The 60,726-nt window shown below is 51.3% G+C and overlaps 1 protein-coding gene across 1 annotated transcript; it reads left to right on the forward strand.

The window, feature by feature from the left end:
• Nucleotides 1–7,773: 7,773 nt before the first annotated feature.
• Nucleotides 7,774–28,467, forward strand: SH3TC2 (SH3 domain and tetratricopeptide repeats 2). The gene is made up of 19 exons (XM_068160119.1): nt 7,774–7,822; nt 10,005–10,232; nt 12,512–12,631; nt 13,712–13,816; nt 14,100–14,227; nt 15,106–15,211; nt 15,563–15,706; nt 15,833–16,034; nt 16,850–16,923; nt 17,731–17,926; nt 18,974–19,110; nt 20,554–20,595; nt 20,699–22,402; nt 22,517–22,697; nt 24,056–24,206; nt 24,629–24,751; nt 25,455–25,605; nt 27,023–27,219; nt 27,530–28,467. Exons 3-19 carry the CDS (start codon nt 12,622–12,624, stop codon nt 27,701–27,703), a joined length of 3,825 nt encoding a protein of 1,274 aa, XP_068016220.1. The 5' UTR covers nt 7,774–7,822; nt 10,005–10,232; nt 12,512–12,621; the 3' UTR covers nt 27,704–28,467.
• Nucleotides 28,468–60,726: the final 32,259 nt, after the last annotated feature.

Raw genomic sequence — 60,726 nt, forward strand, 5'->3', positions numbered from 1 at the left:
GAAAACAATCAAAATGTTCCACCCTGGAAATATCAAAACGAGATGCTTAGCCTCCCTGAGCTGCTTTGTTGCTTTCCAAAGGAAAATGGCATCAAGACCAACACCTTTACACGCAGCTTGGATCATTAACAGCTGCAAAGAAACCCCCTAGATAAGCATAGAATACATATAGAATACATAGAATAAACCAGGTTGGAAGAGACCTTCAAGATCATCACATCCAACCCATCAACCAATCCAACCCACCTAAACAGCTAACCCATGGCACCAAGCACCCCATCAAGTCTCCTCCTGAACATCTCCACTGATGGTGACTCCACCACCTCCCCAGGCAGCCCATTCCAATGGGCAATCACTCTCTCTGTATAGAACTTCTTCCTAACATCCAACCTAAACCTCCCCTGGCACAGCCTGAGACTGTGTCCTCTAAACAATTAATATCTCAATAGGGTCTTCTGTTTTTCCTTCAGAGAAAGGCTAAAAAAACATGGATTTCCCTCCCCCCCTCAAAAAAAAAAAAGATCCAAAGATTGCTTTAAGTAGATTTCCTTTACTGTATGGTTAAGTTTGAGCTGTGTGAATTAGAATAGGATAGGATAGGATAGGATAGGATAGGATAGGATAGGATAGGATAGGATAGGATAGGATAGGATAGGATAGGGTAGAATAGAATAGAATAGAATAGAATAGAATACACCAGGTTGGAAGAGACCTTCAAGATCATCGCGTCCAACCCATCAACCAATCCAACCCACCTAAACAACTAAACCATGGCACCAAGCACCCCATCAAGTCTCCTCCTGAACACCTCCAGTGATGGTGACTCCACCACCTCCCAGGCAGCCCATTCCAATGGCCAATCACTCTCTCTGTGTAGAATCTCTTTCTAACATCCAGCCTAAACCTCCCCTGGCACAGCCTGAGACTGTGTCCTCTTGTTCTGGTGCTGGCTGCCTGGGAGAAGAGACCAACCTCTGCCTGTCTACAACCTCCCTTCAGGTAGTTGTAGAGAGCAATAAGGTCTCCCCTGAGCCTCCTCTTCTCCAGGCTAAGCAACCCCAGCTCCCTCAGTCTCTCCTCATAGGGCTTGTGTTCCAAGCCCCTCATCAACTTTGTTGCCCTTCTCTGGACACGTTCCAGCAAGTCAACATCCTTGGTTCACAGACCTTGCTCAGGCTCCATGGTGGGCACTGTTTATATCAGCACCTGCTGGGTGGGCAGTGGGCAAGGAGCACTGGAGGGGCTTTTTGATGCTCTAGGTGTGGGAGATGGCTACTCAGCCCCTTGGCAGCTCACCTCAGGAAGCAAAAGTAATTCATAGGTTGGGTTTTTATACATTGGCAGTCTAAAAGATGAACAAAATGTGGGTTTGTGACCATTTTGGCTACTCTGAGTGAAATTGAAAAATGAAAAATTGGAGGTCTGAGAGGTTGTGCTCACTTTGTCATTTCTCGTTCTCCTTCCTCGTCCTGTTTATTTCTGCTTCAATGGCAAAATAGGAGCAGGGTGAAAGCAGAGCCAGGGGAAAGCAATAAAGGAATAGAGAGTCTAGAAGGGAGGAATACAGGCAAAATGAGAAGTTAAGATGAAATATGTTGAAAGTTTGATTTTCTCGAGATACTTCCAAATAAAACTCAGGAATAGTGTGGCCAGCAGGAGCAGGGAGCTCATTCTGCCCCTGGGCTCAGCACTGGTTAGGCCACACCTTGAGTCCTGTGTCCAGTTCTGGGCCCCTCAGTTTAGGAAAGATGTTGACTTGCTGGAACGTGTTCAGAGAAGGGCAACAAAGCTGGAGGGGGGGGGTGTGGGTTTGGAGCACAAACCCTATGAGGAGAGGCTGAGGGAGCTGGGGTTGCTTAGCCTGGAGAAGAGGAGGCTCAGGGGAGACCTTATTGCTCTCTGCAACTACCTGAAGGGAGGTGGTAGCCAGGAGGGGGTTGGTCTCTTCTCCCAGGCAACCAGCACCAGAACAAGAGGACACAGTCTCAGGCTGCACCAGGGGAGGTTTAGGCTGGATGTTAGGAAGAAGTTCTTCATAGAAAGAGTGATTGCCCATTGGAATGGGCTGCCCAGGGAGGTGGTGGAGTCACCATCACTGGAGGTGACTGGGTGGGGTGCTTGGTGCCATAGTGTAGTTGATTAGGTAGTGTTGGATGATAGATTGGACTTGATGATCTCAAAGGTCTTTTCCAACCTGGTTAATTCGATTCTATTCTTTTATTAACACATTTCCTTTGGAAACCTCTCCAAGGAGAGACATTTTGAGTGACTTTGACATTTTGGAGCAGCTTTTCCTTCTGATTTTCAGTCAGCTCTACCCAATGCAGCACCTGACTGAACCTTGGCTGCACATCCCAGGCAGGGTTTCCCACAAGTTACCAGACCCATGGTATCTTTAATGCAGAGACAATCAACACACCACAGGAAATGAGTGTGGCTTCACTGACTGCTCGTTAGCACAGTGCACAGAAGCTGGCTTTTGCAAGTCAGCAGCAACCAGTGAGTAGTTCCCAGCTGTGTGCTCGCAGCAGGCCTTTGAAGATGGATTTGAATGAGTCATCTTCCCTGAAAATGCCCACTCGTGTCCCCTCTGAGCCTGTCATTGATGCTCGGGGTGCCAGGCCCCTATTTTGGAGCCTTCTCTCATTTTTCTTTGCAGTCTCACAATACTTACCTCATGCAGGTTTATTTCCCCATCTCAGGATCTACCCTGGGGCCCAGGTGTAGGCTGCTGGTGCCTGGGTGCTGCAGGCAGCAGGGCTGGGGCTTGGCTTCAAGACTGGTTTTGCAATGTTTATAGAATCACAGAAGGTTTTGGATTGGACAGGGATCTTCAAAGACCATCTCTTCAGTGACCAGGGACATCTTTAACTATAGCAAGTTGCTCAGAGCCCCGTCCAGCCTGACCTTGAATGTTTCCAAGGATGGGACATCTATCACTTCTCTGGGCATCCCGAGTCAGTGTTTCACCACCCTCAGTGTAAAAGATTTTGTCCTTATATATACTCTAAATCTCTCCTATTTCAGTTTAATCCCATTACTCCTTGTCCTGTCACAACAGACCCTGCTAAAAAGGTTGTCTGGTTGTCCCCATCACCATGCTGGAGTGCCTGGGCAGCAGGACGCTGGTGGCGTGGTGGTTGCTGCCATCTAATGGCTCTGGCAATTAATATGCAGGAGGAGAGAGTCTGGCTGCTCGGCACACTGATGGCTTGGGAGCTCTCAGCTGAGCTCTCCCGTGAGGCTGTAGGGCTGCTGGGCATACTCAGCCTGAAAAGCAGCACAACGTCCTTTAAGGTGACACTGGTCACAGAGTAGGAATCGGAGGTCAAGCATTCCTGTTTTAAGGACAAGATCATTAGAAGTGATGCCTGCTGGTCCCAGCAGCTCTGCCCTTCCTGGGGGAGGCTGAATGCACCATCACATCCTGCTGCCTGCAAACTCATAGAAGCAGCAGGATTTCCATGCTGAAGGTCTGCATCTCACACACAGCTTGGGAGATGTGGTGGGAGTTTCTCAGCAGCCAAGAGCACCCCTCAGCAGATTGCCCCCTTTGCAGTAGGGAGCTGGTCAATGCAGCAAGTCCAAAGCAGAGCTGTGGCTTCCAACACTGGCTGGGTGGCAGACCTCAGCCCCCCAAGCGAGAATCCCCAGTTCCCAGATGGAAGAACCTTCATGAATCATACATCTCCACTCCACCCACATAGGTGGCCCAGTGCCAACTGTGGTGCCCTGATATGGGCCCTGCACACCCCTGGGTGGATGAGCAGTGGCTGCCAGACCAATCTGCAGCTTGCAGGGAACCAGGACACCTTCACTTCTCTTGGGCACGCAGCTCTGGTGCAATGGCTCTCTGAGCACCTTTGTAAAGAAAGGCACAGAGCCACCTTTTCTGTTTATTGGACAGGAAGAACACAGTCTCTGGGCTTAGCAACAGCTCCTCAAAACATAGGAGACGCTTCAGAGAGACCTTCCTCTGCTGTCTCCGGCACAGCCTGATAGCTGTGAGCTGCCTGGGGTCACAGGAAAACCTCTCCAGCACATACAAGGCCACAGGGTGCAGGCTGAGACACACACATGTACCTGTGTACCTTCTCCAGCCACTGCTCTCCCTGTGTGCCTCTGGCTGGTGAGGAGCCACCTCGTGAAGGCCAGCAGAGAGGATCTCCTTCAAATTGCTCCAGGTCCAGAGAGATGAGCAAGGCAGGAGGGCTCACAGTCAGATCCTGCCCAAGCTCACTACTCCAACATGGGCTGCAAGTGTTTATCCATACCCCATGTCCTGCATGGCCGTACTCAGGGAGGTCTCAGTGCCCCTCAGAGGCTGGCAGCTATCTGCCATCAATCCTCCTGCATTATTGATAGGGTTAAGACCATTTAATGTTCTAGCCAGTGCTGGACAGATATACTTCCAGACTGGGAAAAGAGCAGGGATGAGAGGCTGAGGAGAGAAGCAGTGACTGGAAGGGGTAGCAGGAAGGGTGGAACTGGAGGACCTCTTTGCAGCAGTTCTTCCATTTACCAAGAGACATCAAGTGGCCAAGAGTCATTTCTCTCACCTGAGGAGCCTCTTCTGCTGTGAAGACTGGGCGGATCTGACTGCCAGCTGTGAGTCCATCCTTGTGGGGCTGATTGTTGGGGTGGATGGCCATCTTGGCTGGACACAATGTGGGGCTAGGCTTCATGGCAGTGGGAGAGATGAAGAGAGGGGGCACAAAAGCTCTAGGGCGGGCAATAGTTAAAAGGGTGGTGAGAAGGTCACTTGTGTATGTGATGTGGGGAGCAGCCCCTGTTCCATCCCAGGAGAGTCAGAGATCTGCATCTGGGCTGCCTGGGGACATAGGACAAGCTGGGAGCATCAGAAGCTCATGACACATCTCCTTGTGTGCCCTTGTGCACTGCTGGGGCGCAGGCGTCCTTGTGCAGGATGAAGTTGCTGTGGGGCAGACAGCCTGGCACTCCACCCCTTATCCCTGAAACCTTGTCCTAGTGCAGGCAGGAGAGACCTGACAGGAGTCGGAAGGACCTGGGAGGAGTATCCTGAGGGTGTGCAGCAGTTTCATGAGCTGTTACTTCATATCTCGCAGAGGACACAATGTCCGGGCTCCCTCTGCAGCCTTGGAAGAAGCTGCTCTAGAGGCTGAAAGGGGCTTTCCCTGACAGTCCCTGTGCCTAAAAACTGCTGTGATGTGTGATGCTGTGTCTGCCCCCCCTGCAAATGTTGCCAAAGCAGTGGTGGTGCTGGAAGGTGCTGCAGCTCTCTGCTAGTGTCTGAGAAAGTCAGTGTGCTGGAGCAAGGGCCACTGCAGGCAGGCTGGCCAAGGAAGGGATGCAATGAGCAACAGAGCTCAAAAAGGCTTTGAGAGGCATCATCGTGGGGCTGTACACTTGCAACTGCTATTGCTTGCTGCTCTCCTACAGCTTACCATTAAGCTCTCCATAATGAAGCCCCTGCCTCTGAGACACCTGCAGGTAGAGTATTACAGTGGGGCTTTCCCTGACACCTCCAAACCTTCCTGCAAGCTGAACTGGAAAAAACCCAAGATGTTTGCACAGGACTAAACTAGAAGGTTCCTTTCAGCAACACAATGTTAGGCAAGGGCTACAGCAATCTTCAGACTCTGAAGCTCAGCTGGCTGGCTCTGGTCCTTCCTTCTTCCTTCCCACGCCTTATCTGTGGCCTCCACTTCCCTGGCTCTGTCTCCACACAGTCTGGAGGCTCCCTTGGGTAGTGACACCTTTGAAGCACTGGTCATGTTCAGTGGTCATGTTCGGAGAGCTGCAGGCGGGAGCAGGGAGGGTGCTCAGGGTTCACACCCCAGTGCCAAGGGGGAGACCTCAAAGCAGCAGCCTGTGCTGCTCCCTGCGCAGCGGCAGCTGTGGTATGTGCCAAAGGGTGGTCCCAGCCTCCCGACCCACCCAGGCATGGCCGACACACACTCTCTGTTTTCCAAGAGCGCTGACTTCCTCCAGCCCTGTCTGAAAACAATGCGAGAGGAGCAGGCCTCAGCATTTCTGAAAATGAAGCGCTGAGTTCAGCTTAGTTCAGCCGCGGAGCCTGCTTAACCCTTTAGCTGCCGGGTGGAACACATTTCCTGGTGCAGGCAGCAGCCTTGGATCGCTGTGTGCTGCACAGGACAGGGAGAAGTAAGATGGGTCTTGGAGGTGGAAGCAAAGTCTTGTGTGAAGGTCATCAGTGAAAAGGAATATCTTAAAGCCAGGCCTGTCTGGCTGCATTTCAGCGACCTGCCATGCTTGTTTTATTGCAAAACCATTTCACTTCCCCTGTGTCCTGCAGCTGTGCAGGAACCTCCCTTCCCCATCTGCCCACAGCTGCCCACAGCTGCCTGCACACCAGGAAAGATGCTGTCCCAGTGCCACTCAGTCTTGGGCCTGCAAAGGTAGGAGTGGAAGTACATGAGGTGCAGGCTTCTCTCCCTCGTGCTCCTGTTCCCCACTCCAGCAGGCAGGCACTGGTGTGCAGCCCGAAGGGTCCAGGATTGCAAGGGCAGCATAGCAGAGGCAGGTGCTTATCAGCACTCTGTGCCCATTTGCAGGAGGGTGAAAGCAAAAGCAGAATGTGCAAGAATGAGGAAATGGCCCCACTAACCCTGCTTGCTCCTGCCAGTGCCCCATGACTCCTGCAGCAGCAGTCAGTGCTTGGACTGGTTGGGCTTTCAGGGGAAGAGGGAAGGAAAGCAGTGCCCCACCTAATGCCAAAACAAGTCCCCCATCCATATCAAACGATCAAGCCCATGAAACAGGAGCTTGTTTGACCAGAAACAAAATGTTTCATCTTGTTTGTTTGCTTTCCCCCTCCAAGTGAAGTCAGGTTTAGGCTGACTTCCTTTTTCTTTCAGGTTCATTTTTAAGCAACAAAGTGAAAAAATAAGGAGGCTTGGTTTTGAACCTGCCAAGGAACGGTCAGCTTCTGAGAGAAGGAAACAGGAATATTAGAAAAGCTTGCTACTAACTCGTGCATTGTTTGCAAAAGAGGGGAAAAAAAAAGTCTCTCTGTGATTTTCTCTGCTAGCTGTGTTTGTGGAGTTTAGCCGGGGTGCACAAATACTGCTGGGTCCACAGATCTCTTGTTCTGTGTGTCTGTATTTGCATTTTGCCAGAGAAGAAAGGGGTTCGGAGCTGAGTGCCTCTGCCACCTCCCTGGGCACAGGTAGAGCCTCTCCCCGGGGCTTCGCTGTCGCAAGAGGCAATCAGCGCACAGCGAGGACAGAAGGTCCTGAACCTCAAGGACACAGCACTGGGGGCAGGAGCAGGGGACAGGTGAGTCCGGGCGAGGCTGCTTATACAAAGCAGCCGCTCGCAACGGGAGGGAGCCACATGCAGCGCGGCCAGGCTGGGGCTGAGCAGAGCCCGCAGCACGGCGTGCCCGCGGGCAGCCTGGCCGGCAGTCTCGCCCGTCCTTGTTTCCTGCAGAGCCGGGGCGAAGGTAGCGCCTGGCAGCTCACACTTCCCCTCGGGAGCCAGCGGCCCGCTGGGCTGTTTATAGCAAAACTCTGGGGAACTCATTGACCTCCAGGCCGGCGGCTCTGCTGGGAAGCGGAGGTTCCCAAGATGATAAGCCACTCTCGGAAGAAATTCCTTTCCCCGTGCGAGGGAGTGGCGGTGCCGGGCACGCTCGCCCGCCCTGCAAACACGTACGCAGCCCTCCGCGCACACACGGGCGCGCACCGTGTGCCGGCAGCCTTCCCTTGGGGGACCTGGCTTGGAGAGGTCGGAGCTTCACGGCCAAGAGTTCCTCCGGAGGGAAGCGGTGCTGGAGAGCAGAGCAAGGGGCCCTGTGCAGGTGCTTGCGGTGGAGCAGGTCAGTACAGCCGCTCGCACCGCTCTGCCCTTGCCGTGCCGGGGCTCCCACTGGGGGCCAGTCACATGCCGGTGCCCTTCGTCCCCAGCTGAGCAAACACGGCCGGGACGTGGCGGCTGCAGGTGGCTGGAGCAGTCCAGGGCAGGGACGCGGCTGCCTGAAGCCAGGTTGGGGCAGTGAGTTTGCGTTTTTGGTCCTGGCTGAATCTGAGGTTCAGATATGGTGGTGATGAGGGCGCCAGGGAAGGACAGGTTTGGTTTGGGTCCTTTGTACCCAGCAACTGATAGGAGAAGGACAGGAGAGAAGACACACTGGACTGAAGAAAGTGGATTGGGTCCCAGGGAAGAGTGCTGTTGTGTGACAGCACTGGAGAGAGGCAGTGCCTGCAGCAGCTATGTCCCGCAGACAAAGGGTGCCTGGACACTCACCCTGCCTCCTGTTTTGTGCCCTGGGGAGGGAAGCCTGGCTGGCTGGCACTCTGGCACTCTGCAGAGGCTGCCCAGCTGGCATGACTACACCAGCTTCACAAAGGCAACAGAGACCCTGGACAGCTGGCCCAGGCAGAGAACACAGCCAAGCACGGGCTGAGGCTCCTGAGAAATTGCTTCTCTACTTATTAGGAGTGGGCTTTATCAGGAAGGCCAGGCTGAGGGCTTCAGCAGCAGCCATCAGGGCTGATCCAGGGGTGGTAAGCAGCGGGGTAGGGAGTGGAACAGGTGTTTTTTGGGTCATTGGCCAAAAGGAAAATTCCATTTCAAGTCAAACAGGAGGTTGATACCTTTGCTGTAGAGAGGTGGGTTTGGTCATGAAGTTGTGTAGGTGAACTTAAAAGGAAATTTCAAACCAAGGAAGACATTTTTATGTAGAAAATTAAACAGAAATTGTGATGATTAAAAAAAAAAAATATTTTCTTCTGGGTAGAAGAATTTTACACTAATTGGTGAGCAGGTATTGCTAAAGTCAACAGCATTTTGAGTGAAGAAAAAGGCTTTGTCTGAAGACACCTGCCCTACTTGAGCACTGACCACTTTGACAGCATGGGCCCAAAACATAAACATCTTTCATGTCACTCCATAATAGAAACTTGGGTAGCATGCTCTGAGAACAGGCAGGTCCAAACCCATGCCTGGACTGGGGTTCATCTTCTGGTTCCTGAACCTTCAGAGAATTCCTAGGTCAGCTTGAGGAGTTTTCTAAACATGCAGCTTTAGGGCCAGTGTGCAACAGGAACAGTGTCCTTGCTGCAGGGAGAGCAGCACCAGCCTGTCCCAGCAGCTCACCTTCGTGCAGGTCCCCACAGCTGCACAGCTTTGCATGAGAAGCATCTGCTTGACTTGAGCACACCAGGAGGGAGCTGCAGCGTTTTGCACCCCAGTGTCTGGGGCTCAGGAGGGTGTTGTGCTGCAGTAAAGAGGATGAGGAGGATGGTCCCTTCTCCAGGCAACTCCAGCATTTTGGCATCTGGTTTCTCCTGATGAGGACTATAAATCGCCACTCTTTCAGCCTTGTCCTGGGCCTGCAGGCTGGTTCCCAGCCAGGACTGCACAGGAGTGTCACTTGGTACAACCCTCTCTTCAAAGCCTTTTGATTTGACTTCACTTTTATTAGGAGTTTTCCAGACAGCTCCATGACCAGGGACTCAATCCTGCCACAGCCTGTCCCACAGCTAGCTACTCCTCATGCTCTGCTTTAAGGGTATTGCAATGGTGCCAGGCAGCCTCCTGTCATGGCATGGGAATCTCTTTGGTGAAAAATTACTCACTGGAGCAATTACTACTCAGGAGAAGCTCAAGGCCTTGCCGTGCCTTGAGATGCAGCTTGGCTGTCTGGGAGAGCCAGCAGTGTTCCTGGAGCATGCCATGGTGGCACTGGTATTGGCTGGTTGCTGCAGTAAAGCTCTGTTCCTAAAAGACCTCCTTATCTGTGACTTCTCTCCCTAAAGCTTTTGTTTTTTATCTTGCAAGGGCTGTGTTGATCTTACCCAGAGATACTCTGCAGATATCTGCCATCCAAAGTGCAGTGAGACCACACAGCCGTTCCTGGAGCCCGGGGAAGGTCAGAACATGTGAGCACAGAGGGAATGAGCCTCCAACCTGGGCAGCCCAAGACATCCCACACAGCAGCCAAATCGGTCCCTCCTGGTGTTTGCATCTGGAGTCCAGATAGTTCGATCTCCCCACAGGAGTCCACAGTGTGTGTGAGCAGAGAACTCATCTGTGGCTTGCTTGGACCTAGCCCTGCTCCACTGAGTTTGGTGTGGTGCAAGTGGTGCTGCCAGCTGCCCTCACAGTGAAACAGGGAGAGCAGCACTTTGGCCGGGCTGGAAGGTGCTCCGGGAAGGAACAGTGGCACAGCCAGTCCTGGATGGAGGATGCTGGACAAGCCCCAGCGGGGCATCTCCACAGGTGAGGTGAGTCACTGCTTGCAGCAATGTCAGGAGCAGGGTTGTCTTGGAGGTGTGAGGAGATCAGTGTTGAAGCTCTCTGAATGGGCCAGCTAGAAGCTCAGAAGGGTTCTGCAGACCGTGGGGCATGCTGTACTGTGGCTGGAGGGAGGAATGAGAGGAATGTGCCATGTGGGCTGAGCAACATGCTTCCAAAGACAAGGGCGAGAGCGGTGCCCAGGGCAACAGCAGGGCCAGCACAAGGCAGCATTGCCAGCAGGGTGAGAGCTCCCTAAGCGCTGCATCTGGCTCTGCAGAGAAAGGCACAGACCTGCATGAGGGGATCCAGAGGAGGGCCATGGAAACGATTGGAGGGCTGGGACCCCTCTCCTGGGAAGAAAAGCTGAGAAGAAAAATCTCTGGGAAGACCTTATTGCAACACCAACCCTGAAGGAGGCTCACAAAGACGAGGAGAGGTTTTTTTTCACTAGGGCTTGTAGTGACAGGACAAAGGGCAATGGTTTTAAACTGAGAGTAGATTCAGATAAGATATAAGGAAGACATGTTTTACTATGAGAGTGGTGAGAACCTGGAGCAGGTTGCCCAGGGAAGTGGATATCCCATCCCTAGAAGTGTTCAAGGTCAGGTTGGACAGTGCATCGAGTAGCCTGGTCTAGTGGAAGGTTTTCCTACCTGCAGCATGAGGGTTTGGAACAAAGTCTTTGAAGAGACTTCAGCTTACCAAATGCCTGCTGAAAATGCAAGACAGCAGAAAGGAAACAGTCTAGGAGGCAGGATGGTGGAGGGGGCCTTCCTCTCTCACTACAACTACTTGAAAGGAGGTTGAAGTGAGGTGGGGGTCAGTCTCTTTTCCCAAGTAACAAGCAAAATGAGAGGAAATAGACTCAAATTGTGCCAGAGGAGGCTTAGGTTGGACATTGGGAAATATTTCTTCACCAAAAGGGTTGTCAAGCATTGGAAAAGACTGCCAGGGAAGAGATGGAGTTACTGTCCCTGGAAGCGTTTAAAAGATGTGCAGATGTGGCGCTGAGGGACACGGTTTAAGTGGTGGACTTGACAGTGCTAGGTTTACAGTAGGACCTGTTGATTTCTAAGGCCTTTGCTAACCTAAATGATGCCCTGATTCTATGATTCTGACCCAAACCATCCTGTGAGCGTGCCCATCGCCCCCGCCTGGCTGGCAGAGGGTGCCCGGTCAAAAGGCTCTTTGTGCATTGTGGCCTGGGCTGAGCCGCGGTGCTGCCGGGCAGCAGGCAGTGTGCTCCCCCCTGCCAGTGCAGCAGCAGCCCCACGGCTCGGGGCGGCGGTGCTGCTGGACACATGGGCTGCTGCTTGGGGACCCCCTGGCACCAGGACCTGTCCCTGGGCTGTACAGGTAAGCTGCCCATGGGGATGCCGTGGGCCTGCTCTGTCTGAGATGGGCTGCGAGACCTGTGGCTGCAGAGCTCACCCTGCTGACAAGGCTGCTGGGGAAACTGCACTGAGCACTGGCTCCCTCGGGCTGCTTGCCTGCCTTTGCCAAGACGGCCCCTGCTGTCCCCTGCTCTTGCTGGGCACTTGCTGTGTCACTAGGCTTGGGTGCATGGGGAGCAGACAAGGCATTTTGGACAGAGATGGGAGAGGGGGGTTGGTTTGCTCCCCTGATGTTGGATTTTCAGGAGCCTCCTTGCCACCCCTGCCCTGCTGTCACTGCTGCCCAGGAGCACCCCAAGCTGCAAAGCTTGTGGAGCCCAGGGGGTGCTGCCAGCATTAGAGGTGTGATTCCCATGCTGACGTTCCCAACTGAGCGAACAGGCTCACATCTAACAGGCTGTGCTAACAGGATGGAGGAGGGAGGTGGCTCAGGGCCAGCAGCTGTGGCCACGTGCCCCCCGGGAGAGCTGGTGCCAGCGGGTACCACAAGTGCCTCAGCGCTGGCTGCCAGGGGTGCAACCCCTGTGCTTGGCTCTAGGCTGGGGCTCTTACAATATACTTCAGCACCAGGGAGGTAAATGAGTCACTGGCATACCTGGGAACGACTCAGCAGCAGCAGTTTCAATTGGTCTCTTGAAAACGCTCCCAGTTCCCTTCCTGAACCTGGCCCAAACTAAAATAAACACCGAATGTGCAAGGGCTGTGGGGAGCAAGCCCATTCCTCCTCTCTCCCTGCCTGGCTCTGTGGAGACCCACCAGCAGAGGGTGGGTCCGACCTGCCACCTCCTTTGGTACATCATATGGAGACCTCTTGCGTGGGAAGCATCCTGCGGGGGGTCCAAACACCTCTCCTCACCACCAATCTTCCCCAGGTGAAGAGTGTGACTCCTGCTGCCGCCGCTCATTTGTGCTCCTGCCCCGCTGGGACTACCTTCAGCAACCCACAGCAAAGCACCGGGGAAAATGGTGGCAGGAGAAGACCATGGCATCAGGTACCTGTTCTTGAGCCCTGCCAAACCCAGCAGAGCTCACTGGGGTCTGCTGGGGTGCAGGGAGGAGAGGAAGGGAGGGAGCAGTGAAGCCACCAACAGCAAACCCAGCCCAGGCAAGAGCCAGCTTGGATTTACCTCTGGCTCAGTTTGCTTCCCCACCTCCATTTCCCCCATGTGTGAAAAGGGGACAGAGCTGCTGCATGAAGTCTTTTGTGAAGTGTGTTCAAATCAGCTGTTGAGAAGTGTAGAGCCTTTTCTGTCAAAGGAAAGCTCATTCATTACATGTCCAGCCTTGGGCCATTCTTTCCTACTGCCAACTCTAAATAAGGATTATAATTCTCCATGCAAATACCAGTTTATTTGACTGATTAGCAAAGCTGGCTTAACAAGAAGAACTGTGGAGTACAGTTATGGTCACAGAAGTGACTTACAAAAGCTGCTGCACGCTCCAGCTTCAGATCTCTGGGTATGTGTTTGTTTTACAAGTCCAATCTGATTACTGGCAGAAATTGGTTTTTAGTCTCATTATCCCTCTGCAGCCAATACAGCTGTGGGAGAGCAAGCTGGATTCTGATGTGCCTCAGTCTTCATTAACATAATTACCAGCTAAAGTTTCAGTTCCCAGATCTTTTACAGCAATAGCTGACGATGTGTGAAGCAGAGAGAATGCAACTTGGATTTTGGATACTGAGCAGAGCAGGCAGGGGAGGAAGTATCATTTTGGCTGTCAATTTGATAAGGAAAGAGTTTTGCAAGCCCTTGGCAAGTGCTCTTGCTCTGAGGTATTGCTCCCAAAAATCCTGGGGTCATGGGGTCATCCTTCTACCAGATCTGCTCAGTGAGGGTCTGTCCCACGAGCAAAGTCCCCTTGCTTCAAAGCCACCAGAAAGAAGTCTATCCTAAGATCTTGCCTCCAACCTTGAGCCTGATTTTAGGGTGATACCAGTTGCACACAATCTCCAGCCAGATCTGCAATGCAAGCTATAGGCTTTGCTTTCAGGCTGTGGCTAGGCAGAATACCCTAGACCTCTGACACAAAAATCTGACAGCAGCTCTTTTATGTCCCCCTCTCTTTGTCAGGTAAGGCTGGGGCATCAGTGCCAAGCAGCCCCACAACTGAGGCAGCAGAAGGCTCACCAGACAGCTCCTCGGTGCTGCTGGCTGTTGGGGAGGGATTTCCAGCAGGTAAGATGCTGCCTCTGTCGTCAGCTGCATTTCCAATGACTGAATGTAGCAAGCCCTGGCACCACAGCTAACCAACCCCCTGTCATCCTTTGAGTTTCTCATCTTCATGGCTGGGGCGGGGCGGGGGGGGATGATGGGCTGGGTTTGTGGGGTTTGAGCATCACAACCAGGCGAGGGCTGGAGGTACTGCTGTAGCAGGCTGCAGAGAAGCAGTGTGGCAAAGGCACCTCTGGGGGGCTTGGAGCTCGTTCTTCCCCTTAACCCCGCACGTTTCCCTTTCAAGAGATTTCACTGTTCTTCTCCGTTGAGAGCCGTTCCTCCCACTGCCTCAATTCCCATCTCCAGGAAGCAGCCAGGAAGAAGATGTGGGCCCTGGAGAGTGATGACAGAGATGTCTGTGCTCTGTTCAAGGTAGGAGCCCCAGCCTGGCAGGGCAGAGCCTGTAATGGTAGGCTCTTGGCGTGATGGAGTATGTGATGGGGTACAAAACCCAGCTGAGAAAGAGAAATTCCTCCAAGGCTGCTGCAGGATGTGTTCCTGCACATGGAGACTCCATAGGAGACTGGAACGGTGTCGGAAATGAATGGGTAACAAGTGAGAGGCAAAGGCAGGAGCTTCATGTTGGAGGCTCTGAGCTGCCTGAGGCATCATGCTGTTAGCCCTGGGTGAGTTTAAATAGCCAACATTTCACAGGGCTGGCATCACCTGTCTGCCAGACTCAGGTCCCTAGTGCAGGTGGCATCTCTGAACGTGCACAGAGGTTCTCAGAGTATTGGGATTCATAGAGAAAAATCACTACAGGTATAGATATGCTTCCTGGGCTGGACTTTCCTTCCCTGCCAGTTTTTAAGGCCTTGGCCCCTCTTGCTTCCCAGAAGACCTGGACATATTACTGCCAGCAACAAAGGAGAGCTTTTCCCTCAAAGCACAGTTAGGGCTTTCAGCCTCCAAGCTGCAGTTTGGAAGCTGTGCCTGTCCTGACTGAACATTAGTTCAAGTTTGGAATGTTTGGGTTTCAAAAGCACAGTGGCTCTGGTGTGCACCACAGGGGAAAAGATTTGGAGAACGAGATGAAGCTTCTTTGCCTTCCCAGTGCTGCACCATTGGAGCTGTTCCTGTGGGTGCTCCATGCCTCCTGGGTGAAGGACTCGGCGCACACAGCTTCTGTCTCAACTATGCTAATAAATGAGTGCCTAGCCTCATTCCACAGACTAATGTTATTCCCACCCTGACACAGGAGTCAGAGTCCCAGGATTGTGCCTTTATCTTGCTTTGTCTTCCACGTGTAGGAGCTGTCAGCCAGGCTGGTCTGTATGCAAGCACAGGAGGATCGGTTCCTCCTCACCTTCAAAACCCTAGAAGAAGTCTGGAAGTTTTCCACATACCTGACTTTAGGTAATGTTTGCAAGGTGTGGGACATCTAAACACAGAGTGTGGGAAGCATTTTCAGAGGAGGTACTCTTCAACACCATAAACCAGTAACATAAAAGGCAGGGCAGATGAAGAATATGAACTAGAAAACCTGTGTGCCCATCTACAGATTCATGAAGCCACTGTCTGAGGCAGTGAAAGAGATGCAGGGGAATGCCTTTTGGGTAGTCCCTCTGTTGTGTTTTGGGGATGGAGACAGAATTAGAAGCTGTTGCCTGTGTCATTGCAGATGGCAGACTGGGAGACATCCAAAGAGCACTTCATCCTTCCCAGTGAAAGAAGGTGCTAACATGGCTTTCCCTCTTGGTTTCTCAGGGTATGTGGGCAGCTGCCTGGAGCAGCTTCTCTTTGACCAGGAGTATTGGCTAAACTGTGCTCTGATGGAGGACACAGAGATCAGAGTTACTGTGGATGAAGATCACTTGGCCACCATCTATATGGGTCTGCTGCTCCAAGAAGGTGGGAAAGGACTGCATGTGTAGGGACTTCCTCAAAAGCACCTCAGCAGGGCTCTGTTGTAGCCCTGTGCTGGGCTATGCCTTGCACTGATGCCATTGACCTGAGTGTGACTCTTTCTATCTGCAGGGAACTTTTTTTCCAGAGCAGTGCCTGGTGTCTGGCAGCTGGAGCAGGAGGGAAAGGAAGGCCGGCAGCTCTGCAGGAATGAGCTGATCCATGTGAAGAAAGCTGGAGAGGAGTCCAAGTGGGAAGGGATGTCCTTACTGACAGGTCAACGAGGCCTGGTGCCTGTGGCAGCTCTAGAGCCAATACCTCACCCATTTTACCAGTAAGCAAGTTGGCCAATTAATAGGACTCAAGCCAAGATTCTTTCCTAGTCCTGATGCATGAGCTGGCACCAAGCCTGGGAGAGAAGCTGTTTTTCCCTCTGGCAGTGGGCAAGAGATATGCAGTTTTGTGAGGATATACATTATGCATAACCACTGAAACCATTTCAGGTCCTGTTAATGGGACAGAGCAAGGACATCACAGTATCACAGTATCACTTAGGTTGGAAAGGACCTCGAGGATCATCGAGTCCAACCTGACACCGCAGACCCCATGACTAGACCATGGCACCAAGTGCCACGTCCAATCTCCCCTTGAACGCCTCCAGGGTCGATGACTCAACCACCTCCCTGGGCAACCCATTCCAATGCCGAATGACTTCAGCTGTCATTCCTGTATGATATTGATTTAGGTCATACATGAGATTATTTGTTATCTAAAGGTGAAAAACCAGAAGAAAAAGCATAGCCTAAGGCTTAGGTAATGCCAAAGTGGAGCCTCATGCTGGGCACCTGGCTGAGCCTCTAAGACACCCACAGCTCCTCTTGTCCTCACAGGTTGACATCCTCCTTACAGCCTGGCAGATTTAACTTGCTTTTGCCATTTGGTCTGAGGCTGCAGTTGTGAGGTGCAAACTGCCCTCCGTGCCCAGCAACAGCATGCCAAGGAATTCCTACACTGGCTGTGCTGGCTCCATGGCAGCTCTGCCACTCCCAGAGGACAGAACATCTGCCCCGTTTGTGTGACCATCCCTGGTGCTGGCCTGAGCACAGGACTGCTCTGAGAGGATCAGTGTGGTTCACCTTTGTCTTGCAGGTGGTTCCTGAAGAGCTATGCTGTGAATTTTGGCATCTCTCATGAGATCAGTGGGATGACATCTCAGCCAATTGGTGAGTGGAACACAGCTGCACTTCCCAGGGGAGGACATGGCTGTTGTAAATCCCAGTTTGGCCACAGGTACAAAGGGCCCACCTCTTGTTCTGCCAATGACACTCCCTTGCAAGGTGCTCCAAGGAAATACCATTGCATCTTTGGACTCTCTTGAGTGGAGAACAGAACCTGCATGTTGTATGCACTTCGAAGTAGGACCTGAGTGACACAGAGTACAGTGGGCTCCTGGTGGCATCTTTCTGCCCCTGGATATTTATCTTCTGCTGCAGTTTGACCTTTCCTTTAATTTCATAGAAGCACAGAATCAATAAGGTTGGAAAAGACCTCAAAGATCATCAAGTCCAACCTGCCACTCAAGACCTCATTTCTTAAGGGCTGAAGTTCTAAACAGTTAGGCTTCCACCAGGTGCTTATGAAACCTGTGCCCACCGTTCACCCCTTAGCCCACAGCCATTCCTGCTTGGTCATGGGCACTCTCCAGGGCACACTGGACATGGGAGGTCACTGCAGGTGTAAATCTGGTGTGTAATTTGATGGGCATTGGCACTGTTAAAAGTTTCACATCGTGGTACAAAATGAAGACAGGGCAGTTTCTGTGAAGCTCCAAATTTCCAGCCACCTTCCACACTGCAGCTGTCAGAGGTTTCAGTCTTTGGCTGTGTGGTGTTCATCCATGCCTCCTGTATGTGTTAATGTAATCCTCTGCTCAAGAAGAGACTGCAGAGGTCTGAGCCCAAGAGCACAGGAAATCTTAGGGGACAGAGTGACCTCACACTGAAATGCCTTTCTTTGCCTTGGTTTCCCAGTCAAAGGCAGGTGCAGAGCCACAGAGGACCACAGAGCAGCAGCATGGGATGAACTGAGTTTCTCCAAAGGAGACAGCGTAGAAGTCATTGGTTTCCTCGTCCCAGGACTCCCGTGGTTTGTGGGCAGATCCCTCAGCAGTGGGAACATCGGCTTTGTCCCGACCCAACACATGAGTCCCGAGGCTTGTGAACCTCTGTAAGTTTACTGCTACTGTCTAGACCAAATTAAACTCAGGAGAAGATGAAAGGAAGACTCCAAATCCTAACTCAGGGCTATGAGAGAGCCCAGGGCACGTAATTTCTTTGCAAGGCCCTAAGAGAGAATCCGTTTGAGGTCTGTCCAGGAGCTTTGGCCAGACTTTGCTGCCAACAGGCTGCAGGAGTCTCTGCCCAGATAAAGCCATCATATTTCTCTTGCCTCAGGTGATTCTTGGAGAGGAACAGATCTGGCCCCAGGCTAAACCTATCATTATGCTAAGGCAGCCCAGGACATCTGTGCACCATACAAGCTGGTGTAACAGTTCCACCTAGAAATGTTCTTGACTTTGTAGCTTTTTCTGAGGGGCTGTGAGTCTGGGGAGGATGAGGAGAGAAACTGCTTCCAAGGAAACCAAATCCTGCTCTGCTTCCTTCTGCCCCTTTGCTTTCCATGGGATGTAAAGGCAGAACAATCCACTGGCATAGCTCCACACTGAGCAGAATTAGACACCCTCCTGAGGACACAGACAGGAGTTGAGTGGGGAGGAAGGGTGACAGAATGCCCGTCTAATGACCCAGGCAATTGTCTTTGCTGCTGCTTTAAAGACATAGCTCTGGTTTAATACCCATACAAACAGTCTTCTCCTCCAGCATTGTATGTAGGAGGACAAGGTCTTCACCTGTTGCTAGGCCTCTTGGTCTTTCCTGGATCAGGCTCATTCAACATAAGCCCTAGGCACTTTGCTCTGCAGAGAACAGAGAGGAGATCAGACAATGCCCCTGACTCAGAAAGGGCTTCTGAAGACAAAAAAGATGAGTAGGTTCCTTCCTCTGGTACCACTGGTTCCCCCATGGAGAACCTGGATCTGAGAGCCTGGACAGGGAAGCTGTCCAGACTCCTGTATTCACCTGCAGCAGAATTTTTCTGGTGGGAGGAAGAGAAGGGAAGGGAAAGCCCATCCCACCCCATCCCATCCCACCCCACAGGACAGCTGTAATGCTAAGGAGCACTGACTGTTTGCCCCTCATGTCTGCCTCAATTCAGGGGAAAGGGCTTGGCGTTTCTGAGTGAAGAGGAAAAATCCCCCCTGCTGCGCATCCCCTGCAGTGGCGGTGAGCAGCACTTCACCTCCCTCCTGGGAGACCTGGCTCGCACTGACATCACCTCTGTCTACCGCCTGGGTGAGTGCCTCCTCTCCTTCCGTGCCCAGCCACGTGGGGCCCTGTGGAGAGCAACGCTGGGCAGTGTCTAGAGAGCTCCCTCCTCAGGACTTCACAGGGGAGACCACTACTGTGTCCAGTTCTGGGCCCCTCAGTTTAAGAAGGACATTGAGACTCTTGAATGTGTCCAGGGAAGGGCAACGAGGCTGGGGAGAGGCCTTGAGCACAAGCCCTATGAGGAGAGGCTGAGGGAGCTGGGGTTGTTTAGCCTGGAGAAGAGGAGGCTCGGGGTGACCTCATTGCCCTCTACAACTACCTGAAGGGTGGTTGTAGCCAGGAAGGGGTTGGTCTCTTCTCCCAGGCAACCAGCACCAGAACAAGGGGACACAGTCTCAAGCTGCAGCAGGGGGAGTTTAGGCTCAAGGTGAGGAGAAAGTTCTTCACTGAGAGAGTCATTAGTCATTGGAATGTGCTGCCCAGGGAGGTGGTGGAGTCACCATCCCTGGAGGTGTTCAAGAGGGGATTGGACGTGGCACTTGGTGCCATGGTCTAGTCATGAGGTCTGTGGTGACAGGTTGGACTCGATGATCCTCAAGGTCTCTTCCAACTTTAGTGATAATGTGATACTGTTGTTGAGAGAGCCTCCAAGCCCTCTGCTTAGCCTGGTTGTGGAGATTGTAGATACCCTCAAGAGTTGGGACCTGCCACCCAACTGTTTGAAGGTGTCTTCTCTGCTTCCAGAGCAGTTTGTCAGCTGTGGCTCACCCTGGCAGATACTGCTCTCAGCTGATTGTGGCTATAGGTTGCTGCCTCCAGCAGGTCCCCTGCTGGTGTATATCAAGGGGAATGCACAGCTAAAGTGACAGGTGATACAATCTCTATGGACATTGCAGGAGCCAGGAGGTTGGGGCTCCTGGGTGTTCTTTTTGGACCACAGCTAATTTCTCTCTCTCTTTTTTTCCCCCCTTTCTTCTCACTACCTATAAGCAAAATATATCCATGCAGGACTGAGCTTGGGATCTCCTGGGATTTATGGGACCTCCCAGACCGCCCAGCTCATGTGCAATGGGCCAGGGCTTAGAACCTGTCAGAGATACACACATATCTGAAACCTCTCAATAGACACAACGAGGCTCTTACGAGAGGTAGAGCTGATAAAACCCTCCCTGTGAAAGATAAGAGCTGCTTGTTCCCAGGTGACTAATGTTAGTGATGCTCACCTCACCACGAGCTAAAAGCTGCTGTCCATGGTCTCACACAGAGCCAAGCCCCAGCAGACAAGGCGGTTGAAATTGTAGCTCCCCAGAGTGTCTGCAGCCAGGAGTGAGCTTGCCCTCCCACATACAGGGCTGGGGTTTAGCAGAGCAGCAGGAGAGCTCTGTGAGGTTTGAGCACCGTGGGCTGCACGGTGACACTGACCTTTTTGGTTTGACCTTTTTGGTTTGTCTTTGCCTCTTTGTGCAGATGGTTTTGAACCTACAGCCAGGCTCCCAAAAGTGCCATCAGGTGAGTATCTGGAGGGGACAGGAGAAGATGCTTTTATGACGACTTCTGAGGGTGAATTTTCACATGGGGAAACACCCCACTATGGTTTTCCTGTTGCTTCCAGAGGCTGTTCTCCGTGGCTGTAAGGACATGCAGCTGCTCCAGTCCTGGGAGGAAATAAATGACTTGGCTACAACGAGCACCTCTGAGCTGTCTAGCCCAGGGAGTGAGTCAGCTCCTGCTACACTGGAAGATGTTCTCCAGGAGAAGCTGGATGACTTTGATGATCCCAAGTTCTTTATTGACTTGAATGCTGGACATATGGAAGATGCTGATGTCTTTGACCCCATATTGACCTTCCTTAACCAAGACAGTTATGTGCCCAGTTATCAAAGCCTCTATGATCTCAGTTTTTCCTTTCTCAACTCCACTTTCTATGGTTTCTCTGATGAGGATGAACTGGTCTTGTACCTTGAGACATCCAGAAACTGGGCCAAGAGGACTCATTCAGTTTGGGCCCATGTCAGGCTCTGTTTCCTCCTGGGTAAGCTCTGCATCAAAAAGGTGAAGTTCTCCCAGGCTCGAGTCTACTTTGAGGAAGCCCTGAGCCATCTGCACAGGGGGTTTGGGGACCTGCCTCTGTTGGCTGCACTGCACGTGAACCTTGCCTCCATCTACTTGAAGCAGAACATGAAGCACAAGTTCTCCTCCCTGCTGGGGAAAATGGTGGCCTTGCTTGTCTGCTTGCCTGGCCACTCTTTCAGCTCTGAGAATGAGCTGGAAGTCATGGTGTACGTCCTGAGGGAAGCCATTGCTGTGGGCAATGCTCCCTTGGAGGCACGGGTCTGCTTCCTTATTGTCAAGCTCTTACTACAGCTGGGCAAAAATGATGAAGTGCTGCCCTTTGCTGAGCATCTTCAATGTCTCACCACCACTGCAGTAAGGTCAGACACTAGTTCTGCCTCTCTGGATGCCACCCCCATCCTGAGCTACCTGTATGACAGGAAGTACTTGCCAAATATTGCGCTGGCCTCCGCCAGGTTGTTTGTTGCCAGTGGTGTCAAGGGGGTGCCGACACCCATCTGGAGAGCTGGCTTCATCCTCCAAAGTTCTTCCAAACTCCTGGGAGGCCAGCTGGAGAGGAGCAGCATCCCAGCACTGGCTTGTTTCTATCTCAAGCAAGCACTGCATTTCTCCTGCAGGAGCAGAGCTGTGCCCATCCAGAGGACACTGTGTGCCATCTTGTCTAAGCTGTACCTCCAGCACGGTGTGTTGGATGGGGCGGTTGGCTATGCAGCCACGGCCCTAACCCTGGGCAGACTGATGGGTGAGGAGGAGGCTTTTGAGTCTTCCCTCTCTTTGGGGTGGATGTATCTCCTGCACAGCCAGCCCAGCCCGGCTGCAGACATCCTGTGGCAGCTCCTGCACTCTCTGCACAGGACAGACAGCGTGACTCAGGGGGGAGCTGTGCACAACCTCCTGGCCATTGCCCTCAAAGGAGAAGGGCAGGTGCAGAAGGCTGCAGAGAACTACCTGCGGGCTCTGCACAAAGCCAAGGAGACTGGGAACAAGAGGAACCAGGCTATCTCCCTGGCCAACCTGGGGCAGCTGAGCCTCTCACGTGGGGCGAGCCAGCTGTCTGAGCTCTACCTGCTCCAGTCAACTCAACTCTATGCAGAACTCCAGGGCACTGAGGACCTGGAGATGGAGCTGGTGTGGGTGCTGCTGTGGCTGGCGCAGGCCATGGTGAACAGGCAGAGGATTGAAGATGGCAAACTCTGTTATGAGCTGGCATTGGGTTTTGCCCTGAAGTGGCATAACGTGAGGAGTGAGTACAGCTTTACTGGTGGGAGCCAGGGCAGCATTCACCTCCATGCAGCACCCTGTCAAGTCCCTAATGCAGTTCCCTGACCTGTCCTTTTCCCTTCCCTGTACCATGCAGGTCAGCTTCACATCACTGAGTCTCTCTGCCATTTCTACAGCAAAGTGTCCCCCAATCTGCAGGCCTGCATCACCTATCATGAGCACTGGGTATCTCTGGCACAGCAGCTGCATGACAGAGAGATGGAAGGCAATGTCCAGCAGACCCTCAGCCAGCTCTACCAGGCTCTGGGCACATCTGAGTAAGTCCTGTCTGTGGCTGTCAGATGCTGTTAGAGTGGGATCCCTGTTTATCCAAAGCAAGAGCAGTGGCTTTCTTGGGGTGTCCCTGGGCAGAGGTAGGGACCTGTTAGCTGGGACAGAACTAGGATCTGGCCAAACACAGTTTTCCAGAGAGACATCCAGCCTTGACCAGAGGGGATCTAGCGACAGGGAATTCATCACTTCCTTTAGAGGCTTATTCCAGTGATTAATCACCATTCACCAGTAAAAATAGGTTCCTTATCTGTTGCTTGAATAAGTCTGGCTTCAGCCTCCAGCTCCTGAGTCTGCCCTTCCTATCTCTGCTGAAATATTTTCCCCAGGGAGGTACTTAAGACCCTGTATCAGCTCAGCTTCCAATCTCCTACTTGACACATGCAGGTGACTGATTAATCAGGCATGAAGGGAGAGAGACTTGGACAGACCACAGACTTTCTTCAGTCTTTGCAGGCAAGTGTGTCAAACAGTGGAGAGCCATATCCCATGTCCCAGAAGGACAAATGGGCAGAGGCTGTTATTAACTTGGATGTTAACCTTCCCATGCTAGGTCACAGTGAGTTCAGAGGGAAGGTATTTAGGAAGCAGATGCCTGTCATGTGAACGGTGCTATTTAAGATCACAAAGCACCCCATTCCCGAAGGACAGCTGGAGCCCAGTTGCCAGCAGGAGAGACACCAAGCAAACAAACATGCCCTGGGCACTGCCCACTGCTCCTTTTGCCACAGATGCCTTCTGCAGGCAGTATGTCCAGCCTGCTGGCTCATCCTGCTGCCTGTCCCTTTGTCCTCTAGGGACCAGGGTCGTGAAAGGGGGTTGTAAGGTCTTTCACACATAACCCTCTTTGACCACACTAAGGTACAAAGAATGGGGAGAGATGTGGTTTTGGGTGCTAGATGCTGTCTGGAAACTGAAGGTGCAAGCACTCCCTGCCTAGCTCCCGTGTGTAGTTGGGGGTGACTTTGGGGCTTAGTGTAGGGGGGGACAAATGGGGCTTGCAGAGGACCTAGAGAAATCCCTCTTTATCAGCTGAAATAAGCAGGGATAGGGAACAGCTCCTTTGGGAACAGGTTACCTTGGGGCTGTGCTGAGCATTGGGGTTCCAGGCTGGTCTGAGGCTGCCACATGATCCACATGCATGCACCAAAGCATGGAGACTTCCACAGTTTTACCAGGGCACGTTGCTCAGATTTGTGGCTGTCCATTTGTCTCTAACTTCTGGCAACTGCAGGAGGGAAAGGCAGGAACTGCCAATGGGGAGGTGATGTGGTGGCTTTGCAGATGATTGCTGGGGGTGTCCTGTGATTTCTCTGTAGTGGCTTTTTACCTGTTACCATCACAGGGCTTTGAGACAGTCCCTGGACTGCACCAAACAGAGTCTGAGGATCTTCATTGACTTTGAGGAGACTGTGAAAGCAGCAGAGGCCTGGCTGCAGGCAGGAAAGCTCTACTATCTAATGCAGGAAGATGAGTTGGTGGAAATGTACTTTCAGGTATGGAGGAGGTGGCTGACGCTGTCCCATTCTTACACTGGCTAGCTGCATTCCCATCACAGCTCCTCAGCAGAAGTCTTTTGGGGCTGGAAAACCTAGAAGGAAAAGTTCTTATGACCAGAGTAAACCCGCTGGTGGCAGGAGGAGCTGTGCTGTCTTCCAGCACTTCCCTGTGACCTTACCCCTTCTTGGGGCAGAAGACTTCTGGCTTCTTCCCATCTCTAGCATCTTCCACAAAGTGGAAGAGCAGCTTATATAAATCCTAGGGCTCCATCATTCAGGGAACAGTTTCTACTGATAGTTAGGAAATCCTTTCATGTGCCCAGAGTAAGCAGAGAAGAAGGCTGGGTTTATTTAGTCACATCAATGTCTATGTACAAACAGCTCTTTCCAAGTCTCACTCTAGTTCCTTTCCCTTCTAGGCAGCCATTCAGACTGCTCTGAAATGGGAGAACTTCTCCTTGGCCATGGATCTCTATGAAAAAGCAGGTGATACCTTTTTTAATGGCAGTCGGAACAGAGATCGAGCGGTGGAGTTTTACAGGGTACTGACCCCTCCGAGCAGTTCTGTCCTTGTGTCCCTGCAAGGTGACAGCCATGGGGAGCTTTGCCTCAGTGCTGGCTGAAGCACTGTGTGGCCAGGCTAGAGGGATGGAGAGCAGTGGAGTTTTACAGGGTACTGACCCCTCCGAGCAGTTCTGTCCTTGTGTCCCTGCAAGGTGACAGCCATGGGGGGCTTTGCCTCAGGGCTGGCTGCAGCACTGTGTGGCCAGGCTAGAGGGATGGAGAATGGAGAGGGATGGAGAATGGAGAGGGATGGGGTGGTTATGAGTGTGCCAGAATGCAAACATTGCTGCAGGGGGCAAGCCTGGGGCACAGGCATGTTTTGCAGTGGCTGCAGCTCACCCCGGAGGTCATCTGGGAGGTGGGAACAGGGTCCTTATATTACAGATCCTGGCAGTGTTGGGTGTGAGCTGGCCACTCTGGGAGAGACACTCACAGAATTTCAGGCACCAAAGAAAGGCAGAGGAACGAGGCTCAGGTTTTGAGAAGCATGCTCTGGGGTATGAAACTGATTTTGAAGAGAAACGAGGGGCCAGAACCTGAATCTGCACCACTCAGCCCCCCCATCCTCTGCCTGCCATGCCAAGTGCTAGGTCCTTCACGGGCTGCTTGATCACCTCTCCGTGGGCAGTGCTGTATCAATACCTCCAGGAACAGCCTGGGTGCTCTGTTCTCTCTCCTCAGGGAGGTGCTGTGCCCTTGGCCAGGAAGCTAAAGGCCACAAGGACGGAGCTGCGGCTGTTCAGTAAGCTGGCAGAGCTGCAGATCGGCCTGCAGGGCTACGAGAAGGCGCTGGAGTTTGCCACGCTGGCTGCCAGGCTGAGCATCAGGGTTGGTGAGTGGTGCATGCCTGGAGGGTACGGGCAGTTGCCTTTCTGGATGAGAAGAATGTGCACATGCAGGGGGAATCTCCTGCTTTCATAAGACTGCTGGACCTATTTTTGTCCGAAGTGGTAACATCTTTTTAAGGCCACTTCCCTTTTTAAACTGCATGGCGGCCACAGAGGAACCCTCTGTTGCTAGCCAGCAGAGCACAGGAAGTCTGATGAAGGCACAGGACTCAACAGTTCCTCTCTGCCCTTGGCTCTTCTGATAAACTCATCCCTTCCCATGACACAAATAGGTTGCATGGGCAAAATGCAGGCCTGGGAGTTTGAGATGGACCCAGTCTTGTAACAGCCCTTTCCACCGACCAAGGAATCAGATGGTGTTGGGTGATGGGTTGGATGTGGTGATCTCGAAGGTCTCTTCCAACCTGGTCTATTCTTCCTCTCCTCTCCTCTCCTCTCCTCTCCTCTCCTCTCCTCTCCTCTCCTCTCCTCTCCTCTCCTCTCCTCTCCTCTCCTCTCCTCTCCTCTCCTCTCCTCTCCTCTCCTCTCCTCTCCTCGAGTCTCCTCTCCTCGAGTCTCCTCTCCTCTCCTCTCCTCTCCTCTCCTCTCCTCTCCTCTCCTCTCCTCTCCTCTCCTCTCCTCTCCTCTCCTCTCCTCTCCTCTCCTCTCCTCTCCTCTCCTCTCCTCTCCTCTCCTCTCCTCTCCTCTCCTCTCCTCTCCTCTCCTCTCCTCTCCTCTCCTCTCCTCTCCTCTCCTCTCCTCTCCTCTCCTCTCCTCGAGTCTCCTCTCCTCGAGTCTCCTCTCCTCTCCTCTCCTCGAGTCTCCTCTCCTCGAGTCTCCTCTCCTCTCCTCTCCTCTCCTCGAGTCTCCTCTCCTCGAGTCTCCTCTCCTCGAGTCTCCTCTCCTCTCCTCGAGTCTCCTCTCCTCGAGTCTCCTCTCCTCGAGTCTCCTCTCCTCTCCTCTCCTCTCCTCGAGTCTCCTCTCCTCGAGTCTCCTCTCCTCTCCTCTCCTCGAGTCTCCTCTCCTCGAGTCTCCTCTCCTCGAGTCTCCTCTCCTCTCCTCTCCTCTCCTCGAGTCTCCTCTCCTCTCCTCTCCTCGAGTCTCCTCTCCTCTCCTCGAGTCTCCTCTCCTCGAGTCTCCTCTCCTCTCCTCGAGTCTCCTCTCCTCGAGTCTCCTCTCCTCGTCTAGCCTAGCCTAGCCTAGTCTTCTGGTTGCATGATACACTCCCTGGGCAATCTGCCCAGCCTTGGTATTAGCACCCCTGCCCATGGCTGTTTTGTCTGAACCATCTTCAAACCCAGTGCCCCTTTCTGGAGATATCTCAGGCTGTTGAACAAATGCATCCCAAGCAGCTCAGCCTGCCAGGCTGGGGATGTGTTGTGAGCAGGCTGCAAGCTGGCTGCATCAGCCACTCTTTTCCAGGAGATCAGCTGCAAGAGCTGGTTGCATTCCACCGCCTGGCTACGGTCTACTATTTCCTGCACATGTATGAGATGGCAGAAGATTGCTACCTGAAGACACTTGTCTTGCGTCCTCCCTTGCTGCAGTGCTCTGGAGAGGCCTTGTACTACTGCAAGGTGTACTGCCACCTTGGCAACATGACCCTGCACAAACTGAAGGTAGGAAGCCTCTCGATGAAGCTGTGTTGGGTACTCTGGCCTCGATGGAGAGCTGGAGGTGGAGTAGCACCTCTGCTGGCAGGGCAGGCCCACCTTGTGACTCTCCATCCTATCTGCAGCTTCAGCAGATGAAGGCACACAACACTGGCATTTGGAAAGGAGTGCTGCCATTTAGCTGTCACTTCATTACAATGAAGTCAGGGGTCACTGGGTTCTGCCTGGAACCACCAGGCTCTGTTCCAGCTCTCTTTATGCCCTGTGACCTCCAATTAAGCCACTTCCTAATGCCTGCCCTGTTCTTTGCCATTAGGATGAACAGGATGCAGCAGCCTACTTCCTCCTGGCCCTTGCTGCAGCAACTGAGCTGGGAGACCAGGAGCTGCAAGGACTCATTCGTGCCAAGCTGGGTGCCATCCCCAGTGCCCCGCCAGGCTGTGCCACGTACCGGCCCAGGTGGCTGAGCGAAGGTGGCCATGTCGTCTGACTGCCCTGCCGCCCTGGGCACGCCACTGCAAACCCGCAAGCAACCTGCTGTGCTGCTGGCAGGGGTCCATGTGCTCTCCAGAAGAACTGGCCCAGGAGGTCCTGCACTGTGTCCTGAGGAGCTGACAGCATTTGGTCTTCTTGTCCTGGACAGACGAGGGACCAAGCACCTGGGACCTCGCCCTCATTTTTTGGGAGCAGGCACATCCAGGCTGGGCATCCGGGCAGGATGAGACCCTGGCAGTGGTGCTGGAGTGTGTGGAGCAGTGAGGCTGAGAGACAGATGGCATTTCAGGAGTGTGACCACCCTGCCTGGGATGGGGACAGGAAAGTGCTGCAGTGCCCGTCCTCCCCCAGCTGCCGCACACACCTCAGGTCCCATTGGGCAGCTCAGCCCCACCCAAATGTGTTTCAGTTTGAATAGCAACTCCTTTATTTATTCCTATCTGGTTTCTGTCCTGTCTGCTCTGTAGAGGTCTGTGACTCATACTTCCTGGCCAGAGAGCCTCGGACCTCTTTGGCACAAAGCACCACCAGAGCTTTTGATGGTTGAGAGGCAGAGTTGGGGAAAGGAGAAATGAAAGGGGCTGGTCAAGCCTCTCCTGGGGATGAGCTCCTGTGCAGGTAGGCAGCTGCTTGGGGCACATGGGACCCCCAGCCTTGCCTTAGTTCTGGCACTGGATCAGCCAGGGTGGCCTCTCCTGCCCCACAGCCCATGTGTGGGTGTGCTGTGGGTCCTGCACAGGAAAAGAGCACAGTCCTCGCCTGGCCCAGGCTTTGCAGCCCTGCACTCTGCCCAGCCTCTCCTCTGCAGGCTGCAGAGCCCCACGGGGTGCAGGAGCACTGGGGAATGGCTAATGAGGCTGGGAGCATGGGCCTGCACTGCAGCAGATAGGCAGAGCCCTGGGCAGAGGTGCTGGCAGGGCACAGGGGGCCTTTTGGCAGGGACATGCAGCTGCACAGCCTTTGCTGGGCCGTCGGCAGCCCAAGGAGGAGCTGACCACTGTGGAAGCAGCAAGCTTCTAGTGCCCTGAGCTACTGGCTGGAGGAGACAAAAACTCCTGTGCATGGGAGGCACCAAGGAGGTTTCTCCAGAGAGCTGCTGCCCAGCATGGGGAGCAGGACACAGCTCTCCTCCACAGCCTGTCTCACCACCAGAGAGCAATAAATGCCCACATTTGCAGCCTCAAGCAGGAGCCTGCTGCTTCCCAGCTAACACAGGCCTGATTCTCAGTCTGGACTGGTGCAGAGTGAAGAATAAGAAGGGTTTGCAGCTCATCTCTTTTCTCTGACAGCCAGTGGCCAAAGACCCAGCTGGGGCATCACAGGGAGACCCTGTTTCAAGTTCTTCCACCTCCTTGATGCACTTCTCTGCTTGGAAATGCTAAATGTGGAACATTTCTGTCCTTGCTGCTCCTTGCAGACACTGAGTTCATTTTCCTTGTCTAATCCCCTGTAGTCTCCATCATGGGGGCAGTGAGCAATTTACTGCTTGCTTACCAAGTGTTCCTGCAATGCCATGTGGGAGCCTCAGAGGAGGCAGAGCTTTGCCCAATTTGAAATACAGCAAGCTCAGGGAGAACTGGTCCCCAAAACCTTCCTGCCTCACTCCATGGGGCTGCCTGTCCTCAGGCTGGGTGTCTGGTGTTCACTGTGCTAGTGCAGGATCTTTACAGCAGTTTTCCAGGTCAGTTCCTCTTGTCCTTTTAATACACAGGGAAAAGCACAGTCCCACATCTTCACACCAGAAGGCAGGTTGACAACTGGCCATCAGGGCTGTCAAGGGAGGAGACAGAGGGAAGCTTTGATGGCTCTGGAAGACTTAAAGCTCTGCATAGTGCAGAAATGCCCTGCCCTGTTGTCTCCCCTTCCATCCTCTGCAGCTTGCTTAGGGATGTTGTCCAGCCCAGCTGCTGCACCCAGACTGTCTGGTCCTCAGCAGAGGACCCTCTTTTGGGCCCGTGAGATGAGGTCCAACACCACCCTGAGGCTGCTGCCCAGGTATCCCAGCAGGACTCTTGTTACCAGTGGTTGCAGTGGCTGGTGCTGCACTGCTGGCCAGGATCTGCACCTGGGGACCAGTGGCCTGTGGCTGTTGTGGCTCCTATCAAAGCTAAGCTCGGTGGAGGATGAATCATGCAGAGAGCATTCTCACTAAAATACCTATCCCAGAGCCAAACCTGAAGCCCTTCTGCCTAGCACCAGTGAGGAAAAAAAGGGCTTTGTTTAAACACAGAGGGGCAGTGTCTCAGCTGCTCTAAATCAGCTAAGCTCTGTGAAGTCAGAGAGTGATGTCCTGATTTGCAGGGACTGTGGGTCTGGCCCATGGTTTTTAGGCAAATGTGTCCTCTTTAAGTCACAGCAAACAAATTTGTGGTGCCTGGGGTGGCAGGGGAGTGGGGGGGGGGGAAGATTTTATCCTTGTGAGTGTTCCATAAAGCCTCTTTTCCCCTCTTCTTGTCCCCCAGCCTGCTCCTATAGTCTGTGACAAAGCTGGGCTGTTTCCCTAGCAGCACAAGAGGTCAGGGTGGCTAGGGCTAATTGAGCTCCATAGTAATATGGAGCCACAGAATGGTAGGGGTTGGAAGAGATCTCTGGTGATGTGGGCTGGAAATAAAGTGAAACTTAAAGTGGTCAGTCCTGTGTACCAGTTCCTGGTGGGCCTGTGCCCAAGGGAGAGTGAGGGTATTTGGTCCCTCTGGCCACCAGCACAATCTAATGTGGAGAGAAACAGATGGTCTGGGGACTTTGTGCCAGAGGATGCCACCAGGTGATGACTTGGGTCCTGGGGTAGCCAGGCTGGGGGTTATTGTCCTGCACTCCTTCCTTGGTGGGGGTGACATTGTCTATCATTCCCAGGGCATGGTGTCTGGGAGCTGTCTGTCTTTCAGACCCATCAGGGAGCACCTGGAAAATGAACAGAACAGAGCAGAGCAGAATAGAATAGAATAGAATAAATAGAATAGAATAGAATAGAATAGAATAGAATAGAATAGAATAGACCAGGTTGGAAAAGACCTTTGAGATCCTCGAGGTCTGTGTCTGTGTGCAGAGAGGGAGCACAGGGACCGTGTAAGGGGTACACACCCAAGGTGCTGCAGGGTGGAGAGCATGGCCAGAGCTCTGATGGTGCTCCAAGAGAAGGTTGGAAGAGCAGGACTGTGGAAACATCAAGGCTATTTGTCCTGTGGTAGGCACTGGCCACCAGTGTCCAGCCCTCCTTTACCAGAACTAATGCCAGCCCAAGCAGATGGAGGAAGAAATAGGGGAAAGGGAAAGGATGGATCAAGTCTCTTACACCTGGTGTTATCTTGCTGTGGCTTGTGACTTATTTCTGAGCTGCATGTGACTGTCTGCTCCATGCCCAGTCTCAGGAGTTTTCCTCCCTTCAGTCCTCAGTCAGCCAAGCTGGAAATAGGACTGGTGGGGACCACGTGCTGCAGCTCATGCCTTCACACGGCTGCTAAAAGCAGCACCTTCATCTCCAGGGTGAAGGGTGCTGTAGAAACCTCCCTGCTTTGGCTTCACTCCTTCTGCATGATGGCTTCTGGACCTGGTGCCAACCTGGCTCACCCCCACCCTTCACCAGTGCAACCCTCCAGGCACCAGCACTGCCAGTCCTGGCCTAAGCCTACCTAAGGGCCAACACTGGCACACTGACTCCATTTCTGCTTAATGCCTCGGGGGCGGGGGGCACTTAAGGTCTGGAATAAAGAGGCACTGGATTTCTTTAACGTATGCTCATCCCTGGACAGTGGAAATGCCATGACAAGAATAATTGTTGGATCATCTTAGCTCCAGTGTGAACCTCCAGAGGCATAAGCAAAAGGGAAGTGCTGGTAAGTGCAGCAGCAGATACGGACAGAAGTGTAGATGTAGCCAGATTTCTTTGAGCTTACATGGAAACTACTCTTTCCTGCAGAAGTACTGCACTCAGCCAGAATACTTATCATCAGCAGACATCTTTCATCATTCCTCCACTGTACAAAACTGCACATTTGCACTGTGTCTGGGCTGGATGGAAGCTAGGGAGAAACCTTCCTATTCCCACATGTATCATCCAGCTCCAGCCCAGCTGCCTTCTGCTGCACACCTCAGGTCCTGTGAGTTAAATGAGGGAGAGAAACCCTCTCTGAGTAGAGTCAAAGCCTGGCAGTTGGACAGGGAAAGTGCATGCTGCTTGGAAGGGGAGCCTGAAGTTTAGTGGTGTGCTGCATAGACCCAGGGTGTGGGTGGGAGCCTTTGCCACAGGGATCAACCACAGGTGCTTTAATCCCCCTGCTAAATAGTTCTCCTCGAGTACTGTGTCCACTTCTGGGCTCCTCAGTTTAGGAAGGAGGTTGACTTGCTGGAATGAGTCCAGAGAAGGACAACAAAGCTGGTGAGGGGTTTGGAACACAAGCCCTATGAGGAGAGGCTGAGGGAACTGGGGTTGCTTAGCCTGGAGAAGAGGAGGTTCAGAGGAGACCTTATTGCTCTCTACAACTACCTGAGGGGAGGTTGTAGACAGGCAGAGGTTGGTCTCTTCTCCCAGGCAACCAGCACCAGAACAAGAGGACACAGTCTCAGGCTGCCCCAGGGGAGGTTTAGGCTGGAGGTTAGGAGGAAGTTTTACACAGAGAGAGTGATTGCCCATTGGAATGGGCTGCCCGGGGAGGTGGTGGAGTCACCATCACTGGAGGTATTCAGGAGGAGACTTGATGGGGTGCTCAGTTGCATGGTTTAGTTGATTAGGTGGTGTTGGTTGATAGGTTGGACATGATGATCTTGAGGGTCTCTTCCAACCTGGTCTGGTCTATTCTATTCTATTCTATTCTATTCTATTCTATTCTATTCTATTCTATTCTATTCTATTCTATTCTATTCTATTCTATTTGAACACCATGGCTGCACAGAGCTGTTCTGACGTTTGAGTGCCCAGGTTTTGTAGCTGGAGTCCGTGGGTGTGACATCAGTGATCCATCTCTACCAGCCTTGGACTTTGGCCTCCAGCCTGCCTCTGTTGGAGGCTCATCAGTGATGTGGAAGAGCAGAGAGCCTCAGGCAGAGATAAACTTGAGCTCATCTTATCTCAGAGGTGGCTGGTCCTCTCCAGCCAGCATCTTCTGTTGCTTGGAACAATAATGAGAAGTTGGTAAACACCAGCTGTTCTGCTAAGCAGAGGTGGGTGAAGTATGCAAACTGGGCAATTTAGATTAAAAATCATTTATTTCCACAGCACCCTGGGTTTCCCTTCAGTGATAATTGGGATCATAAATATGTATGCCAAAAGGCCTGTTGGAGGGTGGTGCTGGGAAGGCTGAGCAGCCAGCCAAGTTGCATGTGCAACTGCATGTGCTGAAATGAACCTTCCCTGGGCTGTGCAGTGCAGCCTGGCCCTGTGCTGGGCTGTGGGGGGCATGTCTGCAATGCTGCTGTCCGTGCCCCAAGAGCTTGCTGTGTTCCGCAGGGGGAGGAGAAGCAAAACCAAGAGAGGAAGAACAGGGTAGATGGGAAGTGGCCCATGACTGTGGACAGGGAATAGTGAGCCAGATGCAAACCAGAAGTCCCAGCTGAAATGAAATATTTTTGTTCTGTGCTGAGATGGCAACAGGCAGGGGCAGGGGTCAGCCACCCAAGGGCTTGCCAGCACTGCTCTCCAGAGTGACTTCATGCTCTTGTGGGCACTTGGCAGGACTGAGGAGACCAGTGCTGGATTCTGTGCTGGGTTTTGCCAGGGAAAAAAACATCTCTCTGGAACTGGAGAGGGCAGAGAGTGAGCTGATAAACATGGCACAAAATCCATTATCCCTTCCAAGCATACAGCTGGTAGAAACCATGTGGGCTAGGAGCAGGAACACATGGAAGGGCAACTGACTCGCCTGGGTATCAGCTGATGGGCAATGAATTCCATGTTCCTGTCTTGTCCCAGCTCTGAAGACAAATACAATGGTGCCAGGGTGCACTAAGGCTCCCAGTTAAGCTGCTTATAGTTCCTGAGCTCCTGTGTGCTGTCCCAACAGCTACAGATCTTCTGAGCTGGAAACACAGGCAGGAAACCTGGCAGCAAGAGGCTCCCACAGCACTGGAGACAAGCGTAGGAAACAGCACAAGAGCCAACAGATCCTGTCACACTGCAGGAGAGGGGAAAAATTAGAAAAGGCTCTGCATTTGGCTACCAGGAAGGCTGCTGGGATGCAGTCCAGGAATTTGGATGAATACAAAGAGAGGAGGCTCTGAGCAGCAGACGGCTTCTGAGAAAGGAAGAATGAGTTCTTACATAACCCAACCCCCTTGGTGCACTGCTTCTGGGGGGTGCTTTGCTTTTCTTTTCTTTTTCTGTTTTGATTTGGTTGTTTTCCCTTTCTTTTGCACCTGCTGTGAGAGAGGTGCTGGGGCCACACAAGAATGCATGAGTGTCCATGGCTGTGTAGGGAGCTGCAGCCTGTATCCTGGCTCTAGGGTTCAGTTCTGCCTGGGATGCCTTCAGTTCCTTGCAGCTGGCTTTTTAAACTGCAGCATGACTGTTTCTTAGTGCTGTCCATGGTTTAAGCCAACCTTGATCCCAAAGCATCAGTACAATACTAATTGGTTTTAAAACCAGTCTTGCTCCAGTGCTTTGGGAAGGATTTGCAGAGGTTCCTATATGACTCTAGTGCATGAGGCTTTTGTTCCTCTGAAATCTATTCCAGACTTACCTACCTACCAGCTGGGCTTTCCTATCTTGTTCATCTTATGGAATGGAATGGAATGGAATGGAATGGAATGGAATGGAATGGAATGGAATGGAATGGAATGGAATAGAATAGAATAGAATAGAATAGAATAGAATAGACCAGATTGGAAGAGACCTTGAAGATCATCACATCCAACCTATTATCCAACACCACCTAATCAACTAAACCATGGCACCAAGCACCCCATCAAGTCTCCTCCTGAACACCTCCAGTGATGGTGACTCCACCAGCTCCCCAGGCAGCCCATTCCAATGGGCAATCACTTTTTCTAGGGAGAGTGTTCTTCCTAACATCCAGCCTAAACCTCCCCTGGTGCAGCTTGAGACTGTGTCCTCTTGTTCTGGTGCTGGTTAACTGGGAGAAGAGACCAACTCCTACCTGGCTACAACCTCCCTTCAGGTAGTTGTAGACAGCAATAAGGTCTCCCCTGAGCTTCCTCTTCTCCAGGCTAAGCAACCCCAGCTCCCTCAGCCTCTCCTCATAGGGTTTGTGCTCCAAACCCCTCCCCACCTTTGTTGCCCTTCTCTGGACGCGTTCCAGCAAGTCAACATCCTTCCTAAACTGAGGGGCCCAGAACTGGACTATGATCTGACAGAATAATAACCACTGTGGTGTGGTGAAGTGGCTACACTTGGGGCAGGCCATGCTGGAGCACCTGCAGGGATGCTGTGTATCCATCCCCAGGCAGCCAGACTCGGCAGAAGCCTCATTGCCTTCTGAGCCATTTCTCTGTCCTCTGTGCCTACATCATGTTGTGTCTATTTCAGAAGCTATCTGCTACTCCAGCAACTCCAGGCTTCATGGATGAGAGGGCTTGCTTTGTACCTGGCTGCTTCTGTGCAGAGGGATTTGTGAATCTCTTCTGCCTTCTGTCAGTCCTTTTCTTCTCTGTCCTGCTGAACAACTTAACCTCGACTGACATGTTTTTTCTTCTGAAATCTCCTTGATGCTGTCTTGATAAACCAGTGGACATGGACACTAGCAGTATGGTCTTTCCAAACGTGCCTTGAAAACTGGCACACAGCTACTTTTTGATGCCATGTCCCTCTGTGCTCTCAGTATTCATCTCAGGGTGGCCATCTCCTGATCTTCCATACCTGGTGTATTTTCATGGGAAGGATACAATGGATAAAGAGACACTCAGGCAAGATTGTCTGCTGGAGGCTTTACACATCCTGACAGTCTCTGAAGGGACATCTGGTGATTTGCATTTGCTTTTTGGCAGGAAGGCTGTTGCCTTGGGAAGTCAGCAGGTGTCCCTTCTATGGTGCCACAGTTGTTGGAAATTTCATCTTGCTTTTGTCCAAGTTGAAACAGCCTCCTGCCTCTCCTTGAAGACCCAAGCCAGGATTGTGATGTGCAGGGCTTCAGTGCCTTACCCCAGAATCTCATCTGCTGTGGAATTGTCCTGCCAGCCTGGCATGCTCCTGGCAGTCTTGCTCTTCCATTTGCATTTTAACTCAGGTTTGTGCCTGTCTACATCTGGCTGATGGAGAAGGAAATGTCACATGAGAGACTGAGAATGGGTGATGGCCTCTGCCTTGTTGGTGCAGGAGCTTCTCTTCCAATTGACTTTGTTCCCTCTGTTATTTTTACTTCCAGCGCAGTACTTCTTCCCTGGGCAGATCCTGTACTGCATGAATCCTTCCTTTCTTTTTATTGGTACCATGTCTGTAAGGCTCCTCCTGCTGGAAATCCATCCTGGGTACTTCACTCTGTGGTAGTGGAGGCAAGTCATGGCATGGCACTTGCACTTGGGCCTTTCTCATGTTTCTCTTCTGCACAATGACTTCCTCTGAGGTTTGGTGGCACTGGGCCTGTGAGCTGCTGGTATGGAGTGCACTAACCCAAGTCAGTATGGCTTTGCCTCTTTGGGCTGTGCCATCTTCACTTCCAGAGTGCTGAAGAGGTTTCTGTCCACTCCCAAATCCCCATTTTGACACTATGTTTGACTTAGATCTGCACACATCTGCCTTGCTTTGGCTGAGCTTCTCTGGGCATTCATTTCTCTTCAGATTTGCAGTGCCTGCTGTACCACCCGTGAGCATAACAGAAACTTTCAGTCCTGTCTTTGACAGTGTGGCTCTTTCCCTTGCTTTTCTGCTCTGGAAGCTTTAGAATAACAATTTTTCTTGCCATGGTGTACAGAAACCCCATGCACATCATTTTCCATTGCCATATTTTTCTGAGCACCCCTCCCCAGACCTTTCTTTGCAGTTATCTTTCTCTTCTGCTTTTTATCTCTGTGTATTCTCTTGGATGTGTTTTATTTTCCCTCTCATTTCCTTTGCTGGGCTGTGGAGTATTGCTGAGCCTGTTTCAGCTGCTCAGCAAGTCTGGCCCTGGGTGCCCTTTCTCAGACAAGCTCCCTCTTTCCATTCTGCAGTGGAAAAACCATAGTTCAATTATCTCATGGGTCAGATGCTTTGTGAGCTTCAGCCATAAACAGATCTGTTCTTTTCCAGGCTCACAGCTGGGTGTTGCTTTCCCAGATCACAACAGTTGATAAGATGCTACTCACAGATGCTGATTTCTAGCAGGCACAAAGCCATTCCCACGTCTACCTGTTTCTTCTGCAGGTGGGATGTCAAGGGATCTCCCGGAGCCACTGGCAATACATGCACATGCAGCTTTGCCTGCTTCTGCTTTGTAGGAGACACTGCTGCTCTGGCTTCCCCACCTGCCTCCAGGCAGCCCTGCTGCAGCTCTGCTGCCTCCTCATTGTGCTCTGGGGAATGCCCAGTTGATAAACATTTCCCTTCTTGTGTCAAAAGCCTTGGGGGCTGGAAGCTGATGTGCACCTTGTTTTCTGGGTGCCACTGGTTTGTTTTCTGTTTGCCTTGCTGGATTTCTTGGCTGTGACTGCCCATGCCTGTGGGATCCAGCTTGTCTCTGAATCCTGTTGGTGTTTCAGCCTAAGAAGCAGGGAAGTGGCATGCAATGGATGTGGGCATTCCAAGCTTTTAGCTAGCTCTGCTCTCAGCATGGCATGACTACATGCATGTGGCTCTGGTCCCACTTGCTAAGCCCTGCTGAGAGGCAGGAGCTACTTGTTTGGCTGTGGGTGCTGGGCTGAGACAGTCTCTGCCTGTGTCTGGTACTTGCCACAGAAAGCTTGTCCTGGCCCAGCACATGGCACAAGCCCATGTTTCCCTCCTTGCCTCCTACTCCAGGTCCTCCAACACCACCTGGAGGTATCATCCCTGCCAGTCTCTACAGTCCAAGGTGCTGCTTTTATTGCCTGTGCATTTTAATGGGCCATGGGGTAGCTGTCAGCACACTTTTGGTCAGCTTTGGTGCTTGGTCCAGGACAAGACACTGAGGAAGCTGCAGGTGCTATTCCCTAGTCACTTCTGTGCTGCATGTGTTACCATGGGGGCCTGGGGTTGCTTAATTTGGCAATCTGAAAAGGCCAATATTTGGCTTTTCACAGGGCTACAGGAGGCTCAGTGTTTGCAGGGCTGGATACCAGCAGCTGAGAGCAGGGTGAAGTACTGCCTGTCTTGGGCAGCACTGCTCTGATCCCTCACCAGCCTCCTGGCATTCTGGAACAAGTGTCCACAGCAAAGGACACTGTGTAAATACCTATTCCTTGGACATGGTGTTTCTCCAAGGGGTTTGCACCACCTGGACTACAGGGAAGGGGAAGTGTTCACAGCTGCTCTGAAAAGGACAAGGTGATGCTCAGATGGCAGCTGAATATATGGCACACAACAGGAGATGGGTCTGGGAGTTTTGGACCACAGGGAAGAGAGAAAATAGCAGAAAGAGTTGCACCTTTCTGGGCATCTGAGGTGTTGCCAACACCCTCTTGCACAGACCTGTGTCTGTGGGTATGTGCAGGGATGTATGTGAGAGAGAGAAACCCAGGATTAATTAACAGCTCGTTAATATTTCCTGCTCCCCAGGCTAAAGGCCATTGCCTCCAGCAGCCTCACAGTCACAGCTCCACTCTCACAGGCATCCTGAGCCAACCCCTGGCCAAACCACAGCTGCCATTCCTCTGTGACTGAGGGAAACAAGCCCTTTCCTTTCCTTTCCCTTCAAACAAGTGAGAGAGGCCTTGGCTGTTGCAAAAATAAACATGAACCACGATGAGGACAAAGGTGAGGTGCTGGGCCAGCTGCTATTGTAAACGCTGCCTTTCCTTCCCTCCCCTGACACCAGCCTGTCCTGGAGGTCCCCTCCATGCCCTGGCAGCCCAGCTCTTCCTACATCTGGCTTCCCTGCCTTGTTTTGTGTGTCACTTTCCAAAAAGCTCACAGCTGGGCTGATGCAGAGTAGTGCTGTCCAGTGTCTGTGTGAGAGGAAGAGGATGAAAGCAGCAGAGAAAGGGACCTGGCGCCAGTCTTCACTCCTGGGAGCTGTGGGATTTTGAAGTATTGCTCTGGTGTCCTCCCACCTACCATCACAGCCCTTCCTGGTCATCTCTTTTCCAAGCCCATATGTACCTGTCATTGCTGGGGAGCTGCCCTGGAAGTGCCCACTGAGCTGAGCAGCTCACTGGGAGCCTATTTGGAGCAGATAAGGTGCCTGCTCTCCCCCACCTTGCTCACAAGCAGTAGAAGAGGAGAAGGGGATGGTGCATTAGAAGAGTTGCTGCCCTGAAAACAAGTGCAAGCAGGATAGAACATCCTTGGTGGGGAGATGTTTTGCAGCTCTCCTTTAGGATGGAGGAACCCTTGGTCAGCTCTCCAGCGGTGCCTTGGCAAAGAAAAGATGAAGCACAAGTTGCTTCCAGAAAGCTGCAGGTAGCTGCCCTCTCTGCCACCCTGGGTCTGGGTGTCTAGGAGAGGCAGACTTGGTGAAGGACAGGACAGGGAGCTGTAGGTGTCTGCTTCATCACCCTGGGCTTCTTGTTGTGAGATAAGTTAGCTGATCTCAGCCCCCAGACATCTGTAGATGTGGAGATGAGCTAACCCTCGGGTCACTTGGGAACGTGGCACACAGCCAGCCCTGTCCTATTCTCTTCTAAGAAGCATTAATTAAGCTGGACTTACTCAGCTAAGGGACACCTCGAGTCCAGACATGTCTGGGCTAACTCTTGATGGGCTGCTTCTCGTACAATTGCAATGCACTAAATGATAATCATTATCAAGTTCTGACACTGGGGTTGTGTAAACTCTTAAATTACCCTTCTGGACCTCAGAAGGCTCATCCAAGGAGGTCTGGGGAGCTCCTCTGCTCCCTCTGAGTCCAGAAATTCACATCCTTTCTCTGGAGAGCAGCTGGCAGTGACTGATGCAGGGGGCTGGTTGGAGGGTCTCTGTGCCCAGACTCCCACTGGGTGCACCTTCAGCAGCTCATAGCTTCACCCTGTGAGCAAGGGCCAGCCTCAATGGCCTGCAATGTGCCCTGGGATGCGCGTTGTAATCTATCCATATTCCTGTGCTAATATTGATAGAGGTGAGCTCTGTTATGGACTTGAAAATGGCAGGGACAGAAAAACAACATACAGTGCTTCAGGCTGGCAAGCTCCAGCCTGCTGTGAACTTGGCACATGGGCACTGTCCATCACACTGTGGCTGATCCATGCTGTTTCCTTGCTGCAGGGTGGAGTTTTTAAAGTAGGCAATGCTCCAGCCACCACTGGATTACAGCCTCAGCTATTTCCCCTAGCCCACCAGTGCTCCAACCCCCTCTGGATTACAGCCTCAGCTATTTCCCCTAGCCCACCAGTGCTCCAACCCCCTCTGGATTACAGCCTCAGCTATTTCCCCTAGCCTACCAGTGCTCCAACCCCCTCTGGATTACAGCCTCAGCTATTTCCCCTAGCCTACCAGTGCTCCAACCCCCTCTGGATTACAGCCTCAGCTATTTCCCCTAGCCCACCAGTGCTCCAACCCCCTCTGGATTACAGCCTCAGCTATTTCCCCTAGCCCACCAGTGCTCCAACCCCCTCTGGATTACAGCCTCAGCTATTTCCCCTAGCCTACCAGTGCTCCAACCCCCTCTGGATTACAGCCTCAGCTATTTCCCCTAGCCTACCAGTGCTCCAACCCCCTCTGGATTACAGCCTCAGCTATTTCCCCTAGCCCACCAGTGCTCCAACCCCCTCTGGATTACAGCCTCAGCTATATCCCCTAGCCTACCAGTGGCAATCCCAAATCTTTTGTTGTTATTCAAGATTGTAATCAACATGATGTTCTGAAAGTTATCATTCTGAGCTCCCCAGGACACTAGCTCATGTTCCCCTATTGGCCCTGGGATCACAGAATGGCTTAGGTTGGAAGTGATCTTAGAGTTCATCTACTCCAACCTCCCCACCATGGGCAAGGACACCTCTCAACTAGACTCAGCTGCTCAAGGCCTCATCCAACCTGGCCCTGAACACCCCCAGGGAGGAGGCATCCACAATACTCCCAGGCAAACCATTCCAGAGTCTCACCATGCTTGTACTGAAGAACTTCTTCCTGAGATCCACTCCTAGTTTAGCCTTTTAGAAAGACAGGCAGTTGTGCTTTTCAAAGCCTGCCAGTGCTAGTGCATCACTCCATCCCTGTGCAGGCTGCTCTGCTATTCCAAATTTGCCTGCTTTCAGTTCCCAGGCTCTGGATCTGCCTGTGTCTTCTGCTACTCAGTTGAAGACCTTCTCATCACAAAGCTCTCTCTGAGCTGGCATTCCTAGTCTGTGATCAATTCACCCATCTGTCTCCTCTTGTTCAAAGAGAATGGGTTGAGTTTCTTTAATCTGCTACCACAAGTCTAGGTTGCCAGACCCTTTTCATTTTCTTATGCATAGAGTGCACCTCAGTGAGAAATGTCAGTGTTATATGTGTGTTGAGGGAGCTTTTCAGGGAGAGGAGAGAGAACTTCTCTCCAAAACCAGCTGAATTTTGCAGTTCAGGTTGGCATTTCACTCACCAGTTTTGCTGCTGCCCCCATACATTAGGAAAGGTTTAGTTCCACTGGTTGATACACATCACCCTTGTGCTTCAACCCTTGCCTACCTTGATCTGGGCAAGATGATGTGTTTATACTGCAAAATTCAGCCCTTGTCCTGAAGCTTTTACAATCTCACTGAGACAAGGTACAACAGGGGAAGCCATTTACAAGGACAGATGGAAAAGCACCAGGGGAAGCGACAAGAGGAGCACCTGGGTACAAATATCTGCTTCATGCTTACAAGGATGCCTAAAGCCACTTCACATTTTTAGAAGAACAGAAATAAGCACTGACAGGAAGGAAGCATCAACCACAGGCACATTCAGCCAAGGAGCAACACAAGTCTGGGCACAGTGGCTGATTCTGAGCGTGTGGCTGCGTGTGTCCCAGCATGGAGGGAGCCAGGCTGGGGTTTCTCTCAGGGCAGAAAGCCAACATCTCCTTCAGCTGCTCTTTATGGATGGGAGTGTGGCTCAGTGTGCTGGGAAGAGCTGGCTGAGGGTGTCAAGCTAGGGGCACAAAGGATGGCAGCAGGGGAGGAATGGAATATGGAGAGGTGTTCAGGAGGGGATTGGATGTGGCACTTGGTGCCATGGTTTAGTCATGAGGTCTGTGGTGATGGGTTGGACTTGATGATCTTTGAGGTCTCTTCCAACCTTGGTGATACTGTGATACTGTGATACTGAGTTGCTGCTGAGGGTGTGCATGGGGAAGGGGTTGGAGGATGAAGGAGAGGCTATGCACCAGTTTCTTGTCTTTTGTTACGTGACAGAGCAGCTGCTCCAGGCTGGTAGGGCTGCCATCATGGTTGTGCCCCAAGTGGCCCCAGACCAAGCCTGGCCATGCCTGTACTTCCCACCCCTGCAGATTCATCAGCTCTCAGCAGTCTGAGCCCACCAAAGAAATAGTGAAACAGATTTTAAGCCCAAGCTGGGAAGTTTGGTCTGCACCCAGTGGGTTGGCCCAGAGGGTGGGTTTGTGAGAGGTGGTGTCTGAAATTCAGAGACTGCCTGGGAAAAACATGAGCTGGGGCTGGCAAGTGGAAAGGCTGCATGTGGCCAGGCAGAACAGGGTTACCATGGCAAGGAGCACTGTCTGCTTCAAGCAGGGCTGTGATGGGGTGTCCTGAACCTCTTCCAGCCCAGGCTGGAGCCTGTAGAAATCACTACCACCCACCAGAACTGCTTTCCACACAGCAATCATCAGCTGAGCTTGTGAATTCAGTTTTAGTAAGACAATGATGACATGTTCATAAAAAAACCCAACAGATATCCAGGGACTGCCCAGGGGACATGGATTGATTTCCTGCTCACCAGCCAATCTTTAATTATTATTATGCATCACTGTATTTAGTTTCATAAACAAAAGACAATGAAAGCCAAGGAGATTAACACTAGGTACCTATAACTTAATTTATTTCTAATACCTTTATTAGCTCAAAGCCTGGAACATTCCAGGAGGGTTTTAGCCCACATCCTTGAGAGACAAGTGCTCACCATAACTCAGTGATGGCTTAAAAAAAGGTATGTGTTACAATGCCTTGAATAGAGAGAGGCACCCAGGGGAGCCGGTGGTCGTCTCCCAGCCCTCCCACCGGAGCCATACCAGGCACTTGGGGAGGCAAAAGCAGCCTGGGGGAGAAGAGCCTTGAGTCCCTTCTGAAGTGTGCATTATTCTCACTTTAAAAAGTGCTCATATTTCAGTGCATATTAGCACATCATTTTGGAAAGCTCACTCCATGCCTGCTGCTTTCCAGTGTGCCCAAGGGGAATGTAGCACTCGGTGGCCCTGTCATTCCTCGTGCATGTCACAGCTTCATCATCCATCTTGTTATTTAATTAGAGGCCAGAAAAGCGAGTGGCAGAAGTCAGAGAAGCCCTGCAAAACATGTGTGAAAATGCCAAATGAGCTCAGAAAACAAAGCCCAAGGTGCTGCCCTTTGTGAAAGCCACGCTTGGGCCATCTTGTTCCTGTCGCTCAGGATGAGCAGGGAGCACAGGACGATGCTTGTGCCATGCTGGGACAGCTCTATCAGTGGAAAAGTACACTTAGCACAGTGCCTTGCTGCTGTCTGAGAGTGACCCTCAGCAGTGTGTCATGGCCTCAGCTTTCAGCAAAGACCCACTTCACTGCAGAGCAGGGGGAAGGGAGCATCTCCAGAGCGTGTCCTGTGCTGGGGCGCCCTGGCTACCCAGGCCTATCCTCCAGCCTCCAAGGGTGATATAGAATAGAATAGAATAGAATAGAGTAGAATAGAATAGAATAGAATAGAATAGAATAGAATAGAATAGAATAGAATAGAATAGAATAGAATAGAATAGAATAGTAGGATGGCATGGCATGGCATGGCATGGCATGGCATGGCATGGCATGGCATGGCATGGCATGGAATGGAATGGAATGGAATGGAATGGAATAGAATAGAATAGAATAGAATAGAATAGAATAGAATAGAATAGAATAGAATAGAATAGAATAGACCAAGTTGAATGAGACCTTCAAGATCATTGTGTCCAACCCATCAACCAATCCAACACCACCTAAACAACTAACCCATGGCACCAAGCACCCCATCAAGTCTCCTCCTGAACACCTCCCATGATGGTGACTCCACCACCTCCACGGGCAGCCCATTCCAATTCCAGCATTACATCATCTTTACAGTGCTGGAGCTGGGGTACCCAGCCCTGGGGAAGCCAAGATGCCTGCTAGTCATGCAGTGGGTGATGACTACTCTGCTTCTGTTCTGCCCCTGACCCTCTCTGCCAGCCTGATTTATCGATTCATTTACCAAACCAATGTCACTCCCTAGCTCCGCAGCTCTGCACGCTCTCAGCCCTGTACCACAACCAGACTGGGAAGCATCAACTCTTGGTGTCACTGGGTGCTGGAGGAGGATTGTGAGCAGGTCCTCAGCCTCTGAACTTGCCACTACCCAAACCAATTTCAGAATTAAAAGAGCTTGCTGTCCCAGTTCTACCAGTGCTCTCCTTCTTACCCTAACCCACAGCCATTGTGTACATCAGTGTTGTCCCAGGCTCACAAGGGACAAGGGGAAGGCAGGAATAAATCCTCCACTGCAAAATGCATGCAGTGTTTTCTGGAATCTGCTTTGCCCTGTGGCCTGCAATATTGATTTTTAAAGCCCTCTGCTGGTTCTTTAGTTGTGAAGTCGTGCAGCGTGCCCAGGAGCTCTACATTTGAGGGAGTACCTTGTACCTGGCTAATTTTATGGCCTGCATTGCCTTTTACCTTGGCCTGCTGTTAATTTACCAGCAAATCTCTGTGTTTGTCAGTTTTGATTCCTGGGGTACCATCTAATTTCATTTGTAAATTGATTTGTGCCTTCTGATACTTCAATAAACCCATTTGGTATAAACACAGCTCTTCATTTCCCTCTGAGTACATGGTGAACGAGCAGAAGCTGAGCACAGACCCAGACATTTATTTAACCAACAAGTCTAACAAGGGGAGGGCAGCAGGAAGGAGGTGGTTGGACCAGCAGTCTGCTGACAGCCTCTAAGCAAGGTGCAGATTGCAGTGCAAACTACCCTGCAGGGTTATCTTCAGGCAGGACCTACTGAGTGCAGTATCTTGCTTGCCTGCTCGTGGGGCACCTCCAGCTGCCTTGGTAGGCATTGCCCAAGATGCCCTGGTGTTTCCCAGCCCTGGCACCTCTCTAGATGTGCAACACACTGGAGAGGGCAAGAATGGGATGTTGATCAGCAACCAAGGGAAACTAAGCCAAAACTGGGAGTGGGCTCGGTTCCTTACCTCTGGGATGTCACCCAGGTTCCCTAATCCTTCTCCTCACTCTGTTCCTACCCTCCATGCTCATCCTCTCCATTCTCTTCTTGTGCCTGATTTCTTGCCAGCCTCACTGGCTGTGTACTGAGACTCCAGGTGCCACTGCCAGCATGGCCAGAGAAGACAGGCAAGAGAAGCCCACTCTGGTGTGCCAACACATCGCCATCTTCCTGGGAAAGACTGGGAGGTGGGCAAGGATATTAGAGGCTTTTAGCATTGATGATGCCATTCACACACATTTATCTTCTGCTCTGCCCATGCAGAGGAACTTGCAAGGAGAGCATCAGGTTTTGCTGACTGCTGTCTACAACTACCTGAAGGGTGGTTGTAGCCAGGAAGGGGTTGGTCTCTTCTCCCAGGTAACCAGCACCAGAACAAGAGGACATAGTCTCAAGCTGCACCAGGGGAAGTTTAGGCTCGAGGTGAGGAGAAAGTTCTTCAGAGAGAGAGTTGTTAGCCACTGGAATGTGCTGCCCAGGGAGGTGGTGGAGTCACTGTCCCTGGAGCTGTTCAAGAGGGGATTGGATGTGGCACTTGGTGCCATGGTCTAGTAGTCATGAGGTGTTGGGTGCCAAGTTGGACTTGATGATCTTTGAGGTCTTTTCCAACCTTATTGTTTCAATGATTCTATGACTTTGGTATTTGGGAAGCTATGCAGAGCCTGCATGAGCAGTGCCTGCAGGAAAAGCAGGAGAGCATCCCAGCCAGAGCACTGGGAGCCAGGAGAGAACATGCTGAAAGCTGTGAAGATAGAAGGGGTGTGGGGAAATGGCCTGGCACGTGGGACTGCACTGGATCCACGCAGTGAGGCAGGGAGAGGAAAAGGAAAGTTGCAGAATACCTAAGTACAGGCAATGGAAACCACCTCTGTAAGCTTCTTTCAGCAGTGCTAAATAGCTGGACCTCCTTTTGTGTCTGTAAAATGAGTCTTTAACACCTCTGTGGGAAAGCAGCAAAATGCAGGTTGTGTCAATGTTCTCCTTTTGCCATTTCCTTTATTTTACAAACCCAGAAAGCAGTACAGAGGCACCCACTCTGATTACTCCCTTAACTTCCCCTTGGAAGCTGTGTGTTTTATTTCTTTCTTCTCCCAGCTAATGAAGCTCACTTGTATGATTGCAGATTGTGAGATAAGAGAGCTGGAGAATAGCTGCCAACTGTCATTTAGACTTCTGTCAGTGCTTTGTCTTCCCAGGCTGGAAAATATCTGTCAATTGCCATTTAGACTCTTGTTGGGGTTTTCTTTTGTCTTCCCAGATCAATACTGCTCTTAAACTATTTCAAGTTGGAGAAAAGCCATCAAAATATTCTATTTTCACAGGAGATACGTGGCTAGACCACTAGCTCCAAGTCACCAATCATTTTTATGTTAATGATTTGTCCAAAAAGCTATTTCTTTCCCCCCCCCCCCCTCTAATTTCTGATCCCTTTGCTCAGGAACAGAAAACCAGGAAGTGCTGGATTCAAAGTAAACTTCTTGTATTGGAATGGAATGGAATGGAATGGAATGGAATGGAATGGAATGGAATGGAATGGAATGGAATGGAATGGAATGGAATAGAACAGAACAGGTTGGAATAGACCTCTGAGATCATCAAGTCCAACCTATCACCCAACACCATCTAAGCAACTAAACCATGGCACCAAGCACCCCATCCAGTCTCTTCCTAAACACCTCCAGTGATGGTGACTCCACCACCTCCCTGGGCAGCCCATTCCAATGGCCAATACTCTTTCTGTGAAGAACTTCTTCCTACCATCCAGCCTAAACCTCCCCTGGTTGGTTAATTATGAGTGATCACAGGAGCACAGGATGTCAGGGGTTGGAAGGGACCCAAAGAGATCATCAAGTCCAACCCCCCCTGCCAAAGCAGGACTATACAATCTAGCTCAGGTCACAGTGGAATGCATTCAGATGGGCCTTGAAAGTCTTCATAGGAATCTCCACAACCTCTCTGGAGAGCCTGTTCCAGTGCTCTGTGACCCTTACAGTAAAGAATTTCCCCCTTGTGTTGAGGGAAATGCAAGGGGGAAGGCTGAGGGAGCTGGGATTGTTTAGCCTGGAGAAGAGGAGGCTCAGGGGAGACCTTACTGCTCTCTACAACTACCTGAAAGGTGGTTGTAGCCAGGAAGGGGTTGGTCTCTTCTCCCAGGCAACCAGCACCAGAACAAGGGGACACAGTCTCAAGCTGCACCAGGGGAAGTTTAGTCTCGAGGTGAGGAGAATGTTCTCCACTGAGAGAGTTGTTAGCCACTGGAATGTGCTGCCCAGGGAGGTGGTGGAGTCACCATCCCTGGAGGTGTTCAAGAGGGGATTGGACGTGGCACTTGGTGCCATGGTCTAGTCATGAGGTCTGTGGTGACAGGTTGGACTTGCTGATCTTTGAGGTCTCTTCCAACCTTGGCGATTCTGTGATTCTGTGAGGTGGAACCTCCTGTGCTGCAGCTTACATCCATTGCTCCTTGTCCTCTCGGTTAGGAGAGCCTGTTAAGCCTGAGAAAGCATTTGGAAAAGTAAGGATAAGGAATTTGCAACCCAGTGTAAAATGTGAGCCCATTACAGCCCTCAGGAAACAAAAAAAGCAACAACAAGTTTTCTGAATGTTGGTTTGGGTCTTTTTTTTTTCTTGTGGCAAATCCATCTCCAGCCTCATCAGTGACAGAGGCTGGCTGGGAGATGTCTGTGTGGGAGAATGAAATTGCCTAAGCTGTGCCAAGTTAACGAGGTTGAGTAGGAGTTGTTTATTTATTTGTTTTACTCTTTTCATCAGGGAGTATGGTTTTGGGTTTGTATTTTCCACCCCCTTCCCCCCCTCCATGTCTGAAATCCAGCAGGGAGGAAGGAACAGTGCAGAGAAAAGGAAATCAAAGAAATCACGTAAGTCAGGACAGAAAGGCTGAACATGAGCCTGCAGTGTGCCCAGGCAGCCAGGAGGGCCAATGGCATCCTGGGCTGTATCAGGAACAGTGTGGCCAGCAGGAGGAGGGAGCTCATTCTGCCCCTGTACACTGCACTGGTTAGGCCACACCTTGAGTCCTGTGTCCAGTTCTGGGCCCCTCAGTTTAGGAAGGATGTTGACTTGCTGGAACGAGTCCAGAGAAGGGCAACAAAGCTGGGGAGGGGTTTGGAACACAAGTCCTATGAGGAGAGGCTGAGGGAGCTGGGGTTGCTTAGCCTGGAGAAGAGGAGGCTCAGGGGTGACCTTATTGCTCTCTACAACTACCTGAAGGGAGGTTGTAGACAGGCAGATGTTGGTCTCTTCTCCCAGGCAACCAGCACCAGAACAAGAGGACACAGTCTCAGGCTGCACCAGGGGAGGTTTAGAACAGAACAGAACAGAACAGAACAGAACAGAACAGAACAGAGTAGAGTAGAGTAGAGTAGAGTAGAGTAGAGTAGAATAGAATAGAATAGAATAGAATAGAATAGAATAGAATAGAATAGAATAGAATAGAATAGAATAGAATAGAATAGACCAGGTTGGAAGAGACCTTCAAGATCATCGTGTCCAACCTATCAACCAAGCCAACCCACCTAAACAACTAACCCATGGCACTAAGCACCCCATCAAGTCTCCTCAGACTGGATGTTAGGAAGAAGTTCTGCATAGAGAGAGTGATTCCCATTGGAATGGGCTGCCCAGGGAGGTGGTGGAGTCGCCATCATTGGAGGTGCTTGGGAGGAGACTTGATGGGGTGCTTGGTGCCATGGTTTAGTTGATTAGTTGGTGTTGGATGATAGGTTGGATACAATGATTCTATTCTATTCTATTCTATTCTATTCTATTCTATTCTATTCTATTCTATTCTATTCTATTCTATTCTATTCTATTCTATTCTATTCCATTCCATTCCATTCCATTCCATTCCATTCCATTCCATTCCATTCCATTCCAAAGTAGCTGGTTCTGGTCCCTCACGTCCCTGTGTACTGTGAGGCAGCAGGACAACACCACAGCCATGCACTGTACTAGACAGGGAAGACATTTGGCAGCTGTAGTGGTAAGCTCTTGGAAGTCATTGGTGGCTCTGGACAGCTTGTGTCAGCACACACTACCTGCTGCAGCCATGCTGCTGATACCTTACATCTTGCAGGTGCAACTACCTCCCTTTGAATGGTGGGCAATACATTTTAGCCCAGGTGATGATTGTAGTGGTACTTGTGGTGTGCCATCAGGGTCGTGGCTCAGGTTGTGACTGCCACTGGGGGAGCACTGAAGCCACATTTTCATTCCAGTAGCACCAAGGTGAGCTCTTGATCTTGCCCATCACACCTGACTTCTGTTGAGGCATTTTTTTGCCTGCTTACATGCACTTCCAAACACCATTCACAAAGCTGCTTCATGGGAAGGAGGAGCCAGCAGGCTGTGGTATGGCAGGAACAACTCAGCTCTTCTGCTCCCCCAACTAACCCCATGAGTGTTAGCCCTTTGAATTAGGTGGTGGAATGGAATAATGGAATGGAATGGAATGGAATGGAATGGAATGGAATGGAATGGAATGGAATGGAAAAGGATGGAATGGAATGGAAAAGGATGGAATGGAATGGAAAAGGATGGAATGGAATGGAATGGAATGGAATGGAATGGAATGGAATGGAATAGAATAGAATAGAATAGAATAGAATAGAATAGAATAGAATAGAATAGAATAGACCAGACCAGGTTGGAAAAGACCTTCAAGATCATCAAGTCCAACCCATCACCCAACACCATCTAATCAACTAAACCATGGCACCAAGTGCCTCATCTAGTCTCCTCTTAAACACCTCCAGGTGCAGAAACTGTAAGGTATGATGATGCCAAAGAGGAGCTGAACAGAGAAGGAAGTGGCCACTTAAACTAAATGGCTCCTTTTCCTTTGAAATTTATTGCCTGAATCCTGACAAACCCTGTTATTAAAAGAACCTTTTAAATCATCTGAGGGACGTGTGGAGCCTTCCCAGAATCTGGAAGTCATACTCTCTCCTCATGAATCTCTTGTTCATTTCCACCTGGGGGAAATGAATGCGAATTCATTAAGCAATTACTGGCATCCCAGAGCCAAAGGCAACAGGCCTCTCAAAGTGCCCAGATAAACAGCACTGTAATGAATGAGCACTGTCAAATGGGCAGGTGAAAAGGGAAAACAAGACAGCAAAACCAGAACTGAACAAAAACTTCAGCAGCTGCCTGCTCAGCGGGGGCTGCAATTACGAGTTCTGTGATTCACACACACCAACCTCCACCCACCAAATGATACAAGGCAGCATCACTCTAATGCCCTGGGACTTTCCTTTTGTCAGGGAAAAGATAAGGCTGGAGGCAGCTGGGATACTCTAAACCTACAAATGCAAATTAAATTGCACTAGTAAACTTGTTAGCTTGCTCATTACACAGTTCCACTGCGACAAGCCTGCCTCGAGTTATCTCCTCGCCAGCATGGGGTGAGCAGCATGTCCAGATGAGGCAACTGCCTCATCTCAGGAGCTGAGCCTGCAGCAGGATAGGGAAAGCATTATTTGACTTTGGATGGTGGTGTGAATGTGATGTCTGGTACCAGCTACAGCAGCAGTGGGAAGAGGAAGCAGCTTGTGTGTCAGCCTTTGCTGCACAACAGCACAGAGAAGAGCAACAAAGTTGGTGAGGGGTTTGGAACACAAGCCCTATGAGGAAAGACTGAGGGAGCTGGGGTTGCTCAGCCTGGAGAAGAGGAGACTCAGGGGTGACCTTATTGCTCTCTACAACTACCTGAAGGGAGGTTGTAGACAGGCGGATGTTGGTCTCTTCTCCCAGGCAGCCAGTACCAGAACAAGAGGACACAGTCTCAGGCTGCACCAGGGGAGGTTCAGGTTGGATATTAGGAAGAAGTTCTACACAGAAAGAGTGATTGCCCATTGGAATGGGCTGCCAGGGAGGTGGTGGAGTCACCATCATTGGAGGTGTTCAGGAGGAGACTTGATGGGGTGCTTGGTGCCATGGGTTAGCTGTTTGGGTGGGTTGGATTGGTTGATGGGTTGGACACGATGATCTTGAAGGTCTCTTCCAACCTGGTTTGGTTTATTCTAAATAAAGGTTTATTCTACATTCAGCAGGAGGAGAGCCTCCTACGTATTTTCAATGCACTTTTTCTCCCTGCATAGGCTGTGGGGACCCTTGCCCTGTGGCCTAGGTCATCTGTCACCACCTGCATGCACAGGCCACGGTAGGAGTGGGCTTTGCAGCGTGATTCGGGCTGCCCTTGCACAGGCTTCATCAACATTCATCTCTTTGTAAACACAAACTGCCCCTGCTGCTCAGAGTCACTTCAGATTATTCCTATCGATCCAGGACCGTCCATGATTAAATACAATGTTCTCCAAAGCCTGCACTTAACAGGAATGCTTGATTGGATTTGCTGCTTTGAGGCTGGGTGGGTTGTTTTCAGTTACACTGCTGGTACGTTTGAAACACTTTGCTTGGCCTTGTGGAACATTGTGTCATCTGCCAAAGGAGGAATTAGCCTCTTGCCCTTTAATGAAAACTTCCATCTCTGAAGGATTCAAATACTCCTGCTTAATTGGAAAGCTGATCTACTGCATGCCCCACCATCATCTCCAGGACCCTCTCCCTGACAGCTATCACAAACAGAGGAGCTCCAGCAGGCTGACCTGACCGTGCTCAGAAAACACAGGCAGGAGGACAGGGGACAGAACAGGTCTCGGTAAAGAGAGATGATTCCAAAGTACCCATCTGTGGATGACATCCCTAAGGCTCCACCACCCAGGGAGAATAGTTACAAAACCTGTTGCTTGTCCTGGAGAGACCTTTGTGTGTTTAGAAGGGAAGTCAGAAGATGAAGTGCGGAATAAGGTGGTTTAATTGATGTTCCTAACATCCTCCTGAGAGTGCTAGGAAGAAAACCCTATCCACTGTGCAGTTTTGCCTTACAATAGTGCATCAGGACTCTGTCCATCCACATGCTGTCCACTCATCACAGAGTCCCAGCCCCCAAAGGAAAAGTCTACATCTAGAAGGAGGAAACACAGAGTGGCTCAGGTTGGAAAGGACCTCAGAGATCATCTACTCCAACCCCCTGCCATGGGCAGGGACACCTCCCACCAGCCCAGGTTGCTCAAGGCCTCATTCAGACTGGCCTTGAACACCTCCAGGAAGGAGCCTCCCTGGGCAACCTGCTCCAGAGTCTCACCATCCTTGTACTGAAGAACTTCTTCCCCAGCTCCAGTCTAACCCTGGTCTCCCTCAGCTTCAAACCATCGTGTGAGGGACACGTCTCCACACAGGACCAGCAGGATGCAATTGCTGCACACATCTGGGGCAATCCTAGAGGTGAGCTGAGCCATAGGTGTACAAAGAGCTTTCCTTGTATTTATTTCTAATCTTAAGTGAGGCAGCACGAGGGCTGGAGCACACAAGTTAAAGCTTGTGAGAGAGGAGAGAAAACCAAGGAGAGAGCACAGCAGTGAAATTGCTGAGCTGCTGCCAGTAAGCGGCAGTTTAAAAAGAAGATATGAAACCAAAGATTCAGGAAGCAAACCCCTGACCTGACAAAGCACAGAAGCCCCATGAGAAGCAGCAGAGGGAAGGCAGATTGCGACTCAGCAAGACCAGTCCCTCACAGGGAGCAGCGTTTCCTGGCGCCGCCCGAGCAGGGGGGCCTGGCGGCGTGCTGGGGATGTAGAGCAAGCTCCCCACAGCTACCTGCTCTAGCAGTGAGGTGACTGCTGTGCATGTGTGGCCATGGGCATGTTTCTGCTCTGCAGACTCTGTGCCTGGTAGAAGGTGGACAAATAAAAGTGACCCAAAGGTCCAGGGTTAGGCTGGGCAAGGCGAAGTCCATTTTGGGATCTCTAATGGCCCTCACTTGGCAGTGTCACACTCATGCCAGGATATTAAGGGCACCTGTCTGGGCTATTTTGGGAAACAGAGTCTTCCTTCCTGGTGCCCCCTTCCCCTCTGCTCTGAGCTCAGAGCATGTCAAACAAGGTCTCCTGAAGCAGAGTATATGGAAAGTTGTGGGTTTAGTGGAAAGCCTGGATGAGAAAGTGGCTTTCTGAGCCCTCTTGCCGCATGCAGCTCCAGCCTGGACTCTGAGCTTATTTTTGGCATCCTCTGAGCAACTTTCACCTGCAGGCTTTGGACCTAGTTGCACACCTCGAGGTGTGTCCATCCCCAGGTTTAGAGGTCAGGTTAGGGCTTCTGGAGAGCTGTCTTCTTGCAAAGCTGAGCTGTTCACAGGGAGAACCAGCCAGGGTGAGAAAGGAAATGAGTTGTGTCTGCACGTGGAGACTTCCCCACATGAAGTAAAATATCTTCTGTGTTGGTCACACACAAACAGGCAAAGCAGCTGGGTTCTGACCTGCCAAAGCACAATGCTTGGAATCTCAGGTGTGAGTCTTGATGTCAAACGTGCCAAGAGGCTGAAACCCCTAAGCCTTCTCTCCCTGTGGGGGTCTAGCCTAGCTGTGACCCATCACACACCAGGATAAAGGCAACAATGACTGCCTTTGCTCTTCCCTGAGAGCTATTTCTGGGACTACATCACTTTTTGTCCTCTTAATTACTGTCATAGCTTACAGTCCTCCTTGTTTTGAGTGGCATGAGCTAAGCTGACCACAGGCACCTCTACATGGGCAGCTGGAGTTTGGGTCCAGCACAGCTTGTCCATGCAGAGACAGTGGTGCTCAGGTGCACTGCAGATGCAGTTTTGCCTGATCAGAATAACAGGGGGGGTGGAAACGTGGAAGAGAGGAACAGGGTGTGCTTTAAAACAGAGACAAGGCAACCATGTTCACTGCTCTGTATGAAAAAGCAGGAGGGATATTTCCAGCTGAAGAAAGATCCTGCTGTGATCTCTGTGTGAAAAAACTCTTGAAGGAAGGTAGGATTACAGCTCCTCATCAGAGGAGTGGATCAGGCAGCCAAAACCACACTTGTCATGATTATGTTGCAATTAATGATTTAATGCCACAGCCTCCTTTTTTGTTCTTGTCCCATTACCTCCCCCAAGGCTTCAAGCTCAAAATCCTGCTTTTCAGCAAGTGGGAAGTCACCACCACACTGCCAGCTTCCCTAGCAACGAGTCTTAGAAGCAAGGGCTCCTCCTGGCCGTCATGACACCGGATACTTTTCCCCTATTAGCCTTAAAACCCAAAGGTGGGAAGAGAAGAAACTGAGGGAAAGTCAGAAATGGTCAAAGAAAGGACTTAGTGCTTTATTTATGAGCTGCCTGTCCAGCACAGTTAACTGGCTCAGGGCACCGGCTCAGCTGTGCCACGAGCTGGGTTTGGATACATCATCTGCCCTTTGCTTTCAGCATCCAGCATTGGAATTGCAAATTGAAGCTTTCTCTTCTTCTCTCAGACTAGATACAGGCAAGATGCTCCAGGGAGCTTTGTATGCCAAGGAGGTGGGGTTTTCAAAACCACAAGTGGTTTTGCACAGGGAGCTCAAGACCATAGCCAGTTGTGCATTGATCATTCGAGAGCAAAGCTGCTCCCAGAGACAGCTTGATGGATGAGGGCTCCAACAGAGTTCCACCTAGCAGCAGACACATCTCCAGCCACCATGGTGTTGCTGAGCCTGGGTTTTGGCTCACTAAAGGCACCTGTAGTGGAACAGGCAATGAAAACACCTGGAAAACACTTCTAGTTCCTAACAAGAGGCCCCTTACTGCCAGGCTACAGCCCTCTGACACACTGTTCATCATCACATTCTCAGTGGGGGGAAAATGAAATCTGTTCTTCTTCTTCACTGGTTCCAATACAAGAGTTGGCTGCTTGGACAGCCTTCCAGCCTACTTTCATCCCCTTCTCCAAGCTTACCTCCTCTGAAGGACTGAGGAATGCCAGAACAACCATCATAGCCAGCTCCACAAAACACCAGTGGTAGGTACACCCACATCACATCCCTTCCTCCAAACACAAAAGAAGCAAAGACAAAGCCTTCCTTCTTCCTGTACCTACAACATTCCATTCATCAAAATCTCTGCTCCTGAGTCAGATTTGAGAGCTCCCCTTTCAGCACTGCTCATTGATTCACCTGCAGAGCTACTTCAGAAAACAGAGCCCCAGCTGCAGTTCTTCCACAACATGCCCACAACACTTAGAGCTGTAGACCAAGGCCAGCTGTGGAGAATTCAAAGACTCATCTGTGCATGAGTGGCTGCTGCATGAATGTAGGAGAGGCAGCACTGGCTGCCCAAGTGTAAGGTCTTGGTTTGCTTCTAATGCAGCCTGGCTGACCTGAGCTGTAGGGTTATAGCTGAGGAAGTTTGTTCTGCTCTATCTTTTGGTCTGAGCTCTTGTTTGTCTCTCTGCTAGGCATTTGTGATGACCCATGTGTTCCTCCTGTGCTGCTGGTGACCCTGTGCTCTTGCAGAGATGCTCTCTAGCTGGTTGGCTGCAGGCAGGAGTCAGGCTGAGCCCTGTGGTCAGGGTGCTTGCTCCATTCTGCAAGTTGCACAGCCAGGCAGGGAGGTGCTGCCTCTCCTCTGACCCTTCTCCTGGGTTCACACGCCAAGCTAATCACTGGGGTATCTTTGTGGTTGATGTGGCTTCAGAAATGATGTCCTCCTGGGATTCCTACTTGGAGATGTCTGTCCCCATCCCAGCTGCTATGGAGGAGCCCTCAGGGGCTTTAATTTAGTTATGGGGAGGGTTGAAAGACCTGTGGTTCAGTTCCTATGTAGTATATGATCCTTTGGCTTATAAATTCTGTTGCATCAGCAGAAGCATTTTGTGTTGTTGAAGGCTGCACTAATCACTGAAGACAGAAATCATCTTTCACTGAAGTTTGTCCCTGTACTTGAGCAGGGAATGCAGATACATCTCAGCCCTCTGCACCTAGGAATAGAAGGGACTCCTGTTGCTTCTCCTTGCTTTGCTTTGCAACGTTTGAAGGTGGAAGGAGACTGAAGAAAACAGGAAGATCTGTATGGGTGAAGCTTGAGCTTTGCCCATTTGTTTCTGGCAGAAAGCAGTAGGGCTCTTTGTTGGGATTCCTGGCCCTCTGTGTGCACCACAGGAGCTGTGGGTGGGTGGGAAGGACTGCACACCTCTGCTCGGGCTGCTGCTACTCTGGGCTGTAACCCCTTGCTACCTGCCCCAGGCACAGGAGGGACTAGGTTGCAGGAGATGAAGGTTACAGGTAGGCATGAAGGGCACTTCAGACAGACATCTGCCTGCATCAGGACAGAGTCAGGGAACCTCCTCTAGCAGGCACTGCCCTGGAGAGGTTAACCCCAAAAAGGGAGTGGGAAACCAGCCCTGACCAAACCTGCATTCCATGCTATTGAGTCAGGAAGAAATTCAGGTACAGCACCTGGTGAGTCAGGCTCCTTTCCTCCCCTCTAATACCATCCTGAGAAGGGTCTCCAGGAGCTTGGGACTGGTCTATGGGAGGTTGTGTGGAGTGATGTTGTATTTACACTTGTGTATATGAGGTGAGCTCTAGTGTGGATGTGGCTTGTCAAGAAACACCACCCCAGTACAGAGCACCTGGATATGGGCACAGCATCCCTGAAAGGGACATGCTGCCTGCCCCCAGAGCTGCGGCACAACTCCCCAGACTTTCTCTGTTCCACAAGAAGAGGAGCCAGGCTATAACTATTGGGAAAGCCATGAGGGACAAAGCTGCTGCAAACAAAAATCCCTTCAGCCTGGCAGAAGCTCTATTTATCTGCTGAAGGCTTTAGTCTCAGTATCTCCCAGGGGAGCATTAATGAAGCTCATTAGGAGTTCTCATGACAAACAGCATTTTGCAACATGCTTGGAGCGGAGAGACAAGTCTGCCAGCTCCCTGGCCCTCTCCTAGAGACATGAAAGGGTGCTTTGTGTTGCAAATGCCATCTGTGCCAGGGGACTATGTGACAGAGTCACTGAGACACCTGTCTGCGTAGGGGATGTATAGGAGAACTTCTCCCTTGAGGTACGTAGGTGCTGTAGCTTACCATGCACCTCCCTGTCAGGGGAAGAGGGCTGGAGATGGCAGCCATGCTCCTAGGGGGCTCCATCTGCACTCTGCACCCACAGGGAGCACCACAAGTCTGGGCTGATGCTGGCATGTTTGCCTTCTCCTCACCTTTTTATTCAACTTGCTGCTATGGACAGTCCCCAGCTTTGCGTTGAGCTAATCTCAACACCCACTTTATGGAGTTGCCTTTGACGAAGATCTGGAACAACAGCTGCCACTTTTCTCCTCAGGCCTGGTCCTGCTCTCTTACCTGGCTGGCAGTACTGTCCCTGGGGGATCATCTTTTGGTGGTAAGGTGAAGTTACTCAGCTATTTACATCCATTAGTCAGATATTGACACATCATGCTGAAGGAAAGGAGGACGACTGCTACAGTGACTACTTTACTGCGAGAAATCTGCTTCCCATTTGCTTCTCCTCAAAAAGCTGAGTATTCAAAAGGTCAGAAGGATGCCTCAGCATGAATCAGCCAGCAGACATATATCTAAGATCAAAGGGATTGTCAATCCAATTAACAGCCTGGGTTCCTGCAGCAGCAGGCGTTTTACGTATCAGATGTACCCTGTTCAGTGTTTCATCTCCAAGACCAGGTCTCCTTGGAAGTCTTTCTTCTCAGATCTTTTTTCCCCTCTCCCTGCTGTCCCAGCTGTAGGAGCAGTTCTGTAACTAAGAGTGTAAATTCTCTCTTTTTTATTTCTTTTCTTGCCTTCTCCACAGATTCTTTTTTGCCTTTTTTTCCCCTTGGTTAATTAAACCTATCTCATTTTCACACTGCAGCTGGCAGCCCAGATCAGAAAGAGGAAGCTCAGCATGCTGGGCTGTAATAGAGCACCAGACCCTGGGATTCAGACCATAAACAGGGCATGAGCTGAGCAAACAGGAGATAAATTCCCTTCCTCTGCCTGGGGATGAGGTTCTGTGCTGTTGTCCATACACAGTGCTGCAGAGCTCTGTTTGCCTGGGTGGGTGATAGCAGCAAAGCAGGGAGGTTAGAGCTGAGTAAGCCAGAAGAGATGGGGAAATGTTGGGTGTGTACAGGGGGCTGTACAAACCCCATCTTCAGGGCTCTGCATCAGGCACCTGCTGCCAGCACAGCTTGTGGGGGGCAAGAGGTGGGAATTGCCCTATCCACATGGAAAGATGCACAGGTGAGGCTTTAGGACTTGACACAAGCATCTTGCGTGTCCCCTCTCCCTGCAGGACGCTGAGCAGTGCCAGCATACCTACAGTCCCCTCCCTGCCATGCTCCCCACGGGACCACAATGCTCTGCCCCACTGCAGCTGGCCTCTGCCATCAGCAGAAAGAAATTACAGCCTGGAAGAAGAGCTTGCTCAGAACCAGTTAAAGTCAGCGTGCACCACGCGTAACAGCAACAAATGAAGATGGGCTGCTAGCACTGTGCATCAGTGCCAGCTCCTCAGGACACCCAGGGCACCCCCATTGATACCCTACCAGCACATTAGGATTCCTGTGGGCACAAGTGTCTGCTCCGAAGCAATCAATAGTGATGAGGCCATTATTTTATTTGGCTTTCTGGAAGTGCCAACATTCTCCATGCAGTGTTGGTATAGTCAGTAATGTTGAGGTAGGCCAGGGGTATTTAGTGAGCTGCTGAAGCCTTTAAGCATCCAAGCATCAGTGGAAATGGAATGGATTGGAATGGAATGGAATGGAATGGGATAGGATAGGATAGGATAGGATAGGATAGGATAGGATAGGATAGGATAGGATAGGATAGGATAGGATAGGATAGGATAGGATAGAATAGAATAGACCAGACCAGACCAGGCTGGAAAAGACCTTCAAAATCATCAAGTCCATCCCATCACCCAACACTATCTAATGAACTAAACCATGGCACCAAGTGCCTCATCCAGCCTCTTCCTAAACACCTCCAGTGATGATGACTCCACCACCTCTCTGGGCAGCACATTTCAATGGCAAATCACTCTTTCTGTGAAGAACTTCTCCCTAACATCCAGCCTACATAGGCTTCTACAGCCCAATCCCTGCCCACTCTGTTGCTGCTGTCGTACTGCAGGAGGCTTTTCTCTGGACAAGGATGGCTTGTAGGAGAGGGGGGATTTTGCAGTGTGACCAATATCCTGTCCCTGAGAGTGGCACCTGACATCCCAGAGGAAGAGGGGAACATACAAAGCAGGCAAGCCCTGGCCAAATGCAGAAGGTTTTCCTGTTCCTCAGCCAGGTTAATAATAGAACAAGATTCAAATCTGGAGAGCCACGTTGTACTTGAAGCCCATCCCAAGTCATTCAGGCAGCCATTAGGCTGCAGACAGCAGGCTGCTGCCCCAGCCATGGGAAGGTGGGAAGGTTGGAGTCAGGCTGTGCTGGTGGAGGAAAGCCCCTTTGGCATTGCTCTCTGATACCCTCATCTGGCTCAACCTGGGAGCTGAACCTCCCAATGGACAGGACAAAGAACCCCTCTTTAGAACCAAAGTGTGGAGTTTGGGACCAGCAGTGCCTAAGCTATCCTTAGATGGGTTGGAGGGGACATGAAATGTCCTGGAAGATGTGCTCACAGACAGATGGAGACTGCTTCTTCTCACCAGCCTCGTACAGACCAGCACCGAGCTGGAAGGCTCCTACTGCAGCCTGTGGCGAAGAAATGGAGGTCCAGATGGGTTAGGAGGAAATATATCCCTGACTAGAAGGAGAAGAGCAAGAAGAGAAAACAGTCTTAGGAGGAGAGGTACTGCTCAGGCAGTTGCTCCACGAGGTAGCTGTATGCTGCTGATCAAGGGGGAGAGAAAGAAAAAAGAAGAAGAGAAGAAAATGAAGGAAAAGGGAAAGAAAGCCCTACAGGGAGAGGCTGAGGGAGCTGGGGTTGTTTAGCCTGGAGAAGAGGAGGCTCAGGGGAGACCTCATTGCTCTCTACAACTACCTGAAGGGTGGTTGTAGCCAGGAGGGGATTGGTCTCTTCTCTCTAGCAACCAGCACCAGAACAAGAGGACACAGTCTCAAGCTGCACCAGGGGAAGTTTAGGCTGGAGGTGAGGAGAAAGTTCTTCAGAGAGAGAGTTGCTAGCTGTAGGAATGTGCTGCCCAGGGAGGTGGTGGAGTCACCATCACTGGAGGTGTTCAAGAGGGGATTGGACATGGCACTTGGTGCCATGGTCTAGTCATGAGGTCTGTGGTGACAGGTTGGACTCGATGATCTTTGAGGTCTCTTCCAACCTTGGTGATTCTGAGGGAAGGGAAGGGAAGGGAAGGGAAGGGAAGGGAAGGGAAGGGAAGGGAAGGGAAGGGAAGGGAAGGGAAGGGAAGGGAAGGGAAGGGAAGGGAAGGGAAGGGGAAGGGAAGGGAAGGGAAGGGAAGGGAAGGGAAGGGAAGGGAAGGGAAGGGAAGGGAAGGGAAGGGAAGGGAAGGGAAGGGAAGGGAAGGGAAGGGAAGGGAAGGGAAGGGAAGGGAAGGGAAGGGAAGGGAAGGGAAGGGAAGGGTAAGGGAAGGAAGGAAAGGAAAGGAAAGGAAAGGAAAGGAAAGGAAAGGAAAGGAAAGGAAGAGGAAAGGAAAGGAAAGGAAAAGGAAAGGAAAGGAAAGGAAAGGAAAGGAAAGGAAAGGAAAGGAAAGGAAAGGAAAGGAAAGGAAAGGAAAGGAAAGGAAAGGAAAGGAAAGGAAAGGAAAGGAAAGGAGAAAAGGAGAAAAAAG

Source organism: Melanerpes formicivorus, unplaced genomic scaffold, assembly GCF_026170545.1.
Source record: "Melanerpes formicivorus ecotype bairdi unplaced genomic scaffold, bMelFor1.0.p_v2 SCAF_2, whole genome shotgun sequence".
Classification (NCBI taxonomy): Eukaryota; Metazoa; Chordata; class Aves; order Piciformes; family Picidae; genus Melanerpes; species Melanerpes formicivorus.

Coding starts and splice junctions, on each gene's coding strand:
- SH3TC2 (XM_068160119.1), top strand. Junction 19,111..20,553: donor CACCTCTGTCTACCGCCTGG/GTGAGTGCCTCC, acceptor CTCTTTGTGCAG/ATGGTTTTGAACCTACAGCC. Junction 27,220..27,529: donor TGACCCTGCACAAACTGAAG/GTAGGAAGCCTC, acceptor CTTTGCCATTAG/GATGAACAGGATGCAGCAGC.